Raw genomic sequence first — 69780 nt, 5'->3', positions numbered from 1 at the left:
CTTGGATTGACCATGGTACACAAATCAAAGAGAAAAACGAATGGAATACATATGGCAAGAGAACCCATTTGAATGTGAGATATGAAATGAAAGACGAACCAATTTTTGAGCTTGATCTCCGGCCGACGGCCGACCCTTGTTTTGACGAGCAAGGAAGATGGTTTGGTTTGGTCTATAAGGAGTAAGAGCAGAAACAGCCGCCCATATCATCGTTCCTCCACAGTTCTTGATTTATTCTCTCCTACAGAACCACCAAGATTGAAATCATAGAACCACCAAATCATAAAAACAAAAATCATACCAAACCCAGAAAGCTCCTCTACCTATACCACAACTCCAACCACAAAATGGCCGGGTCACACTCAAACGGGCATTGAATCGGGTTCGACAAGAGAGGGAACTGAATTGAGATACCCAAAAAGAATAATTCCCGAATCCAAGTCAACCCAGTGGCCACCAAGTTCATCGAAGCTCAATTTGGCGGGTGACATCGAGATCAGAGAGAAAGAGAAAGAGGGGTTGTGGGGGAAAAGGGTTGGGGGAAATAGGGCTTTTCAATTAGAAAACAGATCTAGTAGAAGAATGGGGTAGCATAGTTGCTTATTCGTGCGACGGCATGTAGAGGCAGTGGCAAACTTTCATTATTTTGCGACGGCTATCCTTCGCTGAAGTAGAATCATAGTGTTTGGCTACCCCCATTGCAACGACGTATCAACTCGGTTGCAAATCTTGCGACGGCATAACTTTGCCGAAGGGAATTGCCAGTTTTTAGCGACAACAAAACCACGCCGTTGCAATCAAGCGAAGCCATTGGAATTCTTTTTTGTAGTGTGATACTATTTTTGGATATTGAGCTTTCAATGTTTATCTCCAATATATGATTATTATTTGAAAGGATGATTTATGTGAATTTCGACGAATTATTTTCCGAAGTGATTTTTCAGAATTAAATATCATATTTTTATTCATCAATTTTGAGATTTTGAAATATTATCGGAGATGAGATTTTTTTTTTCAATGAAATTATAGTTATCGATTGTTTTTCGCCTATTTGTTATGAATTTGAGAATATTTTGGCGTGCGGAGCCACGTCATTGGAATATATTTATTTTCTCTTGAGAAATGGGGAAGCCTTATGGATTTATGGATTTACTGATTTTCGATTATTTTTCCTCACCATACTGGGGTCGTTCTATAGTGTCTCCTCCTCACTTACTTTGTGTTTGTGAGTGGCAATCAAGGTGATTTATTCTCCTTTTCACGTGAGTGGTAGTCGAGGTTATTAGTTCTCCTCTTTACACAATCTATGTGTGAGTGGAAGTCGAGGGTAGAGCTTAAGGGGCTCCTTTACCCGTATGGTGATTTCTTCTTCCCCATATCATACTGTTACTTGACTAGTGAGGCTAGTCCATTTTCTCTTGACTAGCGGGGCTGGTATGTTTTCACAAGATTTTCAGTTTAAAGAAATACGTTTTATAAACGTTGCATGCATCGAGGCTTTATAAGTTTAAATATGTGGGAAAGTATTCAAGTTTGCTTCTTTTAAATTATCTTGATTATTTATTTTTGTCCACTCACACTAACGTGTTTTTCAATTACTTTGCCCTGGGCCCTTCGGTTTCAAATGCCCATTTTGCAAGCTAGATTAGTTGAGATCGGGCGTACATGGAGTTGAGGCATAACCAACAGCACAGCTCCCGTGTATCCATTTCACCCATGTTTTCCTTATTTATCTTTTATATTAGAATTGCTCTGATAACCTGTGGGATTAATGTTATTAGATTGAATTGTGTAGTGTGAATTGGAAAATGTTGTGATTTTGGGAGCTAGGTGGTTCCAGGAGAATAAGGATGGATGGTTTAGAAGTGTAAATGTCTTTCTACAGGTTTTGGGCAATCTATTTTTAGGGGAAGTTTCGCCAAATTTTTGGTAGAATTTCTTCTAAGGTGAGCCCCGCAGGGCCACTTTGGATTTCAAAGTGAAATTCGGGGTGGGTCCTGTCACATATAGCTAAAGAAACATCTTGAGTTGTCACTTAAACAAGCACTAATCAGCCTCACCAAGCAGAGACTCAATTGTGATATGAGAAGATAGAACGAACTGGTATGAACTTACGATAAAGCTGACAACTCAATCTATCATCCAAGCCCTAAACTGAAGCCGAAGCCCAAATCAAATTACCTCATTCTCACGCTCTTGCTTGAATAGCCATCAAAAGAAGAATAATTCGGATTAAAATTTTGGCGGCTGGATTTGTTCCTAGAATGAAGAGCCACCGACAAAAACACCATGGCCACTATATATGGTCGTCTCCCGGGCCATGAACTTGTATTTGTACTTGGAAGAAGTGAGGAAAGAGAGAAACCTAAGTCACTATTGTCCAACCCCCTTTTTTCTTCAGCTTCCCTTGCCTAGGGAGGTAGCACTGCTTCCATCCGAGTAGAGCCGGTTGAAGTCCGAATGGTGGTCCGATACCCCCCACAATGGAGAAATAAGTTGTCCTCTCTTCTCTGGTAACCCACCACTGCATATGTCGAAAAAGAGGGGGCGGGGAAGGAGGAACCAAAGGAGAAGAGAACTTTGTATTTTGGTAATTCTTTAGGGGTCATGTTTAACCTTGAATGTAATTAATAGATTCCACAGCCCAACTTAGACGACTAATGACTTCTCCGATGCGAGCTCCTACTCCTACTCGTCTTAGAAGTTTTAATCGACTTTGAATAACAGGAGGGCAGGTTAAGGCGGGCCTACTGGGCTTGGTTCTCTTGAGATTGAGTGAGGGAATCATAAAGGGGCTCATAAACCGGATAGGCGGGCTTTTGGGCACACAGAAAAAGGGAAGTGGACGGAGGAAGGAGAAAGAAAACTTATATCTGTCGTTAGCATTTTTCTTGTTACTCTTTTATTTGTCTTCGATTTCTCACATATTAAGAGAAGAAAGAAGCTCAGTTTCAAGTGGTACGTCAGCCTGTAGGTCCTCTGGTCCCTTTAGTCAATCTTCCATGATGATGACCTAGAATAAGAGGCAGTCCATTCGGTCACATCCGCCAGCAAGCGATTATTTATATTCTGCCCTTCTAGACCACCCGAAGAGATAAGTCTTTTGGTCTAGCCTATTTCTTCATCACCACCCGAGCAACTATCCAAAAAACCCTAATGTCAGGAAGTTACCAAGCGTGAATAGCCCAATCACGACTATCTAACCCGATGAGCTAATCAACAATGGTGAATCCAAGCGAATAGAGCTGTCTTGCACAACATGATAGAATACTTCATTGAAGAACCCAACCATCCTCTTATATCCGCTAAGTCGAAGTCGAACCTTGCTTCAATTGGATTTGATTCCGCATAGGAAAATACCACGGGAAGTTCTTCCCTCTTTCGGTAGTTTACTTGCTTACTTCCGGATCAATGTCACTAACCGCTTCTTAGCATTGGACTTCTCTAGAAAGTCTTAGTTTTGCCGTTGTCTAGCATACAATGAGTTATCTGATACGAAGAAAGTAGGGAAGACCACCTGAGCAATAGCGGCTTAAAGCGAAGCCTATCACGAGCAGCGTCGGTGAGCGGGGAGGAGCATCTCAAAGTATGGGGCAAAGGGTCAAGCGTTTTGGCTTCCCTTTGCCCCACACTTCAAAAACAGTACAAAAGTATGGATTAAGTATGAATAAGATCGAGAGGAGCCCGAGAGCCCCAAAACCAAGAAGGGAAACAGGAGCCTTTCGATTCACTCCCCATTCTCTCTTAAATAAAGCTCACCCTCAGGCCCGGGCAAAGTTGCGAGTTCATGAGAAAGTGAATGAACGAGCCATGTTCCTAAAAGAGGTGACCATCAAAGAGAGACTTCAGCGCGCATGGTCGTATAGTTCAACATGTAGTGGCGTAGGTATTGCGAGGCCCATGTCACTACAAAAAAGAATTCAATTAGCTTCACCAATTTGCGTTGGCGTGCAATTGCCGTCGCTAAATCCTACTCTTTTGCGACGACAAAACTTGACCGTCTCAATTGTGTAAAAGTTATGCAACCGAATTAATTTCCGTCACCACTTGTGGTCGCCAACCCCTACGGTTTACTTCGGCAAGAACTTGCCGTCGCAAGGGAATAACAATTGGCGACTGCAAAAAACTTGCCGTCGCGTTATCCTAATTAAATCTGCTCCCTGCCCTCTTTCGTCTTTCAGTTCTTTGAGCCCATAACTCCATCTCGATCTGATACCCCGATGATTACCCAGATCTCCTCCTCGTCTCCTCCTCTTTCCATCACCTCCTTGAGCTATTTTCCTCTCCAGATCTACCAAATTCAGCAGAATACAACCGACGCTATATGAGCCGATTTAGGTCAACTCCATCAAGTTTATCAGGAGATACCAACCAGTCGTTCCTCTCAATGTCCAAAACCTAATCTAATACATTTCACCTCACCCACCTGCAGCCCCAATCGGCTGCAACGATCCCGAGTTCACCTATCTCTTCAAGGTATCATCTTCACGCTTCTACCTCTAATATATGGCATTTTGTTTACAATTTGCGTTAACAAATTGCTAGGATTTGTAGCTCAAAATAGACATAGCTAGCTGCTCTTCATCAACTGGATTTTATTATTTTTACTTCTGATTTGTTTGGGTCACTGTGAATATCGATGCAGCGACGACAAATCACGTGGGCGGGAAGGTCGGAATCACTGACCAAACCAGGTATATCTGTGGTTTATATAAACCAAGGTATTCATGATATTATAACAAGGTATTTGTGGTTTATATCTGCTTCTGCAGGCTTTAGGTACTTCAAAGGTTGGTGGACCAATTCCCTCCTTTAAAAGCATTTCATTTTGTCCTTGACGACACTGATGAGGTATGGCATTGTAATCTCATATTTTGTTACTTTTGATCATTGTTTGTTGCCACTTGGAACCCATTCTTTCAGTAACAGTAAGAAAAGTTAGGGGATTCATTGATTTGTATAAAACTAAAACTAAATCACGAGAAATAGAGAGGGGACTATCTTCTTAGATGGCCCTATACGCATGTTCCTCGAACTTTCTTCCTCTGTTTTTCTCTCACTCGTTGATCTTCATATATAGAGGGCTCTTTGTTTGTTTGTTTGATTTGATTGTCAATACCCAAGTCAAGGCTTGGTTCTTTCTGTTCGTTTCTGGGTATGTTGTTCCATCTTTTTACTTGATGAATGAGTTCTGGTTGTTGTGTTTTGAGTTGAAAGTTGTGATTTTTGATCAGAAGTTTATGTTTAGTTGGTCAAAGCTTGAGTTTTTAAGTTGTTTGGGAATATGATAATCTGTTATGTTTGCATCCCAACTGGTTTAGTTGGTCAATGATTGAGTTTTTATGTTCTTTGGGAATATGGTAGTCTATTTTGTTTGCATCCCAAATCGTTTATGGGGCGAAGTTAGTTGATTTCTGTTTCAAAGATTGATTTTTTGTCAATTATTTTGATGTGGTTTTGTTGGTGTTGGGTTTGTTAGAAGATAGCAATAAGTTTTTTCAGAGTGTATGTAGTCTCATCTATTAATTTATGGATGTTTCTGTGGTGGGATTTTGTAGGTTTTCTTGATCCTGGTAGGTCTGGTTTCAATTGTTTCATGAAATATGTGCATTTGTAATTTTTGTACTTTACCCATAAACATAAAGTAGCCTAGTATATGTTATGAATTCTTTGTATTGCAGCTATATTTATTCTTTTGGAATTACCTAACTAGAAGGATCCTATATGTACAACATTTCAATATCAGATTTGCTTTCTGTTTATTATGGCTGGAATTGCTTAAGAATGCTGAGAGTAGCACAGGTGTGCTTTACTTCGATTTGGTCTTTAATTAGTTACCTACAAAATCTCATATGTACGCTCACGTATATGCTTTTGCAACCCATCCTCTAGGTGAAAGGTGCTAGGCCTGTCATAATTTCAAAATATATTGTAGAGGATGGTAACTTACAAATATTAGACATTGTCAAGCTAAAAGAAAAGTCGTAAATTAAAGTAAAGAGCAAAGAAAACAAGTGGTCTAGTTAGAACTAAGAGTAAATCTAGTTAGAACTTTTCATGCACTTTTTCTATCTAGTAGGTGGTCTGTAAATCCGCCCAAGCAAACCACTTAAGCATGCAATATGCCATTCTTCACTACTTTTTTTTTTTCCTATAATTGTTGAAGACAAAGGTTAACTACTGTTTTGCTTAATATCTAATCTAAAACAGAGATACTTCACATTTTTTGACAGCTTTCTTATTGATCACTCTTCTCTCTTTCAAATGCTAAAAGCACTTTGCTCTTGTTGTTATCTCTCTCATGGTGCATGTGTCTTCTCATCGATGATAGTATTCTTATAATTTATACAGTTCCTTCGATGTTGATGGTGTCTACAATATGGACTATATATGTCTATTATCCTTTTGTGGATTCTGTGATTGTATCCATTATGCAGTTTGACTGTCTGATAGATTTAATGATTGTATCTAATGTAGCGGTGATTGGAAAGATCTGGAGTACAAAGACTTTAACTTGAATGCTAAAGGTGCGCCTACTGAATGTGGTTGTCTTCATCCACTGTTGAAGGCAAGGATATAATTTTTAGTTTTTGTTTTTAAATAGACGTGGGTTTGTATTAAGTTGCATAAATCAATATATCTGTCCTCGGAAGTACTATAGAGAAATAGTTTAATAACTAATAAAGTTAGATACGCTAAATTTATAATGACATGCAAATTTGGTGATTCTTTTCCTTTAGATAACAACCTAATAATTCATCCCACTATCTCCTGGTGCTGAAGTTGAGCACTGTTGCTGTATACTACAAAAAATTTCTTCCTTAAATGAGGACTATGTTACATCATCTATATTCTATATAAGCATAGTGTTTACAGTTATTTTTTTGAATGGCATTGCTGAAGCTGAATCTGCCAATTTTCAGGTACGGAAGCAATTGAAGGACATTTTCCTTCAAATGGGTTAAGACTCAAATCTATGTCCTCATGTTCCCTGTCCATATTGATGGCTTTTGGAGAAATCCTGTAGTCTGACATTTTTGCATCATGTTTTCTACTGACTACAGGTTTGGAGAGATGCCCACTAATAACTATGTCAAGAACAGGTGGGTCTATCTGGTCTTTTAGCCAGCATCTCTTGTTCTATGAAATTTGAATTATTTGCTTATAGCTTTGGAAAGGTAGAGCTCCTTCTGAACATTTGATGGAAATGGTAGAATCTAGAAGTAGTTTTAGAAATTGGAAATAATGAGATATTGATTCAGGAGCTCTATTATAGGGATTTGCTTCCAAAGCATAAGACGTTAGATTCCTATGATCAAGAATGCAGCATTAGTCATGATGTGTGACATTAGAAAACAGGGTTATAAAATTTCCTTTTCCTTCTAACACAATAGAAAATCTCCCTTGAGGAAAATGCATAACTAAATACTTTCACTCGATGTAACACTTCGAGTTCAATCTTCTTTTTTTATTTTTTTCTCTCGTTATATTTGTAAGAGTTGCTTTTTTTAGGAAACTTCAGCACTTACAGAACATTGCATACATGATAATTAGTAAGTAATGTTGAGGCCTTATGATTGGTCTGGTTTATTGATTTTTCCTCTCAGTAGCTCAGTAGCTTATATCTATATTATTTCCCATGCAGGTACTTACAACTTTTGAAGACTTGGGGATATGGGTGGATGTCTTTGCTACTAGTGAAGTCAGTATTTGCTTGAGGTTGGACCCATCAAAACTTTGGAGTAGATAGCTTATTCAGCAAGCAAGCGTATGATATCATGCTCCATGTTCATTGCTTGGTATGCTTTCTTGAAGTTTCCTTTGTCTACATGCATTTAAGATTTCATAATTAAATCTTTATATGTACGCGTTCAGCACCAATCAATAATATTGCTGGATATTGATGCAAGGGAAGTATGGTAGTCAATCCTGTATATTGCTGGATATTGAAATTCTTAAATAACTCATTAAATATTTCATTGTCCTTGGCAGGAACTTGACCATATTGTGGAAGAACTGGAGAAAATTGTTGTTGTCAATCTTCTTCAGCACCGATCAATAATATCTCTCATTGGAGATGTGCAGAAATCATCACTAATATTAGAGAAGGTGTTGTACTGTGTTTTGCCAAGTACTTAGAAAGCATTCCTTATTGTCTTTTTGTTCTCTGGTTGATGACAAGTGGTGTTCAATTGATCAAAGAGGTTTATCAGCTATATATGTATTTTAATCTGGTATTCATGTTTTGGTGCATTTTATATAAAATTTATTATTTGGCTTCTTTTGCTCCAAAAATAAAAATCTGGTATGCAAAATTGCATGCCAGGTTTTTTTTTTTTATCAATGATATGCACTTTGCGACGGCACTGTTGCCGTCGCCAAAGGTCAATGGCGACGGCTAGGCGATGGCAAAATTGTCGATGTCGTTGGTGGCGACGCCATTGCTCTATGCAATGGCGTAAATGCCGTAGCTAAAATTCATGCGACGGCGTAATTGCCGTCGCAAATAGCAATGGCAACGCCACCAATGACATCGGCAATTTTGCCGTCGCCGTTGGTATTTTGCGACGGCAATTTGGCTTTTGGCGACGGCCTTGCGCTGTGGCCAATTGAATTTTTTTTTGTAGTGTGTAAGAGCACAACATGTCTTTTCTAGAACCGCGATCCCGAATACGACAGATGCAGAAATGGCTAAAGAAGTTGGAGGAAGATAGTCGTTGGGCAATTGTATGCCCGAGCATACATTATTAGTATTCTGAGAATTGGCAACATTAATAGGGGTCGGAATACACTTTTTTAGATGTAGCTATACTAAACTAAGTAGTCGGCCTAACGTTCGGTTCCCATAACCAACTTTTTCTTTCTCACTACTAGTTACTGCACGACCATATATTATGTCTTTTTTTTTTAAATTTCAAATCTGTTATCAAACCAAAAAAAATAAAAAAAATTTCAATATGGTAGGTTTATGATGGCCGTGGGCTGAGAAGTTGATGAGAAGAAAAGGTGTAGACCTAGAAGACCTTATTTATACAAGTTGGAGAGCAACTACAGACAATGGAACAAAGGGACAGAAATTGGAGACCAACTGCGCTTGGAAACTTACTTCAGGTATAACAGTTTATACATTTAAGGGTGAAGAGCATGAACATTGAGTTTCTTCAGAAGAGATGAACCAACATTAAAAATTAAATTAAATTAAAATAAACATCCACGTTGTATTCAAGTTATAATAGTCGGAGCACTCTAGGGTTCAGGTAAAACCAAGGCTGCCTCTTCGCTTGTCTGGCGCCACCCCTAGGACTACTACGGCTTCTTGCCTAGGCCGCGTGACATGGGTGTGGCTAGACGGGCTATCGTGCTGTCAGGTGGTGGTTGTCGGTGGGAAATGCTTCCTTTGGTTTTCTTTTCTTCTCAAGCGAATTCGAAGGCAGATTTAGGGAGGTCGTGGTGGTGGTCTGTTGTTCTACGGCAGACTGGTGAGTCATGGTTGGGAGTTCACCAGCTTCTGGGATCGGTCTGTTCAACCCATGCGAGTTTGTACAGATCCAGTTCTGGATTTTTGGGGACTCTCTTCAAGGGCCGGATTTTTTAGATAATTGGATACCGGAGACAGCAAGTGTGGGCACAGTGGTTGCCGGTCTATAACGTTGTGGTCTATAATTGTGGGCTAGTTCTGGTGTCTCCAAGTGTTGAGCGACAATCTGCTATTAGAGGGGATGTGCGAAGGGGCTTCGTACAACTGCTGCAGCCTTGTCTTCAGCCAAAGTCTATTGGTTTTGTGGTTATGGGCACCAAACTCACTGCATTCCTTTCTCTTTGGCCGGAGTCAGAGCATTTGATGTGGAAGAGGAAATTTGACAGCGATATCTCTTTTTATTGTTGTTGTTTTTTATGTTTATTTAGGTTTTTCTTCTTAGTTGTTTGGTTAGGGCAATGTAGTCCCTACTCATTTGAGCTAGGGTTTGGGGATCTTGGTGTTATAATTGTGCCATTATTATGGTGTCACTCCTAGGGACTAATGGCTTTAGTCTACTAATCTTATGGTCGAGGTATTGGGGAAAAGCTCTTGCACGTGATCTGGAAATTTTGGGCTACGGTGTTGAAGAGAGGTTTTTTCTTCTTAAGATTGGCTGTGATGAGGTATGAAGATTTCTGGGTCAGGTTGTCTGTTGAGCTATTCATATGGCATTATTCCCGAGGACTATATGTTATATTATCTGTGTCTTCTTGTGGTCAACATGGCAGCGATTTATCCTTATACGTGTCTGCTTGGTTTGGGACACTGTATGGAAGAGGATGACATGGTTATTTTTAGTGTTGGCAGCAACGAGTTATCGTGACTCTTGGGTTTGGTATCGTTGTGTTGCTCGAGTGATTGGGCGATTAGGTTGGTTAGGGGTTGGGCCCGCTTGGCTCATCGATGTCATTGGTGATGACGAACCCGTAACTGAGGTTGTTAATAGGAAGGAGAGTGCATGGGGAACTTATGTCAAAGGGAAAATATATTAACCATTCTGTTGGTGCCAATTTCGGCATCAACGAGTCAACGGAAGTTCCGTTGAAATCCAAGTGTAAAGTAGTGGGGTTGTTTTCTTCAAGTGGGCCTATCTTTTCCTTCGATTAGTTTGACTACGTGAGTAGCTCTGGTCTTCCACTTGTGACTGAAGGTATGCCTTGGTGGTCCTGTGCCTAGCCTTGGTCGTTCACCTCTTGTGACTGAAGGTATGGCCTTAGGCTTCCTTCACCTGATGCTGGGCCTCCAAGCTACCTTGTTTGGTGAAACTGATAGTCTCATCTCGAACTTCCTTCACCTGATGTTGGGCTTCCTTCACCTAATGTTGGGCTTCCAAGCTCCTTTCTTGGGTGGAACTGATGGCCTCACGTCGGGCTTCCTCCACCTGATGTTGGGCTTCCAAGCTCCTTGTTTGGTGAAACTGATAGTCTCGTCTCGGACTTCCTTCACCTGATATTGGGCTTCCAAGCTACCTTGTTTGGTGAAACTGATAGTCTCGTCTCGGACTTCCTTCACCTGATGTTGGGCTTCCTCCACCTAATGTTGGGCTTCCAAGCTCCTTTCTTGGGTGGAACTGATGGCCTCACGTCGGGCTTCCTCCATATGATGTTGGGCTTCCAAGCTCCTTTCTTGGGTGGAACGGATGGCCTCACGTCGGGCTTCCTCCACCTGATGTTGGGCTTCTAAGCTCCTTGTTGGGTGAAACTGATAGTCTCGTCTCGGACTTCCTTCACCTGATGTTGGGCTTCCACCACCTCGGGTTGGCGGAGCTCTATGGAAAGGACTATGCATTTTGGCATAGCTTTCAGAGAGAAGGGAAAGTTGAAGTCCCCCCCCCCTCTCAGCCTTGTGAAGGCTGGGTATTTATAGGAGAAGAGAGTTGACGTGGAAAGGGAAAGGCATGGCTCAATCCCATAAAATCGGGGTGTCAGCCTCCCACTCTCTGCCTACTGACACTCCGGGATGGGCTGACAGAGTTGGTACGTGACAGATGTCACCACCATGTGGTCCGATATGGTTGGTGAAGGGTCAGGGACAGGTGTCGCCTATCCAAGCTTCCCTTTTCCTGGAATTACTCTTAGGCCATGCCTTATGTCGGAACTTGACACGTGGCATGGTTGGTGAGATTTTGCTTTGATTGGTGCTCCATGTCTCATCATGACGATTACATGTGCGTGAGCTTGGAGGTCGAGGCTTTAGCCTTGGAGCTCGTGGTCATGATCCTTAGAGGTCGAGGCTTCTAAGCTTGGGGGTCGAACTCTTGGTCTTGGGGGTTGAGACTCTTGGTTCCTTTGGACTGTGTTATTCTAGTAGTGAGGTCGTGATATGCTTTTGCCTTGCCATCCAAGATGGTGAGTCAATCACATGGTGACCGTCCAAGACTTAAGAGGTGGAGATCCAAGGTTGAGGACTTGGAGTACCAAAGTGAGGCATCTCACTAGTCATGATTATTTCCATCTTAGGGTTATCTTTTCTTTCTCGATGAAAGGTTTAAGTGCGTCTAAAGGTCAGAGTCCTACCACTACTAGAATTTTGCTTATAGGACACCCTCCTACAAAGGTGTCTATTGTTCACAAAGGCCACCAATGTCTTCATTAACCACTATGCAGCCACTAAATACATGACAGTGGTGATTACCCCAATTTCCTTTGTAGCATAGAGCACCAAAATAGAAACGGTGCCTGGTTTTCAACTCAAAAGAATGTTGTCATGTCAGTTACCATACACCAATTATAGTGTTAATAGCCAACTGTTAGAACAGTGTCTTCAAATGCCCCATTATTAAATATATATATATATATATATATATATTAAAACCATTAAGTAGTGGAATAGATCAATTATGTCCACAAATGTATTCATATACACATCATCACATTAGATCAAAATCTAAAGTCGTAACAGATACGTAAATACAACTTATTGCACTAGCTTATCCGAAAATAAAGAAACTTATTGCAACTTACAAAGCTTAAACCTACCACAAAGAGACATAGTTGATGTTTCATTTACTGGTATCAACTCCAACTCTTCACCAAGCTCCAAGAAGGCATTATTTTGCACAGTAGTCTGGCATTTACTTTCATGCCTATCCAAAGTGTGGCAAAAAACTTGTTAAGTTCATCTGATATTCTCTGCCGGTAACAAGAGAATCCAGCCTAGCTTGCGAGCTCCATATTTATAAGCACTACATTTTTGATAGAAGCAACCTGCAGAAAACACATGAATCATTACCATGTGACAACACAGACTGAATGAGCAGCTAGTAGTTATAGTACTCCAGTAAAATTCCATGACAACAACAGAGAGAGAGAGAGAGAGAGAGAGAACAGGGGCATACCTCTATTGACACTTCGGCCAAGGTTGTCGTTCTCTTTTAGTGGATCAATTATAAGGAACAAACTCGTAAGTTTTTCTCACACCCTTTTGATGGAACAGAGAACATGTCTACACAATTTCTAATAAACTCTTCACTTAGCAGTACATCATCCCCTCCATTATCTGGTACTTCAGCTTCAGAGAGAGAAGAAACTCAGAGACCAGGACAATACAAAAGAGCCATCCAACATTATAGACAGAAGAGATATCTCTTACCCACAATATCAGGTAGGGTGGATTTGTAAACTGGTCCATTTAAACATACACAATATTTCTCCCAATGAAATTTGCTGAAGTAATCCAAAAATCTGTAAAGGACCTAGAAAACGGAAACACATATTAAGTAATGTGCTTAAACTAGGCAATCAAACTTAAATGCTTTACCATGAGAAAATGATCAAAATTTTCATAATGGAGAATAGAGTCCTTACCAGTACAAAAGAAAAATGAAAGTAGTCAGTTTCACTACTCAATGCAAGAGATAAACCAAATGTTTGCAATAGATTATTTATGGCTTATGTACCTTCAGTGGCTTGCCATGACACTCCAGCTACAACACTTTTAACACTTTCAATTACATGACCCAATTTGATAATCTGATTCCCCTGCAAAAACATAAGGTAGGTTGACGAATGTCCTAATTAGTATAAATAGCAATGCAAAAATTATAAAACAATAAAATGATAGACATTAACATCAAGCTGTGCAGCTAAAAAAGCCTTGAACTCTCTAGGAAAGAACAAAATACAGCAAGCTGAGCATATAAAAAAGCCTTGATTCTCTGCAAAAGAACTAAATGGGGGGAGTACCACCTTCAAAACAAGGCAATTGCTTATCTTCTCCTTGATTGGTTCCTCCACTAGTTGCAACCAGCATAATAAACAAATTATTACAACGTATCACTGAACTCCAATATCCAAATGAGAAACATTTTATAATTGACAACCTGGGAAAGCAAAGTTACTTTCAAGTTTGCCCTTATCCTCCCATCGGCTTTAGATAATGCATATGCTGATGCCAGTGATATTCATGACATGGGGTCAACAGAATAAATTAGATAGCATGAAACATACAGAAGCATAGAATAATCAAACATGCATAGATCATTCCTAGATCGACACACATACATTGATAAATGAGACTTGTGGAGAAATTTGAAGAAGCTAGCTAAAAGAATAAAAAAGAAAAGGTGAAATTCTCACAGTCTTGAGATAAGAAATCGTTTAAGGCGGAGCGTGTGGGGCGTCCTGTGCAATCCAGCCAACTAGAAGCCAAAGAAGGGTGTTGAATCCACCGAATCGAAGCCCCAACAGCATCTGATGATCGATCGTTGTCGAAACCCCAAGCAGAGAGCATCGGATCTCGAATTCCTTGATCTTCTCCTTGAAGGCTAGATATAGATATAGAGGAGAAGATGAAGCGATACAAGGTGAGCGAGGCCAAACATGGACGACGTCTCTGAGTCAATCTCGTTTCAAGAGAGCTAGGTCATATTTTGGTAAAGTGATCCAGAGTGCGTATTGTGATCGATATTGGGTGGGTTTCAACTTTCAAATACAATAAACAAAGTATAATTTTGGAACAGATTTTGGTTTTCCTGCCGTCACCCATTCTTTTCATCTGACCAAAGACGAAGACCCATGCTTTTGCTGAACAAGAGATGTAATTTGGGGGCAAAATCCGTAAATATTTGTAACCAACCAATCCCTGGCTATCCAATTATGAATAATTTAATCAAATATGAGCATTGGGCCACCGAATGTTGGTGGCATCTCCATATTAACTCACCGATCAAATTGCACGGTGCAAAACTATTCAACATACACACCACTTCAGAATAGTGCCCAAAATTGGTGTCCTATAGTCCATTTTGTAGTAGTGTACGTGGACTCTTTGACATTTCAACGCGTACCACGTGGAATGGGTTGAAAAGTCAAAAGTATTTGTCGAACCAAATTATGACATCAACGCATTCATAAAGGGCTTATAAGGAAGTTTTAACCAGAGGCTAATGGATGTACAAAGCATACTTGCTTTGAAACGGAAATAGTAGGCTTCGACTGCAACAGGAGGTTGACAGTATGGGAAGACCAAATAATACACATTGATTCTTGAGTTGCTGCCTGTGCTAGTGCATGAATTGCGTAAATGTGCAGTGATTTCAGAGTTCTATTGCTTTTCATGAAAGAAATTGATAACATGCCTCTTAAAGACAACAATGAGTGATTTTTTCATTCGGGGATTCATGCCTTCTCAGTGTTAGAGCTGCTAGGGTTTCAATTTAAACTGATCTTTTCTGGGGGTAAGGGTGATCACATCGATCCAAAACTTGATCATGATATCCTTAAGTGTAAGACAAGAAGCCTATAGCAACTAATACATACATTCTCAATAATTGCTGCCAGGCAGCACCTCGTATATATATGCAACTGCATTGTCAAAAACCCATGGACGTCAATTTCCAAGAATTTTAATGGATTAGAGTTGATTAACAAAACACATACGGTGTTAACATCTATAGTAGATATATTTTTGTACAAGAAACGTACACAAACCAGAGGTGAACATGAAAGACAAGTTTAAGACGTATCTAGATCTGATAGATGTTAAGGTTTTACGTGTTGGCTCTAGCTACAACAGAAGGGAGAGTACGTACGGGTGTGTGTTTGTGTTTGTGTGTGTGTCAGTTATAAAACAATAATAGAACAAGATCAAGAAAAGTATGAGTTGAATTAATGAGTTCGAGAAGTTCAGAGTAAATGGTTTCTTGTTCATCAAGCAAGTACTGGTGTTACAGGTCGCACATCAATCTCAATAGCATGTGTATAAATTAATTACTCTTTTATTCTAAGCTTATTTATACTTATCACTACCCCCCGCGGGCGCGCAGCTGCCATTATTATATCGCAAAGTAATTAATCAATTTTCAAACCTTCATACGAAGACTTTGTATGCAAGTTGTTCATCCTCGATCCACTTCATCCACTGGAATTATAGCTAGTTCACCTAGCTGTCCAACTTCCTTCAATTGAACTTTTGACAGGCTGTTCATCGTTGCTGTTCAACTGAAAGTTAGCATGTTCTTCATCAATTTGATCCGACTAACTTCATTTGGATCGAGCTAAGATGCATGTGCTACACACTAATTCCACGACTTCTTCAATAAGCTCGTACTCATACCTATAACATAGAGAAAAGAAAAAAAATATATATGTAAGATAATCGATAACCATGGTCATCAATAAGATATGGTGTGTTGGTTATTTGTATACTCAACACCCTTAGGATCATGAGTTTGAACACGTTTATATATTGAAATGGGTGGAGAGGAGTGTAAAGAGAAAAAATAATAATAATAATAAATAAACAAAAACATGGTTAAAACAGTAACTTTATTTTAGGCAGTGTTTCGCTTGAGTTCAAGTTTAGCCTTTGATGACTTCTTTCTAACCAAAAATAACCTGCCTTACAGGATTTTTGTGGTTAGTTTTTTGGCAATTTGCAGCCTTACAGGACTTGTTTAACACACCCAAAATATGGAATACATTTTTTTTTTTTGGTTACAACAACTCCTAAAATTAATTCATCCAAAATTATGGATCCCATCGTGAATCATATAATAAAGTTGTAATTTTAAACTACTTAGACAGGCTCTGCGTACCATTCTGTTGATATCCATCCAGCGATACCGCTCAGTTTTGTAAAAGCGCTTCTCCACCTTTGCACTTTTGCTTTGTCTTTAACATAATTATTATCATGCTTCTTGAAGGCTTTTGCAAAAGCTCCTCTTTGATTCCGTACACTCGTTGGCTTCACCTTATAAAATATTGGGAGAATTGTTGTGCCCTTGACTTCCATGCATTCCACAATTTTAGTAAGTTCGTCCAAGCACCAAGTAGAAGAAGCGTACTTTGGCGAAAGGATGATGATGGCAAACCTCGATTCTTCAATTCCAGTTGAGAGCATTGAAGAAATGTTTGCACCTCTTTGGATTTCTTGGTCCCTGAAAACTTCGAGTCCTCGCCGTTGCAATGCTTTGTACAAGAAGTGAGTGAAACCCTTGCGGGTTTCCCCGGTGAAACTCAAAAACACATCGTATTTCCATGGTTGTGTTTTGGTGCATTTGAAAGTGATTCCGAACAATCTGCTCCCTACGTACACAAAATAAATTACCACGAGCAATTTTGCCAACATAATTTTCCAAACCTTTGGGAATATAGATTTGCCAACATATACACTTTTTTTCAACGCTAAACCCATCTAAAGAGATTAGAATCTTTCCGAACAGGCCATTAATACAAAAGAAAGTGAAAAGGGAAATCGAGGCTGGAGGCTAGAGAATATATATAGCAATATTATTGCTCCATTAATTTATTACAATATTTCATGATATATATGGCAAAATAAATTATTTCTTTGGATATCTTCTTACTCATACCTCAGGAACGACAGTGGCGATCCTGACTTTTGTATTTTCGAAAGAATACTATGGCAATGTGGTTAAATTATCTAGCGCATGACTTAGAAAGCAAGGAATTCGACGTAACCACCAATTAGTACTCTTGTTTATCACTTCACAAAATTGTCATGAAACTCTGTCATTTCCTTGTAGGTTTCAATCATTTCACCTGTAACAATGAAGCTTTAACATTATTTGGAACATGGATGAGATAAAATGGACATGATTGGGGAAATCGATAACGATAAGCACATTTTGGTGTAGCTTCTACCCCATTCGGCATATATAGGAAAAAGGGATATATATATATATATATATATATATATATATATAATATTAATTACTGAAACATTGGGTGTTCATTTGCAATTTGCAAGCCTCAGGATATGGTAAAGAATTAAAAGAGCAGAACAGAGGTTTCTTTTGCCTGAAACCACTTGGAAAAAAAATTATAAATTAATGTTAAAGTTGATGAAGTAAAATTAAAGAATAGCTAGCGATATGAAGTACGGATAGTCCTTGAGACTTATGGAAAGAATTGTTCTCAGTTTCCCTAAACCCAACTTTCATTCCCTCACCATCAAGAAATAGATCCATCTTTTTAGCTCTTTTCATGCATATAAATCCTTGTTTGGATTTAATTTTTTTCTAAATCTTCTTTATATAGGAGTTCGATTAGTGAGATGAACTATCTAAGGGTAATGTCAATGACTGTATATATATATCCTATCTAGAGCGGAGCTCCGCTTTGAAATTAACGTGTGAAGTTCAAGTTTTTGGTCACTTTTCGGATGCATATCCACATCTCGACCGTTCAGGTTTTAGGTACTAGTGTATAGATCCTCTCTGCAAATTTTCAGCCAAATTGATGATCGTTAAGGCATTGATAACTGCTTTAAAGCTACTACGGTTCAGGTTGACAGATTCAGTCTGTCCATTGGTTTAAGGGAGTTAGATACCTTAACGATCATCCATTTGGCTGGAAATTTGCAGAGATGATCTATACAGTAGTACCTAAAAACTGAACGGTCGAGATGTGGATATGCGACCGAAAAATGACCGAAAACTCGAACTTCACACATTAATTTCAAAGCGGAGCTCCGCTCTGGATATATATATATATATATATATATATATATATTTCTTTTCTTGTTTGATTATTTTAAGAAACCCTGAAGAAAGCAGAGTCGCATAAAAAAAAACCCTCAATAAAGCAGAGGCTACAGACAAACAATACAAGCCCTAGAAATGAAGGACTAGCAAGTTATACAGGAAACCACATTATAAGTGTAGTTGTTCTTTATCTCACCATATTCTGTTTATATGTCTGACTAGAGGCTAAAATACAAGCTAGACATGCACCAATACTATTAGGATATCACTTCGAAATAATATTTCCAAATGGAAATCAACATTATATGAATTGAGGAAGATTGATAAACAAGTCATGCATTGATAACAAGAACACCAGGTAAACTAAAACTTGCAGGCTCCATCTTTTGAAAAGTCTGATTGTCTACATATAAACATTCATATATATATATATATATATATATATATCCTCTAGATAGAAGACACAAATTACCTGTATACACTTTTACAGATAGACTGATCATCATGAGATTGCGCACAGATCGATTTACTCAAAACGATCCTCTGGAAGGCATCTTCGTTTGAAAGGAATATCATTTGGCAACTGAATTGCTTGCCTTATCGAGGGCCTTTGAATTTGATCATAGGAGTGACCAAACCAGTCTCACAGTCGCCCAACTCTGCATGCATGTTTCTTATCATAACTCGTTACTCTGATTTTTCCCACAGCGCGCAATTTCTAAAGCGACAACGTACCAAGCTTTATTTCAATCTTTACTAGCCCTGTGCTTGTACATTATTGAGCTAAGTGACCTAGTTTCCGGTCAAGCTATTCCGAAATTACAAGCTTGAGAATCCAGTTCGCTGGTGCTAAGCTCAACATCATGATGCATGCAAAACACATAGCTTCATCTTCCTCTTCCTTCAGAAAGATAGAGCCAAAACCTACTAATATGTAGTCTGTCATCTTAATGCAATGTCGCATTGCCACCTCCGGTTATCCAAAACTATTAATAGTCTATTTAGACATGTTCAGACAATGTACAGACAAGAGGATAAAGTTTATAATTCAAGACCAGATGGAACATACGATGAAGAACAAAATTCTCTTTTGGTAATATGTGGCAGATAAAACTAGGAATGTACGCCCACTTTCGTATATTCTTTTATCAAAGCCTGGCATATTATACAAATCATGCTAACAATCGAATAGTAGTCAAGTTCCACGTATCAAAAACCCAACTCTTTCTTAAATTACATCAATGCATGGCTGTTTTGAATTCTCTTCGAATTAAAAATACTGCACTAGAAACCAACTAAGTTCTCATATAATAACATTACCTAAAGTTACAAGACTGTGAGTCTTATAAAAATCATACATCTTCCTTTACAGTCACTACTACGCCCGGAAAATCAGTTTTAACTTGAATATATGTAGCTATAGGTAGCTAGCTAAGGTAAAAGAGTTTAGAACTTAATGACAGACTCCACAGGTCATGAATTCCATAACTTCGATATGGTAATCAGCAAATATCAAGCAACGTGTACATGTTGTCCACTTCACATGTTAAGATCACGAATTCATTATCCAAAGAGGAACATATAAATACATCGTAGCTTACACATTTCAATATTACTATGTAGCAACATATTCTTTTGTCAAACTCTAAAAATAGGGTCTCAAGCTCATTTTGAGACCCCACTGTTGGTGATATTTTATTTTTAATTTTTTTGCATTGCCTTTTTTGTAGTAAGTTTTATTTTTGAAGAAGTAACCCTCCAAATAACCAAATTTATTCTCAAACCACACTCCAGCCACCACCTTCCCTGATGAGAATAACCCCCCCGCCGCAGCGGCGGGACCTCTTCTCACTCGCCGTATTCATTTGTCCTTCTTCTCAGGTTCTTCATCAATTACAACTTACTCACTCTTTGGTAGATCATCGACCTATGAAGCATTATACACTGATTCTACAATTACGTCGATAAGCTCAGACTCGAACCTGTAAAAAAAAAAAAAACAACAACAACAACAACAAAATAATCATTAGGTGAGAGAAAATATATTAACCATATATAAGATAGTACGTCACTGTGTACATCATTTTAAAAAAAAAAAAATTTTGTTGGTGTTCCCAGCCAACTACCCAAGTGAAAACCACGCCATTGATTGGCTGACTTAGACTAAAATACTAACCCAGAAAGACCTACTTAATTATCATTTATCACAAGTCCATTTGGTAACAAATGAAAAAAAAAATGTAAATACCCATGAAGTTTTGGTAAATAATGAATGTATCATAGTAATAGAAGTTATGCACCTAATTTACACTCTTTTCTCTCAAAAACATAGTGTTAGCTACGACTTGATAGAATTGTAATGCATACCAATCTTTTGATATCCATCCAGCGATGCAGCCCACTTTTGTTAAAACACTTCTCCACCTTTGCACTTTTGCCATGTTATGATATTCATTCTTGTTGAAGGCTTTTGCAAATCTTCCCCTTTGGTTCCGTACATTCGAGGGCTTCACCTTGTAAAAAATCGGGAGAATGGTGCCACGGACTTCCATGCACTCAAAGATCTTTGAAAGTTCGTCCAAGCACCAAGTGGAAGAAGCATATTTTGGAGAGAGAACAACAATGGCAAACCTCGATTCTTCTATTGCAGTCAAGAGCTTCAAAGAAATGTTTGTGCCTCTTTCAAGTTCTTGGTCCCTGAAAACACTGAGTCCTCGCCCTTGCAAGGCTTTGTACAAGAAGTGAGTTACGGGTTTCCCCAGTGAAACTCAAAAATACATCGTACTTCCATGGATGGAGAGATTTTCTTTTGGTCCTTTGGGAAGTGGTTAATCTAAACAATCTTCTCCCTACGTACACACAACTAATTACTACAAGAAGTTTTGCCTGCCAAATTCTAGAGAGAAGGAAATAGCACAAAACTGCGTATACACTTATTACCAAGGCTGATCTCATCCAAGTATTGTCCAAATAGAAACTTAATAGAGGAAGGTGCAAAAGGGATAATTGCCTTCACAGAGAGAGCTTATATACTGTCGCGCTTCTCTTCCGTACCTCAGGAATAACGCTGGTGGCCGTCCTAAATAATGTACTTTCGAAAAACCTCAATTAGCACATATGGTTGAATTCTCTGCTTCAGGACTTAGAAACCAAGGCTAATCCCACAATTAATTACTTGCACAAACTAATTGAATATTTCCAAATCGTCTGTAAACTGCTATTTAGAATAATGTTTCTTGTAGGGTCCATTACTCTAGAAAGATAAAATTATACTCAACTCCACTCGGCCAGCAGGTTTGATATTGGAGTTTTAATTGCTTGGAATCGAAGATTAGTATCTTGTTTATTAATTATTGGAAAGTCTTGAGACTTGCAAGGAAACATACCAATAATGTACATGAAGCTAATATTGGTAGATGGTTCATGAAAGGTGACCTAGATACCTTTAACCCAAAATTTGAAAAATCTTTTAACCCGATTTTCTTTTCCGCACTATTAAGAAAATGATCCTTGTTATTGTTTAATTTACGTCATCAATTTTCTTTTATATGTTTAATTTGTATATTGATCTCCAGCTACCATTGAGCTTCTCAGTAAGAAAATCTTCTCCATCCTCCTCTTTCAGTCTTCCTTCAGGATGGTTATTGGTATGCAGGCTGTTTCTTTGTTTCGTTTTCGTCTACGTCCATGACACCGTAATAATAGCTGTTCCTTGGCCGGAATCCTGTTGGGAAACTGTAAACCATCGTGCCACAACACCTTGGGTTTTAAGGGTGTTAAGAAAAGAATTACAATATAGAATTAGTAAATTGATTCTGGCTACAACTAAATATCCAAGGACTCGTTTGGTTGTTGATCCAAAACGCATCCCCATTTGAATTGTATAACCCCAGAAGCTAATATGGAGGATAGGATCCCAGTTGAGGATGTCGGAATCAAATTCAACCTCGTCCCAAAAGAATTCACTGGTAGTGGTGTTCAAAATGCCAAGAAATCCACCATCCCAAAATTTGGCGGGAGCATGAAACAATGCAGCTCCATTCCCATTAAGACGCAAGACCTTGTGGGAATTCATAAACGATTGCAAAATTAGTTTAATTGCTGTAACAGAGAGTACTTCATCTCCATTAGAAAGGTGTATTCAGAGACTCAGGTGCTTGAGCATAAGAACCCTAAAGGAAAGAGGATAATATGCACAAAAGGTATTTTGGGATGGAAATGAGAGAGATTAAGATAGAGATAGAGAAGTAAGGGAACCAAATGTTTAAGTTGATGAGGATCAGGGCTTTATTTATAACCAACATTCTAATCTGCTTTTCATGTTTCCTGCGAAAATAATCTAAGAATAAGACAATTTTGACAATAGCAGAGTAGATTGAATTCCATGAGGTAATCATTATCCTTGCTCGTTAGGAACATCGCCGGCTGTCGCCTTAATTTTGAAGTTACCAAGAAACTCTGGCAGATATGCTTGTATTCTTTATTGCCGAAGACTAGAAACAAACTCTCATCTTTGAACAAGATAAGGAACAAACCAAACCCTTGCTAATATAATAATATATGGTCAATAGATAGAAAGATGATAGTAATAATAACAATAAATATAAATAAATAAAATTAAAATAAAAAATGGTCGCTTATATCAACTCTTTTCTACTTAAATTAAGTCATCGGTGACCTGTACCCTTTAGGATTGGGTTGCATTTCAATAGATTTGTCAAATTTGCTAGGGAAGATAATTAGATTATCTATTTTATCTGGTAGTCACATTACATAACATGCTTTTCATGTGGACATGGATGTATATAAATGGTCATGCGACAAGCAAAACACATCTGATCGATGAAAAACTTAGAGAAAAGCAGTATGCAAATATGGGGGCACACATTTAAGAAGGTGAAAACCTTGAAGTGACACAATTTTATGTCTTCAAATAGGGGATCTAATGATCGGGTATTTAGAACAGTATCAATTCTAACTGCTCAGACATTTATAAGAACACAAAAATACTAGGAATCATCATTACTACTCTCAATAACAGCACAAATTAGAAGGAAACATGTCAACATGAGCATATGGTATGCACATAAGAAACTAATGTAATACACAGTAGTGTCTGCAGATTATAGAGTATTTATGACATTCAAGCCCACCTCCCTCAAGGAGCACAACAATCCAGTGGTTAAGCCTCGTCCATTTGCTCCTGCAAGAATCCCGAGATAGTTATAACCATGAACGGCTTCAGAAGCAGAAATGAAAAACCTAGCTATTACACTGAAATTACTGAAATCCCAAACTGAAGAGCCACATGCATGCAAGTGAACCAAACAGTATAAAGAACATCATGAATAAATTTACTCCCAGATGACAAAAACATTAGTTATTCCATCTTCTGAGACCAAGACTTTTGATGTTCTGACATGCAATAATTTTGATATGCCTATTATCAATCTGTACCCTCTGGGATCTATAAAACTTTTGGATCTTCTTAACCAAAGAGATACGACTTCCAGAAAAAAAAAAAAAAAAAAAAACACATTTCTTTGGTTCTTTAAGCATAAAACTGCATATCATATCATAGGTTTTATTTTAAAGTTTCAAAAAGGCTAAATCTGTTCAGATGATTGTCAACTTACTATTATACTAATAATTAGTGCCATAAAAGGGCTCAAGTGCTATTGATATATAATGTTTGTTATGGCCATAGAACAACAACGTAACTAAGCATCCCCATCTAAGTCAACTGTACAAAAATCACTTAACGCTTCAACTACGAGTAGCACTGACCTGCAAGTCTGAAGTCCAAAGAGTGAGGTTGTCCCTCAGAAGTTGCATGATTAGAGTGCTGTCCTTGTATGATTCCTCTCCCAGCGTATCAAGTTCAGCAATTGCCTCTTCAAAGGCCTGCACAAATAGAAAGTTACCCTAAGAAATCAGGAGAACTCATGTAAGGTTATCAAAGTTCAGAAAATAAAATGGAGAACAAATGCATTAGTTTTAGTTCTTGATCTTGCCCTTTAAATCTCTTTGTAGTTAGACATTTAAATACAACAGAACTTCCAGTAAAAGTAAAAAACAATACGAAAGCACCTGCAGAAAGTGTACAAAACCTACAGAAACAGTCTACTTCAGCAAGACACAAGAACGCAGCGACAACAGAAGACAAAACAGCCAAGTTAAAGCTGCTTCTAATTTTCAATTTCCTGTTAACTAACAATTAGCTTTACAGTTTCCTAAAACCAGATAGTAGTTCAATTGAGGTGAAAACTATGACTCAAAAGTTCTCAAGCCTTACCTTCCAGAGTATTAGAGATCTTTGTTTTCTTTCTAATCAGGGTTAACAACCTAAATCTAAATTTCCCTCTTACTTTCTTACCTGTTCTTTTTTGTTTTTTTATTCTCAATCTGCAACCTTGCCTGCTCTGGACCTTCTCCAATCCTACCTCTACAGCAATATCAAGGCCTTCATCAGTATTCCCTCAAGTGCTAAGCAACTTTTAAGAAACCCATTACAACTGAGTATCATTAACCTACTCATTCTAGTTGGATCACTCCAGCATCTGACTCTAACTCGTCCAAACAGTAACCTTGCAGTTTATGATGTTAATCAATTTATGAGTGGACTATGGACCACACACCTTGTGTTACTTGTTCCCATGCCCATTCTATACTATGTCAAAGTAACACTGGATCTTGGATTAGCAGTTTGACCATCTTAAAGTACTTCTCCTGTGTATGCATTCTTCATTACTGACCAACTGCTCTAGATATTCAGAACTCAACTTCTGTTTTTGAGTTTTTTGAGATTTTTTTTTTCCTTCTCTTTTTTTTTCCAACCCAACCTCATATCGCTAGTGCGAAGAAATAGCTCCATTTTTCTCATTTTGATGTCCACAATGCTATTTTTGATAACCTCAATATACATGCATGATTTTTAATCCTGATTTCATGCTGTCACCAAGGACAGTGAGCTGATTATGACTTCATTCGTACGCACATACTGTGTGACACTCACTTTGCTCCTTCAATCAGTCTTACCAAGGGGCTTCAAGAACACCTTGATGGGCTATTCTGTTCTAAGCTCGTTGTCTCATAGACCATTAAGTTTGCAGAGAATTATCAGGTTTCATACTTAGTTATCTCTTAAGATACCAAATGAGTTTTGGCTGAGTTCTGATACTTTTCCTACAAAGCCTTACAGCTATCGATTAGGCCTTTACACTTCCTTTAACTAGTATATATACCTTATTGAGACGAGAAATACTCCCAAATTCCTAAAAAACTTGCAGATTGATTAGAGAGAGAGAGTACATGTAATGTTTAACTGTGGGAGATCCCCATTATTATGTTAACTGCATGCTGAAGCCAATGTGATCAAGGAAATTCAGCAATATTGTGCATCCATGTGATACAGGGTGAAACATTCTACACAGCTCACAAAACCAAGACACCCTTACATGAAATAAACACTGACTGTTCAATAAAGACAATTGCCCATGCATTTATGTTGTGGAAGTGAAAAGGCTTTGCATAAACAGACATGTCTTTTCTATTGCGGAGATTAAATCATGCTATCAATGACGTTCTGCATCTATGTTGTGAACTGAACACACATGATATTAAGGCCAATTATATTATGCTATTCCAGTAAATAAAGGCGTACAAAAAACAAAACCAAGTTCATGCATTTACTGCTGAAAGAAAGCTACAAGAGAAAATGATAGTGGACAAGAGAAAATGATAGTGGACAAGAGAAAATGACTTGATGAACAAGTGGGCAAAACAAAATGACTTGATGAACAAGTGGGCAAAACAAAATGACTTGATGAACAGCTTCAATTACACAACCATTGGAATCAAGCAATTAATGGTCAAAGTCCAGTCGAACTCCTACCAAAACTACAATTATCCAAGCAATTAAAAGTCAAAGTCCAGCATATAAGATGTACATTTCCAGCTACCAAAGCATTTATTGCGTCAGTAAATCAAATCCAACACCATTTCAGCCTTGGTGCCCTATCCAACCCGAAAGTTTATACCACTGACAACTTATTGCTTATCTAAGAATTTCTGGAATATTATGACAACTTGACATACCATGTTACATGTAAGCACTCTACCCCAAAACTATGGAGGCTAGTCGTGTCAGCCACTGCTATAGATTTATACAAACAAAATAACTAACAGCATTTATATAGTTTGGCCACAACAAACTAAATGTAAATCATCCACCAATATAACTTCTTCGTTCCACGTTTTCCGGTACTAATTTTTAACTATACCAAATTACCAATGAATCTACCTGGATTTCCTAACAAACAAATAACTAGACATATAACTAAAGCACTTTCTGAATCCTAAAACTCAACAAGAAACTACACAGACTAAATTTTACTCATTTACTTCCTATTCATGTGATCAGAGACATGCAGAGTAAAACAGAATTATAATAAATTAAAAGAATTTTATGAGCCCAAACCTGCTTCGCCATGCTGCAAGCCTTCTCTGAGGAATTGAGGATCTCATAGTAAAACACCGAAAAGTTAAGCGCCAGCCCCAGCCTTATAGGATGTGTAGGAGCCAAATCAGCCAACGCAATATCCTACAAAACCAATCAAATCAAATTCAATTTCTTCATAAACCGAAAATTACAAAGGAAAAAATCAAAATACCTGAGCAGCCTTGTAAGCCAGCATAGTATCCTCAGCAGCAGTCTTCCTCTCATCGCCGTTCTTAAACTCAGCAAGGTACCGATGGTAATCCCCCTTCATCTTCAAGTAAAACACCTTGGACTCGCCGGCGGTGGCCGACGGCACAAGGTGCGACTGAAGGAGGTCGAGAATTCCGGCGCAGATGGCCGAGAGCTCAGTCTCGACTTTAGATCTGTACTGCTTGACGAGCGCCACGTGCTCCTCGTTGCGGCGGCCCTCCTCCTTCTGCTCGATGGAGGAGACGATGCGCCAGGCGGCGCGGAGGGAGCCGATGACGTTCTTGTAGGCGACGCTGAGGAGGTTGCGCTCCTCGACGGTGAGCTCGGTGCCGGCGGCGGTCGAGGCAACGACGAGCTTCTCCATGAAGCTGACCATCTCCTCGTAGCGCTCGGCTTGCTCGGCGAGCTTCGCCATGTACACGTACTGCTCGCGGCTTAGGGTTTCCGGCACGGCGGACGCCATTGGAGTTGAGAGTGACTGAGAGAGAGAGAAGAGAGGGATTGAGATTCAATTTGAACCAAATTGATTGGGTTGGAAAATAAAGGAGAGGGGTTATATTTTGAGGGGACTCCCACTGCTGGGAGTGTAGAGGACGCGCTTCTAGGGGTGGATTTTGGAGCGGGGCGACGTCGTTTTGAAGGGAGTGGTGTGCTCTGGAGGGGATGAGTGAGTGTGGTTGTTCGTTTGGACCATAATTATGAGAACAGGATAGAACGGGAAAAATATTGTTGGATCTGAAACAGGTCAAATTTCCGCGACGGCTGGTTGGGCTAGTCGGGTCGGGTCGGGTCGGGTTGGTTTGGTTTATCTTCAATCCCAAAATGGCCCACTGCCGCCATGTCTATTCAACCATCAGCAATCGTGGTCTATTTTAGTATTTTTAGTCTTTTAGACCAATTTCTCAAAAACCCATCTAAACTTCAGAGATTGGGATGCATGTGTTGTACACCACAAATGGGGATGACGAATGATAAGATGATCAAAGGTTTCATTCCTGCTATCGTGATGACTCGAACCCATAACTTCGTATATAGATAGTGGGTGCTCGAATCACTGAACTAACACCACTGAACTAATTAAAGAGATTATGCTTAATGATTTTTAAACGTAAATACAATAATTAATAATAAAATAACTCAACTTAAAAATAATTTTTATATTCAGTTACTGATTATATGAACATACTCATACTTTCGTAACGCTTAATGACTTAGACCATGAACCATGACTGTAAATTTTGACACCGGAGACTATTGAATAGCAACGTAATTCACCACCAAAAGTTAAAAGTTAGAACAAGGATATTAGCTTTAAATCGATTTAAATCCCAACAGCCTTTTTCGATAAACCCCAAAAACCCTAGCACTGAGGTCTCATCTATATATACATAGCAGTGGTATCACACCCAACTCTCACAGTCTCAGTAAAACAGCGGCAGATTACTGACCCAAAACCTCAGCCTCCAATACGTAGTAGACTATGGAGCTCTGTACCACCACATATCAACCTCTCCCCAATCTTCTCATCACAAACCCTAACACCAACAACCTCCGCCCAAAACCCTCACTCCAATTCGCACAATCACGCCACTCTCTCAGCCTCCGCTCTCGTACGTTCCTCACCTCTTTGCATTTGGTTCCAATTCAAGCAAATCCCTTTGATTTTATAGCTGCGAATTCGGCTCAATTTTCATTTGATTTTATAGCTGTCGTCTCTTTCATGTGTAATTTTACTAATTTGGGGTTTCTGCAACTTGGGTTTTTGGCTTATTATTAAGGCTTCATTTCTTCTTGTTTGGTTGTGATTTTCGTTTTGTCTTCTTTAAACAGTGATTTGGGGTTTCTTTGGTATTATTTCTGCATCTTGGGCTTTTGGTAGTTTTTGTTGTGTTAGTATTTTTCGGAGTTAATGTGTATGTATTTGTCTTTTCAGGTTTGCTTTCGATTAGAGCTACATCTTCTGAAGAAAGTGGGGGAAATGCGTATTCTGGTGAAGAGCGTGATGGGGTGGTATCCACTTATGATGTTCCACCGCCAGAAAAGAATGTTTATGGTCAAGCTGTGGTAGAAGAAGCAGCTCAAGAGGACAGCATTGTGAATGGCAGTGATGGCCAATCGCAGATATCTGAGTTTTTGGAGAACTTTAATGTAAAGGTAATGCAAAGGTCTGTGTAATTGGTTATAGTACATATCTGTTGCGTTTTCATCATATACACCTCATCAACCAGCGGTTGTGATTTTTTTGATAAATTTGGGTTGTTGTTGTGTTCCTTATCCAGTTGTTTTGGTTTCTTTCAAGTCAAGCCTGTAATTATGTTGTATTTGATTTTTTCGACTTAACAAACTTTTTTCTTTTGGTTTTGTCTGAGCTCTTGGAAACGTAGTAGTAGAACTAGAACATGGTTGCAATGATAATTCAGAAAATGTTTGAGCGTGTCTAAAAATTCTCTGTGGAAGTCTGACAATCATGTCAATCTGAGTGGTTACCTAAGCAACGGTGCTTAAATTCGGTTGGGAAAGATTTCTGTAGTTGTTTTTTATTGCCTTGACTTTATATATTTTACTTTGTTTTTGTTAAAATTCTTGCAAAGAATGCTGTGGAACTATGAACCTGGTTGCAATGATGATTCAGTAACTATTGAGAGTGTTTAGGAATGCTCAATGGAAGTCCGACAATCATGTCGATCTGAGCGGTTAGCTGAGCAACTCCTTGTTTTAGATTTGGTTTGATGAAAGATGTGTTTTTTATTTCTTTCAGCTCAACCGCCTTTTTTCTTTTGTTTTAAATTCTTACAAACAATATAGTAGAACTATGAACTTGGTTGCAATGATGATTCAGTTACTATTGAGAGCTTCTATGAATGCTCAATGGAAGTCCGACAATCATGTCGATCTGAGCGGTTAGCTGAGCAACTCATTGTTTTGGTTTATGAAAGATGTGTTTTTTATTTCCTTTAGCTCAACTGCCTTTTTTACTTTTGTTTAAATTCTTACAAACAACATAGTAGAACTACAAATTTGGTTGCAATGATGATTCAGTAACTATTGAGAGCATCTATAAATGCTCAGTGGAAGTCCGACAATCATGTCGATCTGAGCGGTTACCTGAGCAACTCGGTGTTTTAGAGTTGTTTTGATGAAAAATTCAGGTGTTTCTTATTTTCTTTAACTTAACACAATTTTTTCTTTTTAAAACTTCTTGCAAACAAAATAGTGGAGCTACAAACTTGGTTGCAATGATGATTCAGTAACTATTGAGAGTGTTCTAGAATGCTCCATGGAAGTCCGACATTTATGTCGATCTGAGCGGTTACCTGAGCAACTCGGTGTTTTAAATTTTGTTTGATGAAAGAATTCCTGAGTGATCGCCTCTTAAAGACTGAAACAGTGTTCTCAATTTCCGCAGTTTGTATTTTCATCATAGGCTTAGTGTCAATTTATGCCGTTTTGTGGTTCCCTGTATTTTTCATTTTCTGTACCTTCTTTAGGTTACTATACAGGTGCAGTTGCACTGCATCCTTTTGTTTTAGGAGCACACAGTGTTACAATGACAGTCATGATATGATTCTAAGTTTCTGTCAGACTTGCATTTTACATCCTTTATCATGCTTTCTGTAATCTTTTAACCCTTTACATCCTTTATCATTTTTCTGTTTAAATACTTTGGCGAACCTTTTGTGTGAGATTTATTCCAAAAACTGCTGATGATTTTACTTATTGATGACTTGCTTATTAACTGATTGCAGTTGGACAATGATGATGCATATGTCTATCTACTATACGGTAGTGGTGCCTTGGTTACCCTGTGGTTAGCATCAGCTATCATAGGTGCTATTGATTCTATTCCATTGGTGCGTTACCCTAGTCGTTTTTATGTGAGTCTATTGATTTACAATTGTAAGTACTGCCCTTTCTCTGGTATACTGATGACGCTCATTATATGACATCAGTTCCCCAAGTTGATGGAAGTTGTGGGTCTTGGATACACAATCTGGTTTAGCAGTCGTTATCTGATATTCAAGGTACTTATAGTTATACCTTGCTTTAAAAATTCTTCACTGATTAACCATGTTAAAGCATATTCAATGATGATTATTATGTTGCAGAAAAACAGGGAGGAGTTGGTTGCTAAAGTCCAAGTTCTTAGGCAGCAGGTTCTTGGTTCAAATGATGACTGATAATTAGGTTCCATTTGCTGTTGTGCAATTAGTTTGTCTGAACTTTAGGCGATATATGTGTTGCTTTTTTGTTTTAGAAAGGTTAGATTTTGCCCTTACATATCCTTGTTTTCTTCAGGCCAAAAAAAATTAAAATAAAGTAAATATTCCTTTGTTGTTCTGCCCTCTGAGACTTTTTATTTTTTAATTTACCCTCTGAGAATTTAGCTCTACCCGTGTTAACCTGGATATGGATCCAACATTTGTGTTGGTTTCCATTTTGGGTACCAGGAGCTTCAAATTGAGATGCTCTGCACACACTTTGCTTTTTGGATCCTAACGTTGTCAACAACAGTCAGAGAAATGTGGGCTTCATTTGGATAGGGCGATTTCAAACGAGGATATGCAAAATATGTTGCTCTCCAGTACATAATGCTCTGGATTTGACCAGATACAATACATCGATTGGATCTGTATAAATCACTTGCCTTGTATATTAAAATCCTTAAAGATTTTGTTTTGATAACTAAAAGTTCTGTGGGATTAGGGGATTTCAAACTCTGGAGTGCCTTCTAAATTACTTTACAAGTTCGTCAAACAATCTGAATCAGAATTGTGCGCCACAAAATATGTCACCATATCACTTGATTTCTTCCATAAAAATAAAAATAAAAAATCCTGATCTAACTTGGTATCTTTTTTCTTTTTATGGTAATTGTTAAAGTTCAACTCCACTGTTTTCCTTTCCCAAATAGGAGAACAGATCACTCACTACATCACAAACAATTGCACATAAACTTGTGACAGTTGCACAAAAAAACGGTTGGATACAAATCTCAGAGTTTGAAGCACCCTCCAAGTGAAGCAAGACCCAATTTTTACTTAGGCTGACCCAGAGTTAAAACATCCATGAGTCAAAACATAGACCGAGCTACAAAATTTTGGTCAAACCAGTAAATTGGGAGACGAAAATCCAAAGAAAGAAGAACCCCGACCGTTATGAGAGACATTTGCCACATCAGCCTCGCATACTTATTGCGCACGTCGCCCCTTCTTAAACCCTACTTTCCTTATATTTCACCAGAAATTAATTATATTCCCCGTTTTTTGTATAGATTAAAACCCATTTTCTTTCCAAATGTTAATTATTTTGTTTATATTTTCTTGTAGATTTTTGTAGACAGAGAAAATCGGGAAGCTTTTCTGTAAGTGATTTGAGAATGAGAAACGAAATAAAGAGATTTACTGAAACTATTCTGGAATATTGTGTTGAGTCAATGTTGACTTTCTTTCTAAATCCTAATTCTCATGTAAACCCAATTTTGTACAGTCTTATTCTTTAGAACTTTGGATATCCTTAAACGATTACAAAAGATCTTGGTTGATGCTTCTTTCTCTCTCTTTGACCCTATAAATCTGAATTTTCCTAGTGTTGTTCTTAGTAACTTTCTTTGTTCTTCTTCTTCTTTGTTTCCTTGGGTTGAAAAAGATTAAGAGAAGTAGTCTTGATCATCGATGGCTACCTTCATTGAGGGTATGGCCAAAAGCTTTGCTACTGATGGCTTGAAAGGGGTGGCAGAGGTAATAACAATGTATCATTGTTAAGTTTATGTGCTCAAGTTTCATGCATAGAGGTTTTCTAACTTTAGTTTATATTGCAATGTACAGAAGCTTGAACACGAATCTGCCCCTGATGTCAAATTCAACTCTTTTGCACCACTTCCCTTGGGTGACAAAACTTCACACAATTTGTGTTCTAATAAAAGCATGGAGGGAGCCATTAAAACGCAAGTGAATCATGCTTGTGTTCCTAGTGCTCCCCCATTGTTACTCGAATCTTCTTTGGAGATTAATGAACATGTTGTGGAGCAAAGTCCAAGTCGTGGTGCACATGAAACAACTCACACACCGAGTTTGACTGCTCCCCTAAACACTAGTGTTTCAAGCACAGAAATAAGTGTCTATTCAGGCAGTGGTACAGTGATCGATACTAATGAAATTTCTCAGTCACCCAAATTTCCAATCAGGTTTGAGTATGTTTGTATGTTTCTTTTGTGACTTTATTCTGCTGTTGTGGAGAAACTGATTATTTAGGATTGCAGGACTCATGGTGGTGTGGAAGTAAATACACATCCAGTTCCTTCACTGGTTCACCTGTCAGTATGTAATGCAAGGTTAGTTTAGTTTGGCAGCTGAACCGCTAATTCATTCTGGAACTTGTCCAGATATGGTTTCATACAGACGTTGACCGTTTTTTATTCTGTGTAGTTTTAGAATATGTCACTTAAGCAGTACTTGAACTTCCCTCGAGTAGTGCTTGACCCCCCTTAGAGTAAAGAGGGTCATAAGTCATAACTTATAAGGCTTTGATGAATGAAATAAAGGGAAAATTTTCAAAAGTTTCTCTGATGTTTTATTATTGAGCATGATGCTTTAGATTATTTATGACATTGGAGGTATAGTTGAACTAGTTGTAACTGTAACAACTAGTTTGACAACCTCGAAAACGAAAGTAGTTAAAGCAATTGAGGTTTATTCTCTTAACTGACGAAAATTCGATTTTTTCTTTTTTGGCAAATGCTTATTCGAAGATAGTACAGTATTAACTTTTTAGTGTCATGTATCCAGAGAGCAGGGTACATGGGGTGCTGTAATTTCTTATGAAGCATGTGTTAGGCTCTGCCTTCATGCATGGGCTAACCACTATTCCACTGAAGTTCACTATTTCCTTGAGAATGAATGTGCACTGTTGCGTGAGGCATTTGGGTGAGCAAGATCCCTTGTTTTCTGTTCATTATTTCAGCACAAAATGTTTTTTTTCTTCTTGATAATGCATTAACAAATGAGTAGGTCTGGAGGTAGGGCTTAGGTGAATATGTCTTAGTCATTACGAGAAATGGGGTGCTATATGAGAGTGATATGTTATATTTTCTGCCTTCTGATATTCCTCCACTCACACCTAAAATTTCAGTCTACAGAATGTATTATTACAATCAGAAGCTGAACTTTTGGCAAAAGGGTCTTCAAAGCTCTCAAGTGAATCAGCTGCTCCAAATCCTGTGAAAACTTCTGGCAAAATAAAATTGCAAGGTGAACTATTTGGCTCCCTTCCTCATTTTATGTTAATTTTCCTGTCAAAATTCATCATCTCATTTAAATTTCATCACCGCGCAGTTCGTAAAGTAATAATGGGTTTGGATGAACCACCTGCCAGCTGCAGTTTTTCATCTCTAAAAGAACCAAAAATTAACAAAGACTCAATTGGTAGACACATCTCCAATTTAAGGTCCAGTTTATATCCCTGGTTAAAATCTGTATGGAAGAATTATTTACCACCACGTGCCCCTGCAAAATGTTCCTTCCGTCAGAGTTTGGATTATGTACAGACTAGAGCTAAACGTATTAAAAAGGTACCCCTTAAAGATGCGAGAAGTACTTTGTGCAATCCATCCTCATCATCACATGGTATGTATCTCTAAATGTTTTAATACATTCTAATGGTGGTGAACTTGAGGACAGAAGAATAAATTAGTTTACTCCATTTTCTGAGGTGGCTGATTTTCTTTCCTTTCTTATGTAATTGACCTCGTCTTTGTCAGAAACATATTCTTGCTTCTTGAGATTGAGAAGCTCACCTGAAGAGGATGCAGTCCGAATGCAACCAGGATCCAGCGAAGCCCATTTCTTGTCTGTACTCTTTTCCTTGCCTTTTCCTTTTATTTGGTCCATGAAGGGGTCTAATTAAGCACCTGGGTTAATACAGTTTTCCAGATAGCCTTGGTGATGATTTAATCATAGCAGTTCAAGATTCAAAAGGAAAGCATTGTGGTCATGCCCGAGCTCAAGTGTCTGCCATAGCTGATAAGCCAGTATGATTTTCAGAATTAGTAATTTCCCTTTCATTGATAACTATGGTTGATAGTTATGCTGAGGAGATATAATCTTTATGTTAAATCCAGGGTGACAAGTTACGATGGTGTCCTATATATACCGATCTAGAGCTTGAACCTGTTGGCAGAATTCAGTTGTGCATGGAGTACTCCACAAATCCAGATGAAAATCATCATCTTAAGGTATATATATGCAAACTTATTGTATCAATGGTAATCAAATATTTTCTAGGAAATTGATTTCCATAACTTTGGAATTGGTTTATGATTTTTTTTTTTTTTCATTCCTTTCTGTGTACAGTTTGGCTCCGTTGCAGAAACTGCAGCATATGACTATGTCTTCGTAGCTGCAATCAAATTTCAACATTTTCAACAAAGAAGCTTCTTGATAGATGGCTCTTGGAATTGGTTGCTGACTGAATTTGCATCTTACTTTGGAGTATCAGAGGCATACACAAAATTAAGGTAGCAAAATATGCTCAAATGGAAACTGTCTTAACTTGTCATGCGAAACTGGGAATGTTACGTAATTTTGGATCTTCAAGGTGCTATTGTGTATAAATATCTATTCTACTTGCAGACACCTTTCCTACATTATGGATGTGGCAACACCGACCGAAGACTGTCTGACCATAGTACATGATATGCTATCGGAGATATTGATGATGAAGGGAAAGAGCACAAATCAGCTTAGTCCATTGGAGGTATGAGAAAAATTTTAGTGCATTCACCTTGATCAATTTACTTTTCAGTTTTTATTATGGTATTAGAGTGATGCAACCAATGATGTATTTATTATAGGTGGTATTTATATACCATCATTACTTAGTTTGACATTTGATATTAATTTCTAATTTCGCAATGTGATATTTTGTTTCAACCTGTATTCATTTTTTTTCCAATTATAAAACTGCCAGAACCACATGCTGGCGAAGATTTTGGATCAAGTAAACCAGATTCTTGCTTTGGTTTTCGAGAATTACAAGTCACTTGAAGAAGATTCGCCGTCAGGGATGATGAATGTTTCTAAACCTGCCAGTGGATTGGCGGCACCATCTTTGGGACCTGCATTCCAGCTATACTCCCTTCTGCATGATGTGTTGAGTCCCGAGGTGCAAATGAAACTCTGCAGATATTTTCGGGTTGCTGCAAAGAAGAGGTTAAGAGTGCACTTCATGGAGACAGATAACCTCATTCTAAGCAGCAATGAGGGAACACAGAAGGATCCAGTCACTTCTTATCAGAGGATGAATTCTCTGGTCTCGAGTATCAGAAATGAAATTCTTACTGACATAAGCATCCAGAACCAGAACATCCTCCCAAGGTATACATCCTAGTCCATACATTACTCTCTTTCATTCATTCTGCAATCATAACTTGTTTTTTAAATTCTAGAGTCGATGACTGTAGATTAACTGAACAAACCTCACGCATGTATTTTAATTGTTATTCTCTATGATTTCTGTGCAGTTTTGTAGACCTTCCAAATATTTCTTCATCCATATATAACATTGAGCTCTGCAGTAGATTGCGTGCTTTCCTTGTTGCATGTCCTCCTCCAGGCTTATCACCTCCAGTTGCAGAACTTATTATTGCAACAGCCGAATTTCAAAAGGATCTTTCCTTGTGGAGCATCGAGTAAATGTTTTTCTTTTTTTTCTTTTTTCTCTTTTGAATCTTAGTCTGTGTTTTTATTGCATTGCCTTTTGAATCTGTTCTCATTAGAAACTCTGTTTACAGTCCTGTAGTCGATGGAGTTAATGCTAAAGAATTGTTTCACTCGCATATAGTTTCATGGATTCGAAACAAGCATTGTACTTTGCTTGACAGGTGCAAACTAGATAAGGTATATATCTATTTACAGCATCGCACCGAACTTCCTCTCATAGATGTTTCTTTTTAATTGGTAGCTACATGAATACAATCAAATGCAGAGAGTTTCCTGGTATCACATGCTTAAAATACTCATATATTTCAGGAAAACTGGTCTGGTAAAGAAAAACAGAATGAAACAACTCCTTTTATTCATGCTATTTACAACCAGCTGATGGAGACGCTCCATGAATATGAGATCATCAGTTCTCACTTGCCGATGTATACATCTGCTTTGGAGAATGTATGTGCAATTCACTTTTCAAGTCTTTCTTCTTTCAGTCATATTTATTTTCTAGCCTTTTTTTCTGTTTTATTCTCTGAAGCAAAAATTATCATGACCAATAACCTCTAGGTTATGTGTGTATTCAAAAGGCTATTGCAGATGTTGAGAAGGCAGTTGCTAAAACTCTGGAAAAACGCTATGCTAATGTTTTATCCCTACTGAAAGACAATCTGAGAAACAAAATACTAGGCAATAAGTATGTCAAAAAATTATCCAGTCAAACCATTGAGACTTATTATGTCCCAGCCGAGGTAACTTTGTTTTTTGGATTTGAATGGTTACATGCAATCTGATCTTTAATTTGGGCGAATCATTGATATGTCTTTTTTTTTTTTTTTTTTTTGTTCTTCTCTTTTTCCAGGTAGGAATTGTTTTCAACTCCATGAAGTGCATGCTGGATGTCATGTGGCCGAACATAGAAGCTAAGTTTGAGTCTTGGATGCCTTCGATCGCTGATGATGGATACACCAGGGGAGAACATCTCAATGATGTAATTGTACTCCTAAGAACCAAATATAGAAATTACCGACGAGCAATTGTGGAGAAGCTTGCAAAGAATGTGAGTAGAAGTTGCATCTGAACTCCTCACTATCTAGTGTGAAACACTGCAAAACTATCCTTTACTAGAAAAGTTTATTACCTTAATGATTGAAGACAGAAGTTGATGACTAATGAAATATGTCTTTTGTTTCTATGTATACAGGCTAGAGTCCAGGCAGCAACAAAGTTGAAGAACATTATGCGAGACTCAAAGGAAGTGGAATCAGAGGTCCGAAGTAGAATGCAGCCTTTAGAGGATCTTTTGCGAAAGGAAATAGATAATCTCAGTACTGTCGCCAATCCTACTGTGTGCGTAGAACTCTGCCAGGAATTTTGGGACAGGACAGGACAGGATGTCCTGCGTCTCTTGGAATATAGGAGGAGCAGATCCTGGTACAAAGGCCTACGTGTTGCAGTTTCTGTAAGTTGCACTTCAGTCATTGAGCTTCAAAATTTAGAAACTTATAAATCTGATAATCCAGTAAAAAAGCCCACGACTTGAACAGCTAATGCTCACCAAGTTTTCCTTCTGGAGTTAACTTTTACTTTTTTTCCAGTATTGATCAACTACCTTTATAAGGGACTACCTTGCACTCTTAATTGGTGTTTTTAACCTGCCATGCAGATCCTGGATGACATATTTGGCTCCGAAATGCAAAGACTGTGCAGGACTTCATTGAAAGAAAAAGACACGGCGCGACCCGAAGCAATAAAGGAAGTACATTCCATTCTTGATCATGATGCTGCAATTTAACAGGGAGAGAACTAAGAGACAACACAAGCATATAGGTTCGATTTTTTCTATGCAAAGAATTAAGAGACAACACGAGCATATAGAAGGTCAGAAGCAGGATGAAAAAGACAACACAAAAGCACATAGTTTTCCATGAGGGATTCTCAGCCCGCATGTTTTCAATTTGAGTCAATCTATTGTAGGTTTAAATGAAAATCTAGTGTATAAAGTAATTGATCTTAGTGAACTCAATGAAATGTATTTCTCATTGATCAATGAAGATTCAAACTCCATACTAGTATAAAAATTACCTATTACACCAACGAAATCAACCAAGAATTCAATCTACAATTTATCTTTTTTTTTTTTGATCAAGAAGAAACTTCATTAATAATGAACTGGATACAATGAGTTTTGGCATCATCTCATACACAGAAATGGCCACTGGACTTCACACTGGAACTCCAACATGACTGACTAACGGAGCCAAACAAGCCCCGACTCAAAACTACAGACTTAACTTGCACTACAATTAAAAGGCAAAGACAATAGGCACAGGCACACAACTTTGTCAACACTAACTCGCCACCCAGAGTCCTCCTGACCTGCCTTTGATCGACCAAGTCTACACTAGTTGTGACTTCGAACCCAACCAAACAAAAATGCCGGACCGTCAGACCTGAGACTAAATTAAACCTAAGACCATGGCCACCTTAATGTCAACACCGTCAATCCACAAAAGCTCCAAATCGCCATCACCTCCGACTCGAGATCAACCAGGAACAATCCCACTAGAAGGCCAAGGATGTTTGTCTATGCCAGTATGCCACCGCCAGACAATTTCGCCATCGCTGCTGACCTAACTCCAGAACAGGAACAACCTCTAGACCACTGAATAGAAGATTGTCAATGCCAAAATTGTAGTGCACCCGACCCGACCCAACAACTAAAACGTAAAACAAAACCTAGAAAGTAATTTATTGCTGAAAAACAAACCAAAAGAAATCTACAATTTATCTTGATTGAACTATCTTGGTTCACCACAAACCAGGTTTGTAATTCAATAAAAGCTCTGATCGGATTCCTCTTCATGAAATCTAAGGCGTTGTTTGTTTCATGGAAAAAGGAAAGTGCTACCTTTTCCATGAATAATAAGAGCAAGGTTGAGAAAATTGGTTCCTCTTGCAAAGAAAAATAGGGATGAAAATGAATCATTCCATTCTTCTAATGAACCATTTTCCTTACTCATTTTTCAGCATTAATTACATTTTTCCTTGCGCTGATCTTTCTATCTATATTCTTTAATGAACCATTTCCCTTTCTCATTTTCCAGAATTAATTACATTTTTCCTTGCGCTGATCTTTCTATCTATACCCTTTTCCAGTTCAATTCTTTACTAGAGTGGAAAGATCAAGTTCAGAATCAATTTTACTCTTGTCACGCCGCATGCTTATTGTTCAAAACTCTTTATCTTCCATTTAATGTAGGTGGAAACTTGTGTAGAGGAGACTGATTAATGAATCCGTGCTCTTTCAGTTGCTTATCTAATCAAACCTCCAAGTTGTTCTTCTTCGAAACTTGTTCTTCGTTGTGCTGTCAATCCACCTTCTTCAGCTGACCTATCTGCTTAATACATCGTCTCCTTTCTCACGACATCTGGCATTCCCTCCTTGATTCACAGCTTCTAATAAGGAGTTATAGACTTGCCTATCTAGTTTCTCTAGGCTGTTGGTTAAGTCAAGCATTTATTGTTTCTCGGTCTCCCATGGCGATAATGCGTGTAGCTGAACATTTGAAATACCCGAGATCAATAATGATCGAAGCCTAGTTCTAGCCTTTGGTATTCTATTTATACTAGTTGGATTCCTATAACCAAATCTAAGTACTGAGGCCATCAAGACCACGTATTAATATATACAATCTAGTTATCCAATGCCTTAGCTAGTTGTATCATTCATGGTCCAGACTCCAGAATCTATGCCAGTTGTTAGTACAGAGGTATCCAGGTATTTCAAAGTCTATACTTTTGAATTTGAAAACTTAAGTTCAATTGATTCATGCATAATTCACAATGCATTTTCAAATGGGGATGATGAGAACTAATACTGTGTAAGGACTGTGGTTAAGTTGTTAAATTCAGTAGCTTGAAATGAGGATAGAGAATGGATAGGTTTAAAGATGTTGTTGGGTACTTGGCTTAATCTTTTCAATTGTCTGCTTTGATGTGGGTTTAATAACTTGAAGCTTTAATGGATCTGTTCATCTGCTTCTATAGAATCTATAGCTAATGATGATATTCATTACAGTACTAGGTACATACTCCTTGTAGAACTATACTAGCTCGCAGTAAAGAGGATACATTTCCATTTGAAACTCTGTTATTAAGGATGCTCAGATAGAGAGAGGGGGAATGGCGACATCCTCAGATAGGTCAGAATCGTCCGATGAAGAAATGATAGGATCCGGAAGAACATGGATATTGAATGCTGAGGTAGAATCAGTAAGAGAGGAAGATGCAGAAAGAGAAGAAGAAGATGATGATGACATGGATGAAGACGAAGCACCCAATAACCAAACATCTAATGCTGGAGTTCACGAGGGTAATAGTTCGACTTCAGCTAGCAGGGAAGGCTCCAATATTGTGATAACGTTAACTGACCCAGGACTGCTTGATTGCCCAATTTGCTTTGAACCCTTGACCGTGCCTGTCTTTCAGTGTGATCAAAATGGGCATATAGCTTGCTCCTTGTGCTGCACCAAAATTAATAACAAATGCCCCTCTTGTTCAGGCCCCATTCGCTCTAATCGTTGCCGGGCCATCGAGAAAGTTCTGGAATCAAGTAGAACTCCATGCCAAAATATCAAGTATGGCTGCAATACTCCGGTGACTTACAACAAGAAGAATGAACATGAGAAGGCGTGTGTATTTTCGCCTTGCGCATGCCCTTATGTAGGCTGCAATTTTGTATCTTCAACCAACGAGTTATACCGACACTTCAGTAATGGTCATTTGGATTCGGCAACAGGTTTCCTGTATGACAACGTTGAGCTTGATTTCAGTTTCCCAGTTACATTGAATAAGAGTGATAGCTTTCTTGTTGTTCGAGAAAAGCATAGAGGTACACTATTTATCCTCCACAATAGTATTGAAGTTCTGGGAAATGTTGTGACGGTTAGCTGTATTAAACCTAGCTGCTTAATGGAGGATTTCAACTATTATCTTTCTGTTACTAACAAGGAAAGCAGTCTCACATTTTGGTCGGTGACAAAAAGCACTCCAAGCCTGCAGGTTAATGGCTCTCCTTCAAGAAGTTTTCTTTTAATCCCATGTGAGTTTTTCAACTCTTGTGGTCAGGTCAAGATTGATGTTTCCATATACAAGGGAGTATGATTTTATTCTAGGGAGCACGATTTTCTCCAGATGATTTTTGAAGTCGAAAATGTGTAGTGCAATGGTTACAAACACTGGAATCAGTTCAGTCAACTTATGGATGTACCTCTATCTCATGTTCATATGTTCTTTTTTCTTATTATGATCATTATTGTTTGCCTGTGACCTTGTTTGCCTTCGTATCTTCTCTCAGTTTGTGCCTTGATTTTCTTGAATCTGATCTTGCAATTCGTACTCAAAATTTGGGGTTATAATACACCTACATATATATGCATGTCAAAAACAGAAAATGATGAAACAAATTCGGGGTTACTAAATATCACAGTATCTGTCACTGCCAGTTTGCCTACATTTATGTATGTCAAAACCAGAAGATGATGAAACAAAACAGATCTTTGAGAATGTGTGTGTGTGTGTGTGTGTGCCAGTCCAACCTTGGATCTAGTGGAGGTTGAGAATGACCCAAACCCACATATAGAAGCTTGTTGCCTCTCTCTAAATAGTTATATCTGTCAGTTATTTTTTTTTTTACCAAAAAAACATAAACAAGGTGCGTGAGAGCACATGCATCATGTTAAGAAATGCTTTTAAATAAAATGATTTATGTATACGTCACGCAGTTTTGATTTTTATTTATTCGTTTGTTGTATTATTGGGTCATTGCTCTTGTTTCCTTGTGGACTTGTGGTTCCTCAATCTTTCGACATATGGGTTATGATGAATGATTCTGATGATTCATGGACAAAACACTAGCTTGACCATAATGGAAGGCGTTGAATTCCGTTGGTATATCGATTGGTATTTTGGAAAGGTGACGAGCTTGTTATGGTTGCTGAGGATGGACGTGTAGTCTCATACAACCTTGGCAAGCAAACATCCAAGTATCTTCCTATTCACTTTATAGGACATTTTGTGAACATTCAAGCAGCTGTTTATGGAGGCAACAAACTTGAAGGCATAGATAATACTGCTTTTTATGGCCATGCAACACTTGAAAATTATAGGTTTAGAAGTACGTGGTTAAAGATTTCCCAAGTTGTTTTTAATTGCCACTCTACAAAATTTCCTAGTGTGTATTCAAACTTGCTATTGCTGATGTTGAATGCACTTGCTAAAGCACTATGCTAAAGTTTTATCACCAGTGGGAAGAATAAGCTGAGAAACAAAGTACTAGGCAACAAATATGCCAAACATTGTCTAATCAAACAATTCATTCTTTTTCTGTCCCAAATGAGGTAACTTTCATTTTAGGATTTGAATCATATGGGCTTTGATCTTTCTTTAAATTCGGCAAATCATTTATATTTCTCTTTGATTCCTTGCATAGAACCCAAGTTCAAGTCTTGGATTCCTTGCATTGCCGATGATGGATACTCTAGAGGAGCATCTCAATGATGTAATTCTGATCTTGAGAACAAAATATAGAAGTTACCAACAAGCAATTGTGAGCAAACCTGCAAAGAATGTGAGTGAAAGTTGCATCTGATGAACTTCTCAATATCAAGTGTAAAAATTGATTATTAAGTAAATTAGTCTATTTCTATGTATGTATAAGCTAGAGTCCAGACAGCAGCAAAGTTGAGGAACATTATGCGCGACTCAAAGGAGGTGGAATCAGAGGTCTGAAATAGAATGCAGCATTTAGATCTTCTGCAAAAGGCGATAGATAATCTCAGTAGTGTTGGCGATCCTACAGTGTGTATAGAAATCTGTCACGAATTTTGGCACCGGATGCATGGGACAGGATGTCCTGCATATTTTGAAAGATAGGAGAAGCAGATTCTGATCTAAAGGCTTTCGTCTCACAGTTTCTGTAAGTTGCACTTTAGTCATTGATCTTCAAAATTTGATTATATTAGAAATTGATAATAAATCCGATAATTCAGTAAAAAAGACCTTGACTTACAATCGTTAAACAATTAATGATCATCAAGTTTTCCTTATGGAGTTAAGTTTTACCTTTTTCATAATTGACTATGTAGTTTGTTAAATTACTAGTGTCACTATTAGCAAAATTCACTATACATACTGATTGAATCAGTGAATGTAAACTCTAACAGTATGGGAAGCCCAATAGCCACCATACATACACTTGACACATTTAATTTTGTCTCATTTGAGGGGGTGGCCTTTGCTCTCTCCCCCCTCATAGAAAAATCTGTGTAAATTTTTCTATGGGACCCATGCCATATCTTACATAAATAAAATGTTTATAGAAAATTTATCTTAAAAAAAAATAGTGAGAAAATTATTAAAATATTCAACTCAACATCCGTGTGAATGGATTAAATTAAAATTATTTCAATATTTAATTTAATTTATGAGTCAATTTAAGGTGATTAATTGTTTAAAATGAGAATATTGTCAACATGTGCTTAAGGCAATTTTGTCAACATGTGCTTATGTAGGGTTCAATTGATCATTTTACATTGATGTCTGTATCTAGAAATCAAATCGCACAGATTTTTTTATCAGAGTGAAAATCAATAGGTTTAAAATCAGTGTGCATTGCTACTTTTACTAGTAGTGTGTGCATTCCTCTTAATCGGTAATTTTAACCTGCTGGATCCTGGATGACATATTTAGTTTGGAAATAAAAAGACTGACGAACTTTATTGAAAGAAAAAGACCTAGTGCCACTCGAATCTATCGAGGAAGTGCATTCCATTCTTCATCAGGATGCTGCAATATAACAGGAAGAGCTAAAATAGCTTCATTTTTTGTATGCACTTAATCAAGAGACAACAGAAGCATATAGAAGTAGTGTTAGCTCAGTGGTTAGAGCACTCACTACCTAAAATTCAGGTCATGAGTTTGAGTCACCATAAAAGTAGAAGTGAAATTCTTTTATTCTCTTATAAGAAGAAAAAAAAGGATATAGAAGGAACTTTTGTTAGGGCAATAATGGAAGTTTTGTAAAAATTAGTGACGGTTTGTTTTTTTTTTTTTTTTTTTTGTGAAAGGGTAGTGACGGCGTATTTAAGTGAGGGTTTTGACTGATCAGCGAAGCTAAAAATCCCTAATATAGCCGCACCCCCTCAATTATCAGCGAACCTAGCTAGATAGAACAAAGAATTCCAAGGTAACATTGGAGAGAGTGGAGAGACTTCTATACGATCACAATTCTGAGGTAAGAATCTTCTTCGTCTCCCCTTTCAGTCTTTTAATACGATCTAGGTTTTAAGAGAGGAGAGAGTAGAGGAGATTGATATGGCAAACTGTACCAAATTGCATGTGTCTGAAGAAATCGTGGAGCAAATCCTATCAAGACTACCTCCTAAATCCTTGATGCGATTCAAATGCGTCTGTACCTTGTGGTGGAATCTTATCCAAAGCCCTAGTTTCGTAGCCAAACACCTCTCCAATTCTTTGCGCGCATCCTCATCCGTTTCCATTCTTTGCAAGCATACTGTTGAGAAGAAAGTTGAGAACAATGACCATGCGGAAACTGGTGACGATGTGGAAACTCTACTGTCATCACTTTATCTCTGCAATGAGATTGACGACCTTGTTGCAGAGGTTCTTAGGGTTCCGCCTCCTATGAATCAGATAAGTCGTTCCTCTGATCTTAGGATTGCAGGTCATTGCGATGGTATCACTTGCCTAAAATTTTTCGTTGGTAACGTTGTTTTATGCAACCCAGCAATCAAGGAATTCAAGCTTCTTCCCAAGTCTTGTCTTCTTCTCCCCAGTGATAATGATGAGTATCTTGACTTAGAATTAAGATACTACACTGAATTTCTAGGCTTTGGCTATGATCGCAAAGGTAAAGATTACAAGGTTGTTAGATTTGTAGTCTATGAAGAGTCATGTTATTGGTTCAGAGCAGAGGTATACACTTTGGGTTCTAATTCTTGGAGAGAGGTCGAGACCGAATATACATACAGAGAATTTTTTGTTATGTCTGGCTACTGTGATCAGCAAATGTTCTTTGAGGGAATTTATTATTGGCAGGTATGTGGGCAAGTTGGGGAATGCATCCTTTCATTTGATATGGGTGATGAGATATTTAATGTGATATCGATTCCATGGGAAGAGATGCCAGATGAGTATCATGTGAGGCTCGGAAAGTGGAAAGAATCTATTGCTCTAATCAGCTGTCCAACAGTAACTGTGGTTCCCCAATCTTTCGACATATGGGTGATGAATAATTCGGGAAATGTTAAGGGTTCATGGACAAAATGCTTAACTATAGGACCCATGGAAGGCGTTGAAATTCCATTGCTATATGCACCATTGGTATTTTGGAAAAGTGATGAGCTTCTTATGGTTGCTGAAGATGGAAGCGTAGTCTCATACAACCTTGAGAAGCAAACAGTCAAGTATCTTCCTATTCACTTCGTAGGAGATTATTTCCACACTCAAGCAGTTGTTTATGTAAATAGTACTGTTTCCATCAACGGAGGCAACAAACTTGAAGGCATCGACAATACTGATTTTTATGGCATCAATGCACTTGGAGATGGCAGGTTGAGAGCTGTATGATAATACTCATAACGAATTGAAGATTGCACAAAGAGCGAATGGTTTTTCCCCATCAATGACCCTAAGTACTATTCAGACAACTTTAGGTACCAAAGAATTGATTGTTTTATAGCTCAGTAAATGGTCATGTATTCTATAGTTTTTGTTTTTGTTTTTGTTGTTGTTGTTTTTTTTTTTTTTTTTTGGTGACAGCTAGATAAAATGATGAATTAGTTTGTTAATTCCTTTCTTCTAAGAGAAAAGATGGTGACATTTGGTTACTTCTGGGAAAACCTTTGTGCAAAGGCAAACTTACATCAAGGCAACCCTCATGAGAGACACAGTTTCATTTCCACTTAATCACTGTCAGAAAACAAATGGCTGAACCTATATTGTACAATGAATCTAGATGAAACACCAACAAGTGACATCAGTTAGGAAGCACAGGAAATGCCCTCTGCAGTTTGCTTAACAAATGGGATAACTTGCTCGCTCTTCTGCTCTTCGCGGTATCACAAAATTTTTGCTCTCGTTTCTTAGCCCAAATAAATCATAAGCAAGTTCCTCTGATATAAACATTATCATAACCAAAGATATCAATCCTCCATACATATAGAATGCGCACCTCTAAACCCTCGTAGTTACCGACCCTTCCAAAGAAGTGTTGTACTGCAAGCACCCTTGGGACTGTACAATTTTTGACTTATCTTCATACTTGCACCTCTTTGTCTGCGGTGTATTTTCGGTAATATCCTGCAAAGGTAAAAATGACCTAAACTCAACCTTTGTAACATTGTTCTCACCGTGAAGGTAAGACAATAAAAAACCACATCTATAATAAATGCAGACTTTTCCAGTCATTATAGTGTCTATGGGTGAGAAAGAATCCAGTAATTGACTTTAGAGATTAAATCTAATCAAAATAGCTACTATCTTTCTCATAAAGAGTTTTAGACAAGAATGAATGGAATGAAAAACAGCACATAAACTCATCACTGCAGATTGATTCTCAAAACTTTGATAATACCTCTTCATCAGATACTACAACAATCGAACAGCCAGCATCTGTACTTGAATATTTGTTTGTTACCAATTGATTGTTCAAGCTCCGCTTGCACCATTTACCTAAAAACCTTTTCGTTCCATCAGGACCAATCAAGCCACCAGAGAAATATGCACTCACTGCATTTAAAAGAGGAATGCAAAAACTAACTTACATTTTCTTTGCTTAATATTCAGATAATGTAACTCATGCTCAATTTAATTTCAAAAGGCATCAATATAATACCCGGTCTGGGAAGTGGTTGAGTAATCGGAGATTCCTTGCTACTATTAAGCATGGGTTGAACTTGGTTGAGATCATCAAGAATCACAGCATCTGCAATATCATCAACAGGAGTCCTGATGTAACTAATTTAGGGTACATGTAACTTAATTCAAGATGCATTGTTCAATTGAAACTCAAAGGTGCCGATAATATACCTGGTCTGGCAAGTGGCTGGGTGATTGGAGATTCCTTTGTAATGTTAAGCATGGATTGTACCTGTTTAACATCGTCAAGGATCAGAACATCTGCAATATCATCAGCAGGAGCTTTGGCAGTATCATTAGAGGTACCACTCACAGGAACCATACTCTCAAACAGATCGCTTGGTCCAAGGACTGAAGTTTCTTTCCTTACTTCAACAGCACCATCAAATTCTTGTACCCTTGCCTGATAATATCAACATAATCAGTAAATCAGGAACTACTCATCAAGTGAGATTTAGCAAGTTCATCACATCATAAGCTCACCTTCAATGTATTTATCTTCCCTTTAGCCTTCGCTATCTTTCTACTGTAACGAGCCTCACCTTGTTCAAGAAGATTGCATTGGTCCTTCAGTTTCTGTACCTTTGTCTGATAATGTCCACAAAACCACCAAGTCAAGACTCAGGAGCCACTCATCAAGTGAAGTTAGCCAAGATCACCTTATCATAAACTTACCTTCAATTTGTTTATCTTTCCTTTAGCCTTCTCTAGCTTTCTACTACAACGAGCCTCACCTCGTTCAAGAAGATTGCACTGGTCTGTCAATTCCTGTACCTTTGTCTGATAATATCCACAAAAACACCAAGTCAGGAACCACTCATCAAGTGAGAATTACAGGAGATCAGTTCATTACAAACTCACATTCAATCTATTTATCTTTCCTTTAGCCTTCTCTAGTTTTTTACGGTGAAGAGCCTCTCCTCGTTCAAGAAGAATATGCTGGGCAATCAGTTCTTTGCGATTCCTATGAAAAGTATTTGTAGCAAAGAAGCCAAATTAAAAATGAGAAAGAAACAAGGTATAAAAGGAAAAATGAGAAAGAAACAAGGTATAAAAGGCTGAAATGAAAAAGTCACTGCTGCTCAGATTTTTTTGAGATGAAAACACTTGTACAAATGTCAAACAGTTCACCAAAGAAATTTAACTAAATTCAAGATAAGATAATATAGCTCACCTATTACTCATAATCAAAGATTTTCTAAGAACATCTATTGTGTTTTCATTGTTTCCCCCATTACCAAGTGCGGCAAGGTTCAAAATCTCCTTTTCATCGAGATCTAGATCAGATGCCCTATAAAGTAACCATGTTAGAAGCAGAAAATAAATCATATAGTGAGGGATTAAAGTGCCTAATACCGTCCCTTGGGCTTTGGCTCATGTGGGAAAGCATGTCCAGTGTTGACATAATTGCTATGTTCATATCTATTAGAGTAAACAGAAGAGGAGTGATTTTGGCACTCCACTTTCACACTTGCAGTCCACTTTTAAAGGTGGAGAGCATGTGTAGAATGTGCAGGGAGCACCAAAAATACACCCCTAAATAGAAGTATAGAACGATAACAACTGATAACAGAACTACTAGAACAGTAGAACATAGTGCAAATGTGATCACAATTTGAAAGCTGCAAGCTCTTTGGTCAGTGCCCTATTTCTTTCTTGCAGCCGCAAGCACTCCACAGTCAATTTATCAAGCGCCTATGGAAAAATTGACCAAAACTTCATCAGACTTTTCTTTTTTTAACAAATTAACCCCAACTATTTAAAGAGCTAGAATTTATAGATTACCTCAGTTTTCAAATGAAGCGTCTGTCGTATAGATGCTTGTTGTTTCAGAGCTTCATTCTTTAAATTAGCCACTTCTTTCTTCGCTTGCTCCTTGCATAAATAAAGCTGAAAGAAATTTTCCTTGTAAGTAAGAACCACATGAATACAAATTATAAAGCAAGCAGATATCGTCTTAACAAGACTACCCTATAGATTAAACATTTCCATCAAACCCCACCTTTCCTTGGCAAAGAAACTAATCATAAACCTCATATTTCACTTCAGAAGAGTGAGCTCTCAGCCAAGTTTAAAGCAGATCTTTATATCTCCTATAATTCAAAAGAATATTCCAGAAACTGAAACCTTACAAATCCAAGATTATGGTTCGCAATTTTCCATTCAATGATGGAAATGGAAACAATATCCTCACCTTAACTAATCCAAAGTATTCAAATTCAACACACTAAGGCCTAAGCTAGATCATAACTATTCCCTCAAAATGTAAATGAATCAAAAAAAAAAACAAATACCATAACCAAGAACACCAATTGACCAAAGTTCCAATCTTGACCATTCAAATCAAGCATTTTGAGAAATCAATACCTCCTCTTTAAGCTCTTTGACCTCACGACGCAATGCCTCGGAATCTTCCCCAATCGGCGACCGAGTCAAACTCGGCGGCTCCGGCGAGATGCCCACCGACTCGAAATAGAGCCGAGCGACGTCGTTCGGCTTGCATCGCTGTTTGCACACCGGACAGCTGTACCTCTTGACGCTCTCAAAGAAGCCGAAGGACTCTTGCAAGCTAGGGTTTTGCAGCCACAAAACGCACCGTTTTAGAGACCAAAAAAAAATTCCGATCAGAAAATTTAGAGAGAGAGAGAGAGACCAGAACTCGTGGAAGACGTGGCCGCAGATGAAGATGGCTTGGAGGTCCTCGAGGAAGGGCTCGAGGTCTTTGTGGCAGATTGAGCAGATGGCTTTGCTGAAGCTAGAGTCCTGGTGGTGGTCGCAATTGACCATGGCTCTGGTGCCGATGAACCTCTTACTGTGATTTTTGTGATCTGCTCGGAGAAAAAAAAAAAAAAAACTGGGGAAGGGTTTGGAGAAGATAGGGAAAGTGACTCTGGCTGAGCGGGAAGAAGCAATTTGTTCTGGTTTGACTGGGCGGGAGACGGGGAAGAGGTTTTCAGATTGGGCTTTTGAAACGGACCAACTCAGTAAGTCCATAAATAGTGAGGCCCAAGTGAAAGGAAAGATTTTTTTTTTTTTTTTTGGCAAAGTCCAATCCTAGGTTTAAAGTCCACCTTTTTTATCCTATGTATGCGAACTCCAAAAATTGTTTCGAGGGTCTAAAGGTTGAAGGTTGGTTTACATTTGGATCATGTTGTAGACCATCAAGTGGATGTAGAATGGTTATAGATTGGTCCACCACAAGCAATTGTTGTTAAACAAATTGTGATTTAGCCCCAAAGAGTTGAACAATTTATAGACCTTATTATTTAGATGAATAGTATTTTTAAAAAGGTCTAAAATTTTAAGATATGGTCTATTTTAAACCACTATGATTGAAAATGACCTGAGAACATAATATTTCATCCTCATTTCCAAAAAGGAATAAAGTACATATACTTACGTTCAAAATTTTGATGCATGCAGGTGAAAATTTTGGTACTTTGAAATTAGGAGAATTTCAACAAAACTTTTGAGTGTTTATTGAAATTTAATAAATATTGGTGAATATGGTACTTAAAAACTAGTTTTCAAATATATTTTTAAGGATAAGGCTCTAATGAGGACCTTAAAATTTTAAATCAACAATTGGATGATATGTGTGTTATAGAATTATTATTTCAACTTAAATTGAGACTAGTCATCCAATGGTTGATTTGAAAGTCCCCACTAGAACCTCTTCCATATTTTTAATATTGATCAAATATAAGATCAAAGTCATCAAACTATAAAACTTCGGTACTTCAAACCTAAACCCTTCTTGAGGTGTCCATTGATGTTTGTTGATTATCAAAAGATAACGTAATCTTTAGTTCAATTTTTAATAAAAATTCAAGCTCTTTCTAAACCTTTTCTTATGTGAGGACCCAAAATACACGAGTACAACTCATATTTAATTACTGGACTAACCCCAAATTAATCACTTGAAAGAAATTTAAGCATCCAATTCAAAAGTGATCGATTCGATTCACCCCTCCATTTTAACCATTGCACCGCATTATGTGAAAGTTTACAAATTAAGATACTTATCTTGAATGATGACCCCTAACAGCACTTGTCTTCCTGGAATAGTAGAAAATGTGATGCTACATTTTGAAGATGCTAATCAAATCTTCCATATTCGAATTATTGAACTTGACACACTTCATAAAGTCATAAACCATTCAATGATCCATTGAATACGGTGATGCCGATTGTGTTCAAGATTTGAAACACTGCCCAAAAATCAATGCATCTAGGAAACATTGGTCATATATGTCAATTTGAAAAGTTATAATTGAGGCCCTCCTCCTTCAACTTTCCTGAAAATATCTTGCCAGCAATAATTTTGGCCTCAGCCCCACTAGCCAGATGCAGTTCATCATTGTATAAGTGTATAAGTTTGCCTTATTGTTACCACCAGCAATTTCGTAGCATTTTCCAATTGTACATGTTTTTGTCATACTGTAATTCTTTTTAATTAGAAAAATTGGACGGTATTGCATGTATCTTACAATTTAATTGGTACATGCATTTGATCTTACATCGATGATAATTGGCCTTATTTCCTTGTTCTATTTTTTCCTAACATGCACGTATCCGCATTCTAGTGGTCGAAACCACATACGAGAGGTGGTAGTAGCTATACTATGAGAATTAGAGCAGACAAATTAATGATCATGAGCCAAGAAGACCTTCTTCTAACTAAAAGAAAAATCACATCTTTATCCAATGAAACTAGCAATATTTTTTTTTTGAATTAATTATAATCTCATTGATATAACTCATATCAAGAAGACCATTACATATCTACCCGCTACCTCATAACAATAGACAGAATAAGAATTCGTGGTGCAACCACAGTGATATATAGGATTGACCAACCATATTCGAACTTATCACTCACTTATTTAAAGCAAGCATATAACTATGACCAACTTTTACATAGTTTATAGGCAAAGTAAATAAAACTTAAATAATACCTAGCCCTAAAAAGATTGACCTACTCCTTATGAGGCCCAAGATAAGGCCCAAAGACCTCATCCCAGTCCCAAAAGGAGTAAGCTAGCCCAACAGGCCCGAGCAAGCGTGCAATCGTGACCCAGCAGTGACCAAGCATCGCCATACAATGGACTGCACCGCCATCCAAAGCTGCAAAGACCACCGCAATGAAATAGCTAGATTATGAATCCAACTAGCCAAACCAACAACTCCGGCCCGATAGCATCAAAACAGTCCACTAGAGCAGGATCCAGCCACCACTTTGCATCGCCGCAGCCAAAAGCCCCACTCCATCATTGGAAAACTGCCAATTTCTATTGGAAGGGAGATGCCGCCTAAGTCTTGTGGATCTCCTCCCTAGACCATGGACTGATCCCTGCAATGGTCGTGGCCCCAACCCTATCCAATCCGCACGCGCTGCCAAACAATCCGCAAAGAGATGATTGGAGACGACGGAGCTAGGTCTCCTTTACAGCAGCCCTAAGGAGGCGCCTCTAGAGTGTCGAGAGAAAAAGCTCTCAACTTTCATCTTTTATCTTTAGTGCTTTTATTTATGTGACTAATCATCCATTAATGAAACTAGCAATTGATTATAACTTTTCATAAAATAAAATAAGAATGAGTCTGTCTTAAAATAAATAAATAAATAAATAATGAGCCTATGACGTCTATTCAATGGCAATTTCTCCGATGAGATTGATTGCATGATTAGATTAGATTGACAACTTTACCATTTTTAGTGGGATAACACATCATTAATTACCATGTGAGTGCTTTTATCTTATTGCGGCTAGGTAGGTGTCTCTACCAGCCCAGCGTAAAGAGTTCTGACCTCGTTTATTTTTCTTACCATAGCATCCAATGTTTGTTCTTTGCTGTCAGTAACTGCCCAGAAGGCTTGACATTGTTTGTGTTAACTTGGAGCGAACTAAAAACTGATGGGATTTTGCCATGTATTGCTAGCTAGACGCAACGGTGGTAGAACTTTCTGCGTGCTTTTGTAAATCTCCCACCACAATTGCAGACGTAAACGGAGTCGTTTAGTAACCGATTAGGAGTGAGGCCGTGAGGGACTACTTACAACGCTTGTTTTGCGAGCTAAAATTTTCGTTTAATGAGAAGTATGTGTCAAACATATTACAAAACTTCTACTAGATGAATCGAGAATATGGGACAAGTACTACATAATGTGTTTACATTCAAGTTCAACACTCATCGACCACGTGTAAGGTTTACATTCAAGGTCTTATTACATGGTGTGTTTCATGCATGTAAAAACAGCATTAATCTTACTGTAGTTAGTTTATTCCAAGGAATATTAAAGCCAAAGACAGTAAAATGCTAAAACAAGAATGAGTGGCTCATCGATCTTCCGGGACCCCCTTATGAACAAACAAGAACCACCCGCAGCATATCCAATCTGATCATAATTCCGGATTCCGATTACTGTTTAGACTTTAAGCGACGTCAATTGATGAGAACCAAATTGGACACACGCAACCTGAAGAATTTGATTCCAATTCTATTCTGAATTTTCTTTCTCCTTCTAGTCTCACTTACGTATTAAACCATTACCATTTACCAGTTGTATGCCAGAGTTTGTACTCAACTCTTGCCCCTGTTCCAAGCATGTGGATCGGCCAAGCATTCATCTTCCTGGTTTCCGAAACCTAATTTATTTTCATGAGGAAAATGATAGAGAAGGACAGAAAGATAACCCTCTTTTAACATGATTGATGATCAAGTTGTATGAAGAAAGGTGACTGGGTTAATAAACTAGTTCCAGACATTAGCATATGGACTGGTGGAGACAGTGGACACATATATTCAATCCTACGGTGCTTATTAAACATTTTCTCGCAAAAATTATTAGTAGCTTTAGATTATCATACTTTTTTCTTTTTTATCCCTCATATGCTAATAGTTGAATTGAAATGTTTTCCTTGTATATTCAATTTCTTTGTCTAATTATTAACAATTATGTGCTTTGACTAATTAAAAGTCATCTTCTGATCGACTAATTATTTTTAAACAAAGATAATGATTCAAAATCGAGGTTGCTGAATCACGAATGAATTTGATAGCAATGATGATCCAGATGAGGGGAGGCAATGCTACGTGATCAACATTTTTCACGTTACGATAATATTGTAGTAGCAAATTCCTCTACTACTGACGTAATATATTTAGATATTTTGAGAAAGAATGTTTCTCACCAAATTATAAAAATAAATTTCGATGCGTACAAACTTATTGCTGGAGGATATTGCTTCATAATTAACTAAATGATTCCTGCTCCCCAATCTCTAGGGACATATGAAAACAATTAAATCAAAAGATCCACTTATTGTAATATTTTAAATATTACTCCCTGAATTCGTCGTCATCATCATCTTCTTCAGAAATCTTTGAGCAACTTCCTTACCTGCTCCAATGTCACAAACAGCACGACAGTGAAAGGCCCCTGCCTCGAAATCGTAGGTATAAACCCTTTGTAAAGCGCCATCGGCCCTTCCGAACGCACCGTTTTCACCGCGCAGTCCAGCGCCCCCTTGTACGGTGGCTCCGCCCCTGGCTCCACCTTCATGTTCATCACCCGGGTCTTGATCACGTCCACCGGGTTCGACGCCACCGCCGCCACAAACCCCGCCGCGAAGCTCGCGGTTATGTGGGTACCGAGCCCGTCTCGCATCAGCCCTTTATCGAGAATTGTTTCCTTGATCTGGTCGTAAGAAGCCAACTGGGAAGCTGTCACGAGCATGGCACGGTTCACGGTGAGAGACGAACCGCGCCACAGGCTCGTGACACCTTCTTGTTTCGCCATACAGGTTATAGCGTCCACCACGCTTTTGTAGTTGCGGCGCTGGGCGGCCGGGAGACGGCCGTCTGCCTGCATCCGCACCATGGCCACGTCGGCCGGATTTCCGACCGACGCACCGATGGCTCCGGCGATCAGCCCGGCACCGATTTTTCGCTGGAGCGGCATGTTGCCGGATTCCGGGTCGGTCCATTTCTTCTTGAGAATGTCGTACAAGCCCATCCGGGTGGTGGAGTACAAGCACTGGCGGAGCATGGTGGCGGATACGCCAGAGAACATGGCAGCAACACCCTCTTGCTGAATGATTCTGACTCCGACGGCAATTGGACCCACGCGCGGGGCCGGCGCCGGAGGGACAGGGACCTGAATGGAGGAAGAGCCTCCCCGAGCGGCCGCAGCCATCGCTGGTCGAAGAGCTTGAGCCGCGGCTGGTTCAGGTTTCGGCACCTGAGTCTCACCCTGGAGCTGCATTCGGACCTTGATCAGGTCCAAGGGGTGAGTCGAACACCCGGCAACGATGGAAGCTATGCCTCCTTCAACAAAACCTTTCACACCCATGTCTGATTCTCTTCTTTCGAAAAAGTAACAAAACGGAGAGATAAATGATCAGAGAATTTGGTTCGAGAATAATTTTCAAGACCAGTTGGAGTTGGGGTTCATCTCACTGGAGACCAGGAGATGAGAATGGAGGCCGAAGGCGATGGAAGAAGAGTGGGGAACGCTGGGCCTCTGAGACATATGCTATGCGAATCACAGAGGGGGATGAGGGAATTAAAACCAGTCGGGTTTGAACAAGAAAAGGTAAGGGAGAGAATATTTATAGGAGAAGCAAGCGGAGGAAGATTTTAGGAAACAATGTTTTCATATTGAATTAGGTGCCTTACGCGATTTCAGCCATAAACATCTGGAACCGGAAGTTTGGAAGTCTCCTAATTTACGCGCCTCTCTCTGACCCCTCGGTCCCTCCACACCCCAACTCTCTCTTCAGTCTTGTCCAATAATAATTTCTGAAATTTTTACCGCGATGGAAGATTTCTACCCTATTTTGCTATTTCACTCTGCATTTTTGTAATTTGATCTGTTTATTTGATAATTTAGACTTGAATGATCATTTCAGCAAGAAAATGAATTGAAAGGTCGGTTAACCATCCAATACTGAACAAACGGAAAGATAAATCGTCTATTAATTGATACAATAGAACAGTTTAACAAAATTTTGCATTTTGTGTGTTTTAAAAAAACATTTATATCATGTAACATATGAACTGTTCGGATTATGTAGACTAATATAGAAATATGTTAGTTGCAAAGGTAAGTGAATGAGCAGACTCTAAGAGGACGAATCTAGAATGGTCTAAAAGTAGAATGATATAATGTATTAATTATTACTCACTGGATATGCTAAATAATTTTTTATTGAGAAATTTTACGGGTTATGTTAGTAAGCTTTTTAATTATACCAATTGACCACTTCCATTCTGGTATAATGAAATCCGTGTAGTAACTGTAAATCTAATCAAAGTTGTCCTATATAATTAAAGGGATTTTCCCTAGTTACTTTCATTGATTTGGTCCTATGCATTTAAGCATCAAGACTAGTGGCCAGACTTGCCCTACTCTAATTCTTTGAGTCAATTTCGGGCAGTGGATATGCCTACTTGCTCAAAATGTGATACAATTTTAAGACGTCGGCATGTAAAGTGGGTTAGATGTCAAACTCGGGGCTCAACCCCAATTCATTAAATTTCAATTATTAGCTCAAAATGTGATACAATCTTAGTATATATCCTATAGTTTTAGGTTTTTCGTTTTGTTTAAGATTTTTACTGCTTGTGTGTAACTGTTTATAAATTAAAATTGGAGATCATTTGATAATCTGATTCTTGTTTTAGGAAATCAGAAATTGAGAGAAATTTGCTATGTATTTTCATTGATAATAGGGGCCTCTATATATAGAGGATTACAATGCAAAGAGTCAGAATCATATAAGGAAAGATAATCTCTAGATTCTTCTAATTGAACCCTATTACCACTACGTCAAGTAACCTGGAGTTTGGATCAAACACAAATAGAGATATCCTTAAACACTCCCCCTTGTGTTGTCCAAACGCGGTGCTTCTCTCGTTGCCTCGTTAAAAACCTTGTCGAGTAACAAAAACCCAGTGGGACAAAAATAACCTCGGTCGAAGGGGAAAAAGAGCACAACACACTCTTCACGTTTCGAGACGAACATGTAGACATCTCCCCCTGATGTCTATGTCTCCCCCTGATGACTACGATCATGGGAGTTCAGATAATTTCCGCAAGCAAATTCTTGCCACATGTTTCTCGAACATGGATTTGGGCAATGACTTAGTAAACAAGTTTGCCTCATTATCCTCAGATCGAACCTGGTTCACTTTGATCTTGAGGAGCTTCTATTGTTGCTGATTATAGAAGAATTTGGGCGATATATGCTTGGTGTTGTCGCCTTTGATGTAGCCTTGCTTCATTTGTTCAATATAAGCAGCATTATCCTCATAAATGCTCGTTGGCTCATCTGTAGTAGACTTCAAACCACAATTGCTTCGAACATGCGTAACTATGGATCGAAGCCATATACATTCACGAACTGCTTCGTGAAGAGCAATAATCTCTGCATGATTCGAAGAGGTAGCGACTAAGGTCTGCTTTGTAGATCTCCAAGATATCGCGGTCTTTCCCATGGTGAAAACATAACCAATTTGGGAGCGACCTTTGTGTGGGTCAGAGAGATGCCCAACATCAGCAAAACCTTCCAAAACACTTATATCGTTTTGGGTTGGAGAGAGGGAACATAGTCCACCATGTGTAGCGTCCCTGGTACTTGATGGGTCCGAATCTATCTTCTCTCTGTAGGGATAGAACAAGCTCATATCAATCGTACCACTTAGGTATCGAAAGATATCTTTAACACCAGTCCAATGGCGTCGTGTTGGCGCAAAGCTATATCTAGCTAGCAAGTTCACAGGGAATGAGATATCCGGTCTTGTGCATTGTGCTAAGTACAACAATGCACCTATTGCACTTAGATAGGGCACTTCTGCCTCTAGCACTTCTTCGTCGTCATCTTTTGGACTGAATGAATCCTTCTTTGGATCAAGAGTACGGACGACCATTGGGATGCTTAAAGGCTTAATCTTGTCAGTGTTGAAACGCCTAAGCATCTTTTGGGGTATAAGCTGACTGATGAATCAGGATACCATCTCTACGGTGCTCAAGTTCTAAACCGAGGCAAAACCGTGTTTTCCCAAGATCTTTCATCTCAAACTAGGATTTCAAGTGTTCAGCGGTTTCCCTTAACTCTTTAAGGGTGCCAATTATGTTCATGTCATCAACATAAATCGCTACTATTGCAAATCCGGAACTTGTCCTTTTTATGAACACACATAGGCATAGTTCATTGTTGACATATCCCTTTCCAATCAAGTAGTCACTTAGACGGTTATACCACATCCGTTCGGATTGTTTCAATCTATATAGTGAGCGTTTCAATCTAATCGCAAACGGCCTCCGTGGTTTAGAGCCACTTAATTTGGGTAACTGAATTCCATCGGGAATCTTCATATATATATATATTTCCGTATCTAGATCCCCATATAGATACGCAGTAACCACATCCATAAGCTGCATGTTCAGTTTTTCAGAAACTACCAAACTGATAAGGTAGCGGAATGTAATGACGTCCATTATGGGAGAATAGGTCTCCTCGTAGTCGATTCCAGGGAGTTGTGAGAAGCCTTGCGCCACAAGGCGAGCTTTGTATCTTACAATCTCGTTTTTCTCAATACGCTTTCTAACGAATACCGATTTGTGACCAACTGGTTTGGTGTTGGGTGGTATTGGTACAACTTTGCCAAATACCTTTCTTTTTGCTAGAGAATTAAGTTCTGCCTGAATCGCATCTTTCCATTTTGGCCAATCAGCTCTACGTTGGCATTCATCAACAGAGCGTGGTTCGATGTCATCGATCTCAATAATCTCACGCGCCACTGAATACGCGAATACATCATCAATGATGATGGAGTTTCTTTCCCAAGTCCCATGTACGTATAATTTACCGAGATCTCTACGTTCTCATGGATAGGTTCTGACATTGAGGCGTCCCCCAATGATGTCTCTTGGACATAACCGTAATCCGGAATATTCTCATGGGACGGATTTTGAGTATCGATGATCAAAGGATTTGTTTGTGCCTCATTCGCTTTCTTTCTAGGGCGAGTATCCTTCAAACCAATTGGTCTACCGCGCTTCCTTGCAGGACCTGCGGCCATAGATGCCACATCATTGCCATGCTGGGCAATGGCACCATCTCCTGATGTCACAGGAGTGGCGTGATGTCCAGTATTTGGGACATCGATCCTTGCAAGCACGTTTGCAGCAGGTGTGTGTGATCTCGTCACTTTGGCAACATCAGAAAATGCATCAGTCAGAGTTTCTGCTAAGTTCTGGAGCTCGATTATTCTTCGCACTTCAAGTTCGGACTGTGTGGTACGGGGATCTAGATGAGACATAGTGGGGACAGACCACGACAATTTCTGTCGTTCCTGTTGAACATCTGTGTTCTTATCTCCCCCTAACGATGGGAAGACTGTCTCATCAAAGTGACAATCCGCAAATCTAGCGGTAAAGAGATCGCCTGTCAAGGGTTCAAGGTAGCGGACAATGGTTGGAGATTCATATCCAATGTATATGCCCATTCGTCGTTGTGGACCCATCTTAGTACGCTGTGGCGACGTAATAAGCACATAGATGGCACACCCAAAAATGCGTAAATGTGAGATATCAGGCTCGTACCCAGTCACTAACTGTAACACAGAGTAAGATTAGGTTGCAGTGGGTCGTAGACGAATTAGCGTCACTGCATGCAATATTGCTTATCACCAAGCAGAAATAGAGAGAGTGGTGCGCATAACCAATGTCTGTGCTATCATATGTAGTCGTTTGATAGCGGCTTCTGCGAGACCATTTTGGGTATGAACATGGGGAACTAGATGCTCTACATCAATCTCCAGTGACATGCAATAGTCATCGAACATTTTCGATGTAAACTCCCCAGCATTATCAAGTCGAATGGACTTAATAGGATGGTCAGGGTAGTGAGCCCGTAGACGGATAATCTGGGCGAGGAGTTTAGCATAAGCAGCATTTCGAGTGGACAACATCACTACATGTGACCAGCGTGTCGATGCATCAACCAATACCATAAAGTATTTAAAAGGTCCGCATGATGGTTGAATTGGTCCACAGATATCTCCTTGGATTCTCTGTAAGAACGGAATGAGTATTTTAGGATCCTTTGCATAGGACTGTCTCGGTCCTAATTTCCAGAAGGAACAGGCTTTGCAAAATGAGCGAGGGGCCTTAGAAGCAACCAATGAGGATTTGGGTTGGGCCGGAGCATCTGTAGCGTATTAGAAGCAAAGTGTGTGACTACATCTCCCATTATGGCGTTAGAGCCATTGAAATAGGTTTGTGTGGCGTCATGGCCACTAGGAGGATCGACCATGGCGTCATGCTCATGGTTGGCGCCATTTATGGCGTCATCACTAGGGACAAGGGCGGCCTTTCGGCTGCCCAAGACAGCAACAGCGCCAGAAGCTGCAATTTTTGCGGTCTTGCTAAGTCCTGGAATCAATTTTTGATTCTTGCTTCTTCTCACTCTGAAGAAAGGATGCCTGTGTGAAGTCTTAAGTATACAGAGCATCATGTCACGACCAGGATGTCATAGTCGGTCATGCCAAAGCCAATATGTGTCGGAATCCAAGAGATCTTCTCTGACTGGATTCAATTGGTCGAATTATAGTGCCATAAAGTCCACTAGATTGACACATAAGTTTCTCTAAGATGCGCTTTCGTCCGCAATCATTAGAGGTAATGCAAAAGAACTCTATTCCGTTCTCACTATGCATTTCCGCATGGAATCCGTAGGCTCTTATATCTTTAAAGCTTAATAAGGTTCAATTTGTCTTAGGAGCTTAGAGAGCTTCAGTGACTTTAATCAAGGTGCCATTGGGAAAAAGGAATTGGGCCATTCCATGTCCTTAAACTAAACTTGATGGCCCAGCCATCGTAGTTACAGATGAATATGTAGGCAACATCTTTAAGAATAATTGCCTATGTCGTAGAATGGTGTGCGTAGTCGCACTATCCACAAGACATTGAAGTTCATCCATTTCTAAAAGAAAAGGCTCGTAATTAAAAAGGAGTCATAAACAAAAGAACTCAACTTTTATTAATAAGCCAAACGGAATTACATCATCGTTTCTTTAACCAAGGAAAATCTAATCCAATAAACTAGTTAATACAAAACAATGGTAGTCGTCTAACTTCTTTCGGTAATTTCAATGTAAATGTGACCAGGTGAGTAGAGAGATGTCGGTGGAGCAAAGGTCGCTTAAGTACCACTTATCTCAAAACTTTTCTAGACATCACACTTACATTGAGTACGCCTACTTTGAAGAAAGACTAATATCATTGGCATCTACTACAAAAGTAATATGGCAATTGCCTACATCTCTTGGAAAATAAAAAGACTTAATCAAAATCGTCAGTTTTTGGTTCTTGATCCTTGTAGTCTTCCACCCTTAGATCGTCGCCATCTTGATCTTCTTGTTCCATGTAATTTGCCTCCCTTACTTCACGATACGTCTTGTATGCGTTTGCAACATTCTGGGATGCAGTACACTTCCTTGCCCAATGTCCACTTGATCCACATAGAAGACAAACATCTTTATGGTCAGGCTCCCTTGATCGAGATGCTTTTGGTGCATGATTTGGACGACTATTACTCTTGGTGGCATCACCACCATAGCCGGAGGCTCCGCCTCTCTCTCTTTTCACACGTTGACCTCCACGGTTCCGTGCACGCCTCTCTTGGAGATTTCCTTCCTCTTTAGGGCGAGAATATGGACCAGAATGTCCAAAATTGTCCCTACTCTTAGGGTTTCGCTCCTTGCGTCCTCCCTTGGGGGCGCGACTATAGTTAGACTCCGGAATAGACTTAGTTACCACGGGTCTAGCGTTATAGTTCTTCACAAGTATGTTGTCGTGCTTTTCAGCTACGTTCATGGTGCCAATAAGCTCATGAAATCTTGTGATACGTCCTACTTTCACATCAATCCGATAATTCTTTGAAATCATCAGGGCAGAGACGGGTAAGTTAGAGAGAGTCTTCTCGATCAACATCGTATCAGTTATGGCTTGGCCACAAAACTCTATCAGAGACTTGGTACGAAGAGCTTCTGAGTTATAATCAAGCACATACTTGAAATCACAGAAGCGAAGACTATGCCATCGCACTTCTAAATCCGGAAGCAGGGAGTCACGAACGTTGCCAAATCGTTGCTCAAGTTCAACCCATAGCTTTCTTAGGTCTTCCCCATTGAGGTATTCACTTTAGAGCGAGTCATTCATGTGCCTTGTCATGAGAATGATGGTTTTAGCTTGATTTGCTTCAAAAGCAGTAGCTTGCTCAATGGAAAGCACGTTCTAACTAGGCTCTTGGATGGCTTCCAGAAGTCCATCAGCCTTAAGATGTTGGCGCACATCTCGGACCCACATATAGTATCCTGCGCCAGTTGTCTCTAGTGGAACAAAGTTCAACTTGTTTAGGTAACTCATCCTGAAAAACAACACAAGATTAGGGTTAGTTTCGGAGCGAAAAAAGGCTACCATGAAAAACTATTAAATTTCTAAGCGTAGTCGCTTCTAAGAAATTAGGGATTTTCTGAGAGTAGTCGCTTCTAAGAAAAATCTGATTCCAAGAGGGGTTTTGGATTAGATCGAAACAATGATGTATGTGGTCGATCGTTTTTCTTCTCAACAAACTCTAAGTTTGGAGGACTCTACAAGCTCTAAGCTTGGAGTGAGCACGAACCCCCATAACTCGGCTTTTGGTCTCCCCTATGAAGAAGAAAGGGGGGTAGAAGAAGGGATGTTGGAAGTCTCCGAGAAAAGAAAAGAAAATAATTAAAAAAAACTTCAAAAACGGAAACTTTTAGAAAAGATTTACCTTGAAAAGTGGTCGGAAATTCTTGACCGGAAGTCACTGTAGATGGTTGGAAAAGTCGCCGGAAGTTACTGTAGATGGCCGGAAAAGTCGCCGGAATTGGCCTGAAAAGTTGCTGGAAAAGTGGCCGAAAAATGGCAAGAAAAGTGTTGACCGCAGGTGCTGACGTGGCAGTCTGGATGATGACGTGGCAGGCTGACTGGACGCCTGCGTGGATGCTGACGTGGCAAGCTGTCTTTTGGTTCTGGGCCTGCTTCTTTGCTTCTGGGCTGGAGTCTGTTTCTGGGCTTTGGGCTGCACCTCAGTTTCTGGGCCTAGGGCTACGTCTAATCTGAGCTGAAGTCTGCTGGGTCGATTTTTCTTCTGGGTTGGTGGTCAGGCGGCTGTTCAGAGCAATGGTTCTTCAGGTGACCGGTTCAGGTACTTATAAGTCGGTTCCGGTGATGAGGTTTCCGGTTCCGGGGATCTGGGATCTGGGGTCGAGGAGCTTCTGATGGTGGAGTATTGTTGTCAGAGGCTGAGTGAAAGGCTTTGAGCCGGCCAGGAAGACTTTCGTCACTTCTGGAGACCGGTTTGGGGTTGTTCCAGCCGGTTCTGGAGGTGGCGCAGCAGGTTCTGGGCTCCTGGGGTTGAGATCTTCAAGTTGTGCGGCGGAGGTATTTGGGATTTGAAGGCGTTTTAGGGTTAGGGTTTCGTGCTGATAACGTGTTTTAGGGAATCAGAAATTGAGAGAAATTTGTTGTGTATTCTCATTAATAATATATAGAGGATTACAATGCATAGAGTCAGAATCATATAAGGAAAGATAATCTCTAGATTCTTCTAATTGAACCCTATTACCACTAGGTCAAGTAACCTAGAGTTTGGATCAAACACAAATAGAGATATCCTTAAACAATTCTCAATATATATACAAATGCATATAATGATTCCAAGAAACACAAAAATGTTGATTTTTTTTAGTTGAAAAGGTCATCCATTATACAGCTCAGCAAGCAGTACAAAAACGATCCCCTCCTATGGGGGCGACATAAAGAACCGCTCCGTATAAACTACTACAAAGTCACCCCTAAACAGAGCAAAACTAAACTAGTAATCTCCTAGCACACCCACCTTCTAGGATTAAGCCCGAACAAAGAAAAGTAGAATCCCGAGAAATAAAAATAACGCCTCCAATAGTAGGGGCTCAATGGGTATCTCTTTTCTTTGCGATCTTTCCCACTCAAAGCAAGAAACAAACAGACCCATCATCTTTTAGTACAAAAAGATGAAGGGTCAAAATTAAAACAACAAATAAAAATAGAGCAACTGCCTAGGCCCAATACAGAACCCTAACAGCCCAATTCCAGGAGCAATCTAACCACCTAGGACAAACCCTAAGTGAGAAAGTTGTCTTGCTGCCGTCACCATACTACGCTTGTCGGAGGATGCCCACTGCCCTTCGACCACCGCTGGTAGCAATTTCAGCAATGTTGACCACCCAACGCAGAGAACCCGCAACTGGTGTCCACCTTGAGAAGAAGAAGGCCCAAACGACCCTACCAAATCTAACCTTCTGGAAAGCCTTCACTGCTGTCCTCCAATTTCCTTCTTCAGAGATGGTAACATCTCCGCTGCCGTACCAGCAAACCCACCACGAGGCGCCAACCGTATCATCCAGCAACAAAGTCGGATAAGCCACCTCTGATTGTAATTGAGCACAGCTGCCACCTGCACGATCAATGTTACCCGGATCTCTACTGCCCAACTCCGTTTCTGGAGGCAAATTCCAGAGACCCAGCCACCAACCCATCAAGCACATCCTTACCAAGTTTCCACGACCCTGCCACCGTATCAGGAAGCAGTTCTGCAGTCGGATCAACTCTCAGAGCCACCACAGAATGACCTGACCCAACACCACAAACCCTCTCACCCCAAGATTGCCCCTCATCCTCGATATCTCCCGGCCAGCAAACCGAGATATCACGAACAACACCAACCATCGCCGCCGCATCGAAAACCAAAACCTCACCTCCACCAGTGAACCTGGCAAAGCCAAGAAAGAGTAGGCCGAAACTTAAAAGGATCTCCAAACTGAAGAAGGTACAGGAGACGTCGGCCCCAAGCGGGGCGCCGCTCCCCAACCCTAGCGCTCTGCTAGGTATTTTCATTTATCTAGTTTCACAAAAATGTTGATATATATATATATATATATATATATAATGTATTAATTTAAGTCGCATAAAATGATTTGAATTTTTATGACACATTTCTTTACTTAAAAATGACATAGTGATGAAACAATCATTCAATCACATGATTTTGTTTAAATGTATCAACTAAGATTGAAATTGCCATTCAAATGGGCCCCAAATGAAAATAAGAAACTTGTTTCATGAACTTGTTGTTAGTAACCGGAGAAGAGACACGTATTAGAATCCAATTCCTCTTGACTAGATTGTGCCCATTAGAAATACGTAACCTTCAAAATTTTCAATAACAATAAGAAAAAAAAAGTTTCATTTTTGTATCAATTTAATTCTATAACTAGATATGATTCAAGCCCTCTATGGTTAGCCTAAGTGGTGGTTGATTGTGGAGAATTGAATTAGTATTATATTTAGGAAAAAATATAGTTTTAGTCACTCAATTTTCGCTTGATTGACACTTTGGTCACTCATGTTTATAAAATCTCACTTTAGTCACTCAAATTTAACTCCGACTATCACTTTAGTCCACTGGTGAATTTTTCCAATAAAAAAAGTCACATGACGCCTCTCATGCCATTTTTCAAGGGTTATTTTAAGATGTTGAAGAGATGTGAGACCTTTTGTTTGAATATAGGTTGAAATTTTCTGAAATTATAGGACGAAAATAACCCTTAAAAAATGGCATGTTAGGTGTCATGTGACTTTTTTTATCGAAAAAATTCATTGGCGGACTAAAGTGATAGTCGGAGTTAAAGTTGGGTGACTAAAGTGAGATTTTATAAACATGAGTGACCAAAGTGTCAATCAAGTGAAAGTTGAGTGACTAAAACGATATTTTTTCCTTATATTTAGGCTAGAGTTTTGATCCCCTCTAATGTTTATGATTAATTGTTTGTTTGTTTTTAAGCCATTTGCTTAAATTCCATGTGTTTAAAAATTAATTAAAATGGTTTGTTCTCGTCTCGTTCTCTTTTGCTTCTAATTTTTTCTCAAACCGCGTTGTGATGTATCCAATAATGAACAGGTCGATTCTATACTACAAATTTTAGTGGCAAATCAAACTCTAGTTGCGGCTCAAGTTGAACATATTCAATTCCAAGGTAGTCAGTAGTCTAATTAAGGAATGCTCCATTTGCTCCTTCAACGTTGATCTCTTTCCTTTTCATTCCAGCATTAACTAATAGCCTACACACATGCTAAGAGACTCGATTTTCGTTGAGTCAAATTCAAGTATTCAACGTACTAAAAAACCCCTCGGTCAAAAGAGCCGTTGTAACTTTCATGGCTATTTTTTCACCAACATCTTCGATCATCTTATATACTTTTTCACCCACCAATTTTCCACTAGAAAACGTCGTGTATATATATTTTGGTGAAGATTTTAGACTAGTAGACCTCGTTTGATGTCATTGCTGCATTAAGATAGTTGGAGAGGTCAGAAGTGGTTTGCAAATTGAGGACACCGTAGAAGCTATGCAACTACACAAAGTTGCATATTTTTCAAAGAGGTCGCAATAGGAAATCAATTACTCAAAGTTGCACATTTGTCAAAGAGGTCGCCAACTACACAAAGTTGCATACTTTTCAAATGGCCGTTGAAAGGGGCCAAATGCTATTCTTTCCTGGACTCGAAAGACAAATTGGCCTTTCTGTGTAGTCCAACCAGCACTGGCTGCTGGACACGTGTCCCCAAGAGTGTGGGAAATGGAGGGTTTGAAAAGACAGAGTCGACCGGTGAAGACCCGGGATACCCAGTTCAGATGTCGCATGGGGGAACATCGCTACTCGGGGACGGTTGCTTCCAGAAAAGAAAGGAAATAAAAAATGATAAAAATTGACGACGCCTGAGAGATTCGAACTCTCGCGGGGAAACCCCATGTACTTAGCAGGCACACGCCTTAACCACTCGGCCAAAGCGTCGTGTTGGTAGTGTAACCAGGGCATAATTTATATATTAGAACCACTGTGCAGGAGAGCAAGACTGCCTAACACGTAATTCGAAGTTTTTTATTTTTCTAAAGAGTTGGATTATTAAGATTATGGTGTTCAATTGAGTGTACGCTAGTCTCAATACTGGGATTTGTATTATAATCTGTTTTTTTTTTCTTTGGTCAATTTTGTATTATAATGTTTAGTAATGGAGGATAGCAATGGCCACATAGATAGGTGGTGGACTGGGTGGCTATGAGCTATGAGATAGCGAGGGTTGTACGTTCTACCGAGGACGATGTTACTAGGGTGTCTGCATTTACCGCAACAAGGACGGCTGCGCAATGGCGATGTTAGGTGGTGGCAAGATGATGATGGTTTAGGCGACGATAGTGTCGGAGGCGGTGATGCGTTGGTAGCTAGCTAATGTTGCAGGATGGCGGTTGTAGCATGGTGGTCGCGGAGTACGTGAATCACCAAAAAGTTGGGTCCAATATGCTCCTTGAAATCCCAAGTTAAGAGAGGAGGTCTATAAAAGCAAATTGGGAGATACAATATAACTCATATTTGTCTATGAGTAGTGCTACATATCCCAAAAAGTTTTACGAAAAACTAATACCAAATTATGTGGCGTCCTATGTAGATCTACCACGTCATCACACCTTCAATTGATCAATTTCAGCATATTGTTTTAGGGAATCAGGAATTGAGAGAAATTTGCTGTGTATTCTCATTGATAATAGGGGCCTCTTTATATAGAGGATTACAATGCATAGAGTTAGAATCATACAAGGAAATATAATCTCTAGATTCTTCTAATTAAACCCTATTACCACTAGGTCAAGTAACCTAGAGTTTGGGCCAAACACAAATAGAGATATCCTTAAACACTCCCCCTTGTGTTGTCCAAACGCGGTGCTTCTCTCGTTGCCTCGTTAAAAACCTTGCCGAGTAACAAAAACCCAGTGGGACAAAATAACCTCGGTCGAAGGGGAAAAAGAGCACAACACACCCTTCACGATTCGAGGTGAACATGTAAACATCTCCCCCTGATGTCTGCGCCTCCCCCTGATGACTACGATCATGGGAGTTCAGATAATTTCCACAAGTCAATTCTTGCCACATGTTTCTCGAACGTGGATTTGGGCAATGACTTAGTAAACAAGTCTGCCATATTTTCCTCAGATTGAACCTAATTCACTTTGATATTGAGGAAGTTTGTTGTTGCTGATTATACTTGGTGTTGTCGCTTTTGATGTAGCCTAGCTTCATTTGTTCAAAATGAACAGCATTATCCTAAATGCTCGTAGGCTCATCTTGTGGTAGACTTCAAACCACAATTGTTCGAACATGCGTGATTATGGATCCAATCCATATACATTCACGAACCACTTTGTGAAGAGCAATGATCTCTGCATTGTTTGAAGATATAACGACTAGGGTCTATTCTGTAGACCTCCAAGATGTCACGGTCTTTTCCCATGGTGAACACTTGACCGGATTGGGAATGACCATTGTGTGGGCCAGAGGGATACCCAACATCAGCAAAACCTTCCAAAACACATGTTGTTTTGGGATGGGGATAGAGAACGCAGGCCAGCGTTGGCGGCGTTTCTGGTGTGTGATGGATTCAAATCCATCATCTCTCTGTAGGGATAGAACGAGCCCATATCAATCGTACATCTAAAGTACTGAAAGATATCTTTTACACCAATCCAATGGCGTCGCGTTGGCGCAGAGCTATATCTAGCTAACAAGTTCACAACATATGAGATGTCCGGTCTTGTGCATTGGGATAATTAAGTACAATAATGCACCTATTGTACTAAGTAAAGCACTTCTGCCTCTAGCACATCTTCGTCATCATCCTTTCGACGAAGAGGATCATTTTCAGGATCAAGACTATGGACGATCATGGGGGTGCTTGAAGGCTTGACCTTGTCAAAATGGCTAAGCATCTATCGACACGATGCTCAAGTTCTAAACCGAGACATAATCGTGTTCTCCCAAAATCCT

The 69780-nt window shown here is 39.0% G+C and overlaps 7 protein-coding genes and 6 non-coding genes across 16 annotated transcripts; 9 read left to right on the top strand and 4 right to left on the bottom strand.

The window, feature by feature from the left end:
* Positions 1-23332: 23332 nt before the first annotated feature.
* Positions 23333-27721, bottom strand: LOC112188650 (14-3-3-like protein GF14 kappa). The gene is made up of 4 exons (XM_024327810.2): positions 27140-27721; positions 26947-27069; positions 24255-24371; positions 23333-23670 (listed from the first exon to the last, which is right to left on the bottom strand). Exons 1-4 carry the CDS (start codon positions 27638-27640, stop codon positions 23650-23652), a joined length of 762 nt encoding a protein of 253 aa, XP_024183578.1. The 5' UTR covers positions 27641-27721; the 3' UTR covers positions 23333-23649.
* An 833-nt stretch (positions 27722-28554) lies between these two features.
* On the top strand, positions 28555-31860 carry LOC112184922 (protein CURVATURE THYLAKOID 1D, chloroplastic). The gene is made up of 5 exons (XM_024323147.2): positions 28555-28787; positions 29111-29331; positions 30924-31028; positions 31128-31199; positions 31284-31860. Exons 1-5 carry the CDS (start codon positions 28658-28660, stop codon positions 31353-31355), a joined length of 600 nt encoding a protein of 199 aa, XP_024178915.1. The 5' UTR covers positions 28555-28657; the 3' UTR covers positions 31356-31860.
* LOC112191110 lies at positions 29581-29672 on the top strand. The gene has a single exon (XR_002932832.1). It is a non-coding gene; the product is annotated as a small nucleolar RNA snoR128 (small nucleolar RNA).
* Positions 29793-29883, top strand: LOC112191106. The gene has a single exon (XR_002932827.1). It is a non-coding gene; the product is annotated as a small nucleolar RNA snoR128 (small nucleolar RNA).
* Positions 30000-30090, top strand: LOC112191108. Its single transcript, XR_002932830.1, has one exon. It is a non-coding gene; the product is annotated as a small nucleolar RNA snoR128 (small nucleolar RNA).
* Positions 30200-30290, top strand: LOC112191109. The gene has a single exon (XR_002932831.1). It is a non-coding gene; the product is annotated as a small nucleolar RNA snoR128 (small nucleolar RNA).
* LOC112191107 lies at positions 30409-30499 on the top strand. Its single transcript, XR_002932829.1, has one exon. It is a non-coding gene; the product is annotated as a small nucleolar RNA snoR128 (small nucleolar RNA).
* An 840-nt stretch (positions 31861-32700) lies between the features above and the next one.
* LOC112190168 lies at positions 32701-38983 on the top strand. Its single transcript, XM_040515087.1, has 19 exons — positions 32701-32915; positions 33003-33361; positions 33437-33508; positions 33963-34100; positions 34306-34424; positions 34509-34799; positions 34934-35021; positions 35098-35203; positions 35294-35407; positions 35526-35689; positions 35805-35928; positions 36142-36548; positions 36695-36862; positions 36965-37070; positions 37203-37340; positions 37472-37633; positions 37744-37941; positions 38086-38343; positions 38548-38983. Exons 1-19 carry the CDS (start codon positions 32850-32852, stop codon positions 38674-38676), a joined length of 3207 nt encoding a protein of 1068 aa, XP_040371021.1. The 5' UTR covers positions 32701-32849; the 3' UTR covers positions 38677-38983.
* Positions 38984-41066: 2083 nt separating this feature from the next.
* Positions 41067-42047, top strand: LOC112183942 (E3 ubiquitin-protein ligase SINA-like 7). Its single transcript, XM_024322261.1, has one exon. It carries the CDS (start codon positions 41067-41069, stop codon positions 42045-42047), a length of 981 nt encoding a protein of 326 aa, XP_024178029.1.
* Positions 42048-45066: 3019 nt separating this feature from the next.
* On the top strand, positions 45067-46772 carry LOC112185724 (F-box/kelch-repeat protein At3g06240). 2 transcript variants are annotated; one of them, XM_024324022.2, is made up of 2 exons: positions 45067-45177; positions 45292-46772. In XM_024324022.2, exon 2 carries the CDS (start codon positions 45336-45338, stop codon positions 46530-46532), a length of 1197 nt encoding a protein of 398 aa, XP_024179790.1. In that variant the 5' UTR covers positions 45067-45177; positions 45292-45335; the 3' UTR covers positions 46533-46772. The 2 variants fall into 2 exon arrangements, with proteins under 2 accessions (XP_024179790.1, XP_024179789.1); XM_024324021.2 differs by having other exon boundaries at positions 45073-46741.
* Positions 46773-46815: 43 nt separating this feature from the next.
* LOC112185723 lies at positions 46816-50688 on the bottom strand. 3 transcript variants are annotated; one of them, XM_024324018.2, is made up of 13 exons: positions 50476-50688; positions 50190-50391; positions 49608-49712; positions 49435-49517; positions 48997-49113; positions 48684-48786; positions 48498-48602; positions 48306-48410; positions 48136-48225; positions 47994-48054; positions 47800-47889; positions 47539-47693; positions 46816-47264 (listed from the first exon to the last, which is right to left on the bottom strand). In XM_024324018.2, the coding sequence occupies exons 1-13, from the start codon at positions 50607-50609 to the stop codon at positions 47139-47141; spliced, it is 1476 nt and encodes a 491-aa protein (XP_024179786.1). In that variant the 5' UTR covers positions 50610-50688; the 3' UTR covers positions 46816-47138. The 3 variants fall into 3 exon arrangements, with proteins under 3 accessions (XP_024179786.1, XP_024179784.1, XP_024179787.1); XM_024324016.2 differs by having other exon boundaries at positions 46817-47264; positions 47994-48225; XM_024324019.2 differs by lacking the exon at positions 46816-47264 and having other exon boundaries at positions 47627-47719; positions 47994-48225.
* Positions 50689-54982: 4294 nt separating this feature from the next.
* Positions 54983-56444, bottom strand: LOC112187289 (mitochondrial uncoupling protein 5). Its single transcript, XM_024326030.2, has one exon. The coding sequence runs from the start codon at positions 56173-56175 to the stop codon at positions 55198-55200; it is 978 nt and encodes a 325-aa protein (XP_024181798.1). The 5' UTR covers positions 56176-56444; the 3' UTR covers positions 54983-55197.
* An 11229-nt stretch (positions 56445-67673) lies between these two features.
* On the bottom strand, positions 67674-67755 carry TRNAS-GCU. Its single transcript has one exon. It is a non-coding gene; the product is annotated as a tRNA-Ser (tRNA).
* Between the last annotated feature and the right edge of the window lie 2025 nt (positions 67756-69780).

This window comes from Rosa chinensis, chromosome 2 (genome assembly GCF_002994745.2).
Source record: "Rosa chinensis cultivar Old Blush chromosome 2, RchiOBHm-V2, whole genome shotgun sequence".
Lineage (NCBI taxonomy): Eukaryota > Viridiplantae > Streptophyta > Magnoliopsida > Rosales > Rosaceae > Rosa > Rosa chinensis.
This window is presented reverse-complemented; position numbering and strand designations above follow the sequence as displayed.

Excerpts from the sequence above, each read along its gene's own strand:
- LOC112188650 (XM_024327810.2), bottom strand. The coding sequence starts at position 27,640 with ATGGCGTCCGCCGTGCCGGAAACCCTAAGCCGCGAGCAGTACGTGTAC. Across the intron at positions 24,372-26,946 it reads CTTGCAGCATGGCGAAGCAG|GCCTTTGAAGAGGCAATTGC; the intron begins GTTTGGGCTCAT and ends CTATTTGTGCAG. Across the intron at positions 23,671-24,254 it reads TTTGGACTTCAGACTTGCAG|GAGCAAATGGACGAGGCTTA; the intron begins GTCAGTGCTACT and ends GGATTCTTGCAG.
- LOC112184922 (XM_024323147.2), top strand. The coding sequence starts at position 28,658 with ATGGAGCTCTGTACCACCACATATCAACCTCTCCCCAATCTTCTCATC. Across the intron at positions 31,029-31,127 it reads CTATTGATTCTATTCCATTG|TTCCCCAAGTTGATGGAAGT; the intron begins GTGCGTTACCCT and ends ATATGACATCAG. Across the intron at positions 31,200-31,283 it reads GTCGTTATCTGATATTCAAG|AAAAACAGGGAGGAGTTGGT; the intron begins GTACTTATAGTT and ends ATTATGTTGCAG.
- LOC112190168 (XM_040515087.1), top strand. The coding sequence starts at position 32,850 with ATGGCTACCTTCATTGAGGGTATGGCCAAAAGCTTTGCTACTGATGGC. Across the intron at positions 35,690-35,804 it reads GAGGCATACACAAAATTAAG|ACACCTTTCCTACATTATGG; the intron begins GTAGCAAAATAT and ends TTCTACTTGCAG. Across the intron at positions 35,929-36,141 it reads ATCAGCTTAGTCCATTGGAG|AACCACATGCTGGCGAAGAT; the intron begins GTATGAGAAAAA and ends TAAAACTGCCAG.
- LOC112183942 (XM_024322261.1), top strand. The coding sequence starts at position 41,067 with ATGGCGACATCCTCAGATAGGTCAGAATCGTCCGATGAAGAAATGATA.
- LOC112185724 (XM_024324021.2), top strand. The coding sequence starts at position 45,258 with ATGGCAAACTGTACCAAATTGCATGTGTCTGAAGAAATCGTGGAGCAA.
- LOC112185723 (XM_024324016.2), bottom strand. The coding sequence starts at position 50,609 with ATGGTCAATTGCGACCACCACCAGGACTCTAGCTTCAGCAAAGCCATC. Across the intron at positions 48,411-48,497 it reads GAAAGATAAACAAATTGAAG|ACAAAGGTACAGAAACTGAA; the intron begins GTAAGTTTATGA and ends GGACATTATCAG. Across the intron at positions 47,890-47,993 it reads CCAGCCACTTGCCAGACCAG|ATGCTGTGATTCTTGATGAT; the intron begins GTATATTATCGG and ends ATGATATTGCAG.
- LOC112187289 (XM_024326030.2), bottom strand. The coding sequence starts at position 56,175 with ATGGGTGTGAAAGGTTTTGTTGAAGGAGGCATAGCTTCCATCGTTGCC.